The sequence below is a fragment of the Protomyctophum parallelum genome, assembly GCF_964188405.1.
Source record: "Protomyctophum parallelum genome assembly, chromosome: 16".
NCBI classification, from domain to species: Eukaryota; Metazoa; Chordata; class Actinopteri; order Myctophiformes; family Myctophidae; genus Protomyctophum; species Protomyctophum parallelum.
Window position 1 is genome coordinate 9,394,622 of NC_139711.1, and position 61,793 is coordinate 9,456,414.

At 41.1% G+C, this 61,793-nt stretch overlaps 3 protein-coding genes across 9 annotated transcripts; all 3 read right to left on the reverse strand.

Moving 5' to 3' along the window:
* Positions 1-21,717: 21,717 nt before the first annotated feature.
* On the reverse strand, positions 21,718-47,244 carry LOC310873058 (kelch-like protein 3). Of its 4 annotated transcripts, XM_083785336.1 has the most exons (16): positions 47,164-47,201; positions 46,343-46,461; positions 43,365-43,526; positions 42,070-42,176; positions 39,559-39,680; positions 32,363-32,525; positions 32,136-32,245; positions 31,241-31,357; positions 30,326-30,475; positions 29,597-29,714; positions 27,958-28,155; positions 25,680-25,781; positions 25,017-25,145; positions 23,797-23,937; positions 22,614-22,757; positions 21,718-21,950 (listed from the first exon to the last, which is right to left on the reverse strand). In XM_083785336.1, exons 2-16 carry the CDS (start codon positions 46,360-46,362, stop codon positions 21,922-21,924), a joined length of 1,812 nt encoding a protein of 603 aa, XP_083641462.1. In that variant the 5' UTR covers positions 46,363-46,461; positions 47,164-47,201; the 3' UTR covers positions 21,718-21,921. The 4 variants fall into 4 exon arrangements, with proteins under 4 accessions (XP_083641462.1, XP_083641463.1, XP_083641465.1 ...); XM_083785337.1 differs by lacking the exons at positions 46,343-46,461; positions 47,164-47,201 and adding an exon at positions 45,571-46,155; XM_083785338.1 differs by lacking the exon at positions 21,718-21,950 and having other exon boundaries at positions 22,695-22,834; positions 47,164-47,244.
* A 485-nt stretch (positions 47,245-47,729) lies between these two features.
* Positions 47,730-49,329, reverse strand: LOC310873524 (heterogeneous nuclear ribonucleoprotein A0-like). The gene has a single exon (XM_083785959.1). The coding sequence runs from the start codon at positions 49,252-49,254 to the stop codon at positions 48,331-48,333; it is 924 nt and encodes a 307-aa protein (XP_083642085.1). The 5' UTR covers positions 49,255-49,329; the 3' UTR covers positions 47,730-48,330.
* Positions 49,330-50,325: 996 nt separating this feature from the next.
* LOC310873498 (heterogeneous nuclear ribonucleoprotein A0-like) lies at positions 50,326-55,241 on the reverse strand. Of its 4 annotated transcripts, XM_083785914.1 has the most exons (4): positions 54,001-55,241; positions 52,859-53,003; positions 52,447-52,551; positions 50,326-50,449 (listed from the first exon to the last, which is right to left on the reverse strand). In XM_083785914.1, the coding sequence occupies exon 1, from the start codon at positions 55,183-55,185 to the stop codon at positions 54,205-54,207; it is 981 nt and encodes a 326-aa protein (XP_083642040.1). In that variant the 5' UTR covers positions 55,186-55,241; the 3' UTR covers positions 50,326-50,449; positions 52,447-52,551; positions 52,859-53,003; positions 54,001-54,204. The 4 variants fall into 4 exon arrangements, with proteins under 4 accessions (XP_083642040.1, XP_083642039.1, XP_083642038.1 ...); XM_083785913.1 differs by lacking the exon at positions 52,859-53,003; XM_083785912.1 differs by having other exon boundaries at positions 50,326-52,551.
* Positions 55,242-61,793: the final 6,552 nt, after the last annotated feature.

Here is a 61,793-nt window from a genome sequence, read left to right on the forward strand (position 1 = left end):
TAAAAAAAATGATGGACTATAACCCATGTTTTTTTTTTTCTTTCATTTTTTTCAAATCCTCAAAAATGATGAAAAACGGCGTGCTATAGTATGCCGTACGGTAGGGGTTATAGCCCATTGTCGAAAATGATGAAAAACGAGGTTAACATTTTTTTTCAAAATTTCAAAAAACGATGGACTATAACCCATGTTTTTTTTTTTTTCATTTTTTTCAAATCCTCAAAAATGATGAAAAACGGCGTGCTATAGTATGCCGTACGGTAGGGGTTATAGCCCATTGTCGAAAATGATGAAAAACGAGGTTAACATTTTTTTTCAAAATTTCAAAAAACGATGGACTATAACCCATGTTTTTTTTTTTTCCATTTTTTTCAAATCCTCAAAAATGATGAAAAACGGCGTGCTATAGTATGCCGTACGGTAGGGGCTAGAGCCCATGGTCGAAAATGATGAAAAACGAGGTTAACATTTTTTTTCAATTTTTCAAAAAACGATGGACTATAACCCATGTTTTTTTTTTTTTTCATTTTTTTCAAATCCTCAAAAATGATGAAAAACAGCGTGCTATAGTATGCCGTACGGTAGGGGCTATAGCCCATGGTCGAAAATGATGAAAAACGAGGTTAACATTTTTTTTCAAAATTTCAAAAAACGATGGACTATAACCCATGTTTTTTTTTTTTCCATTTTTTTCAAATCCTCAAAAATGATGAAAAACGGCGTGCTATAGTATGCCGTACGGTAGGGGCTAGAGCCCATGGTCGAAAATGATGAAAAACGAGGTTAACATTTTTTTCAATTTTTCAAAAAACGATGGACTATAACCCATGTTTTTTTTTTTTTTCATTTTTTTCAAATCCTCAAAAATGATGAAAAACAGCGTGCTATAGTATGCCGTACGGTAGGGGCTATAGCCCATGGTCGAAAATGATGAAAAACGAGGTTAACATTTTTTTTCAATTTTTCAAAAAATGATGGACTATAACTCATGTTTTTTTTCTTTTTTCATTTTTTTCAAATCCTCAAAAATGATGAAAAACGGCGTGCTATAGTATGCCGTACGGTAGGGGTTATAGCCCATTGTCGAAAATGATGAAAAACGAGGTTAACATTTTTTTTCAAAATTTCAAAAAACGATGGACTATAACCCATGTTTTTTTTTTTTTTCATTTTTTTCAAATCCTCAAAAATGATGAAAAACGGCGTGCTATAGTATGCCGTACGGTAGGGGCTATAGCCCATGGTCGAAAATGATGAAAAACGAGGTTAACATTTTTTTTCAATTTTTCAAAAAACGATGGACTATAACCCATGTTTTTTTTTTTTTTCATTTTTTTAAAATCCTCAAAAATGATGAAAAACGGCGTGCTATAGTATGCCGTACGGTAGGGCTATAGCCCATGGTCGAAAATGATGAAAATCAAGGTTAACATTTTTTTTCAAATTTTCAAAAAACGATGGACTATAACACATGTTTTTTCTTTTTTTTCTTTTTTTTCAAATCATCAAAAATGATGAAAAACGGCGTGCTATAGTATGCCGTACGGTAGGGGCTATAGCCCATGGTCGAAAATGATGAAAATCGAAGTTAACATTTTTTTTCAAAATTTAAAAAAACGATGGACTATAACCCATGTTTTTTTTTTTTTTTCTTTTTTTTCAAATCCTCAAAAATGATGAAAAACGGCGTGCTATAGTATGCCGTACGGTATGGGCTATAGCCCATGTTCAAAAATGATGAAAAACGAGTTTTTTTTTTTTTTTTTTAAATTTCAAAAAACGATGGGCTATAACCCATGTTTTTTAGTTTTTTTTTCATTTTTTTCAAATCCTCAAAAATGATGAAAAACGGCATGCTATAGTTTGCCGTACGGTAGGGGCTATAGCCCATGGTCGAAAATGATGAAAAACGAGGTTAACATTTTTTTTCAAAATTTCAAAAAACGATGGACTATAACCCATGTTTTTTTTTTTTCATTTTTTTCAAATCCTCAAAAATGATGAAAAACGGCGTGCTATAGTATGCCGTACGGTAGGGGCTATAGCCCATGGTCGAAAATGATGAAAAACGAGGTTAACATTTTTTTTCAATTTTTCAAAAAACGATGGACTATAACCCATGTTTTTTTTTTTTTTCATTTTTTTAAAATCCTCAAAAATGATGAAAAACGGCGTGCTATAGTATGCCGTACGGTAGGGCTATAGCCCATGGTCGAAAATGATGAAAATCAAGGTTAACATTCTTTTTCAAAATTTCAAAAAACGATGGACTATAACACATGTTTTTTATTTTTTTTATTTTTTTTCAAATCCTCAAAAATGATGAAAAACGGCGTGCTATAGTATGCCGTACGGTAGGGGCTATAGCCCATGGTCGAAAATGATGAAAATCGAAGTTAACATTTTTTTTCAAAATTTAAAAAAACGATGGACTATAACCCATGTTTTTTTTTTTTTTTCTTTTTTTTCAAATCCTCAAAAATGATGAAAAACGGCGTGCTATAGTATGCCGTACGGTATGGGCTATAGCCCATGTTCAAAAATGATGAAAAACGAGTTTTTTTTTTTTTTTTTTTAATTTCAAAAAACGATGGGCTATAACCCATGTTTTTTTGTTTTTTTTTCATTTTTTTCAAATCCTCAAAAATGATGAAAAACGGCGTGCTATAGTATGCCGTACGGTATGGGCTATAGCCCATGTTCAAAAATGATGATTTTTCAAAGTTTCAAAAAACGATGGGCTATAACCCATGTTTTTTGTTTTTTTCGTCTATTTTTAGACTTGTTTTAGACGTTTATAAACAGAACTGTCCATCTAAATTCTAAACGGATGGTTAAATATAAGTTCCCGATTGTACCTCACATGCCAGTGTGGCACTGTAGATAAACCTGGGGTTTATAAGCAGAACATTCCGGGTTCAATTCTCCTGAAGAACATTTTCACTGTCCATCTAAATTCTAAACGGATGGTTAAATATAAGTTCCCGATTGTACCTTACATGCCGATGTGGCTCAAAAGATAAATCTGAGGTTCATAATCCAAAGGTTACTGGTTCAAAACTAATACTCAACCAATGCTGCAGTAATTTGAACTTTTCAAGGCTAGAATAAAAAATAAAAACTCATAAGCACCAGGAGACATCTGCTGATTGCCCCAAGGTGCCTTAGCTCAATGGTGTGGTGTGCTTGATCGGTAGCCTCTGCTACCACCTGCCTGCAGGTTCAAGTCCCATGCAAGGTACTAGTGAGGACCATCGGGAGACGGTGCTCTCTCCCCCTGTTTCCTGAAAAGTAGCAGTTGGGGGTTATGTTTGAAAGAACCCTGTCCACCTAAAATTTTACAGATAAGAATTAGGTCAAACGTTTAAAAATAAAATAGCAATTTGGACAGAAAGAATAGTCTGTCTATTTGCATACTGGGCCAAAACTTGGTTGGAAAGTCCCTCTTTTATGTCTGGCTTCCAGGCCAGTTGGAAAAGGGCAAACTGAGAGGTGGTAAGAGTATGTTAAATTGGACATTTTCATGGTAAAAGGTTAGCTGGACAGGGTTCTTTCAGACATAAGCCCCAACCGTTACATCTCAGGAAACAGGGGGAGAGAGCACCCTCTCCCGATGGTCCTCCAGCACCTTGATGTCATGACATGGGACTTGAACCTGCCAACTGCCTGTAGCAGAGGCAACGGGTCAAGCGCTCCACACCATTACGCCAAGGCACCTTTGGGCATTCAGCAGATGTCTCCTGGTGCTTTTGAGTTTTTATTTTTCATTCAAGCCTTGAAAAGTTCAAATTACTGCAGCATTGAGCTGTAGGAGGAACAGGACTTGAACATGGAATGTCTGTACTGAAAGCCTGATGATTAGACCATTGCACCATCAGTCAGACACTCTCAGGCAAAGTCTCCTGGTCATTTTGAAGTGATCTTTTGTTCGTTATACCTTCAGTTAGTGAAGTTTAAATAACACAGAATCATATTAATCAGATGTTTCTTAGCGCTGTTGAGGTCTTCTTTTATATGATAGTGTAACAGCAGGGAATCGAACCCTGGTCTCCCACGTGGAAAGCCAACATCTTAACCACTACGACAATTAGAGTTTTGAGGTAATCAGGCTGAGGCTGTGAGCCACTGCTAGAATAGCAGTAAATGAAGCTCAATAACTAGCATTAAACTTTAGGAAGAGTGGGATTTGAAAATGAACTCTCTGTGTGGAATAACCCCTACTACACCATCACTCAGTAACATCTGCCTCTTTGTACTGTTGAAGCGATCTTTTGTATGTTAGCCTTCAGATAGTAAAGTTGAAAGAATCAAGAGTTGAACATAGAATCACGTTCATCAGAGTGTAACACCCAGGAATCGAACACAGGTCACCTGCACTGAAGGACAACATCTTAACCACTAAGCCAAAGCAACTGCCTATGGCTCAGGGGAGATATGAGACTTTTGAGGTCATCAGGCTGAGGCTGTGAGCCACTGCTATACAATAAAAAAAATAAAAAAACGATGGGCTATAACCCATGTTTTGTTTTTTTTTCTTCATTTTTTTCAAATCCTCAAAAAGGATGAAAAACGGCGTGCTATAGTATGCCATACGGTATGGGCTATATAGCCCATGTTCAAAAATGATGAAAAACGAGGTTAATTGCAATTCCTCCGCAACACTCCGCAATTTGCTAACGGCCGGTAGTCACAGAATACAAAACTCTGATGCTGGCATTCAAAGCAGTGTTGCGGAGGAATTGCGGAGTGTTGCGGAGGATGCGGAGGAATTGCGGAGTGTTGCGGAGGATTTTTTTTTTTTCAAAAATTCAAAAAACGATGGGCTATAACCCATGTTTTTTTTTTTTTTTTTTTTTTTAAATCCTCAAAAACGATGAAAAACGGCGTGCTATAGTATGCCGTATGGTATGGGCTATAGCCCATGTTCAAAAATGATGAAAAACGAGGTTCATCTTTTTTTTTCAAAAATTCAAAAAACGATGGGCTATAACCCATGTTTCTTGAATTTTTTTCTATAGTATGCCGTACAATATACTCAAAAATGATGAAAAACGAGGATTCTTTTTTCAAAAATTCAAAAAACGATGGGCAAATGACCTTGCCCAGTATAAATGACCTTGACCAGTATGTGGTCCTTGACCATGGACTATAGCCTCTCTTTTACGCGATGTTCACCTTTTTTTTCAAATCCTCCGAAATCGTAAAAAACGACATACTATTGTATGCCCTCCGAGACCATAATGACCTTGACAAGTATAAATGACCTTCACCAGTATAAATGACCTTCACCAGTATAAATGACCTTGACCAGTATAAATTACCTTGACCAGTATGCAGTCCGACACCATGGACTATAGCCCTTCGCTTTTCACCTTTTTTTTAATTCTCAACAATGATCAAGAATCGCGCACTATAGCGTGCCGCTCAATGACCTCTGAGACCATGGACCAATGAACCATGTAAATACAACACATTGAGCAGGGCACTGCAGGGAGTTGAACCCCGTTCCGGTAAACCAGAAGTACGACACCTGTGCCTTCGTTTTTTTGTTGTCCTTTACAGGTCCTTTCAGGTCCTTACAGTAAAGTAATATATAAAGAAGAGAAACACAAAAGCACAAAAATAACATTTTCGAATTACCTTTGCTTTGATTTTTTAAACTTTCTCTTGCCGAATTTTTGAATTTTTTTCAAATCCTCAAAAATGATGAAAAATGGCGTGCTATAGTATGCCGTACGGTAGGGGCTATAGCCCATGTTCAAAAATGATGAAAAACGAGGTTAATTTTTTTTTTCAAAAATTCAAAAAACAATGGGCTATAACCCATGTTTTTTTGAAATTTTAATTTTTTTTCAAATCCTCAAAAATGATGAAAAACGGCGTGCTATAGTATGCCGTGCGGTAGGGGCTATAGCCCATGTTCAAAAATGATAAAAAACGAGGTTAAAAAATAAATTCAAAAATTCAAAAAACGATGGGCTATAACCCATGTTTTTTGAAATTTTGAAATATTTTCAATTCCTCAAAAATGTTGAAAAACGGCGTGCTATAGTATGCCGTACAGTAGGGGCTATAGCCCATGTTCAAAAATGATGAAAAACGAGGTTAATTTTTTTTTTTTTTTTTTCAAAAAACGATGGGCTATAACCCATGTTTTTTTGAAATTTTAATTTTTTTTCAAATCCTCAAAAATGATGAAAAACGGCGTGCTATAGTATGCCGTAAGGTAGGGGCTATAGCCCATGTTCAAAAATGATGAAAAACGAGGTTAATGTTCTTTTTCAAAAATTCAAAAAACGATGGGCTACCCATGTTTTTTTTTTATTTTGAATATTTTTCAAATCCTCAAAAATGATGAAAAACGGCGTGCTATAGTATGCCGTACGGTAGGGGCTATAGCCCATGTTCAAAAATGATGAAAAACGAGGTTAATTTTTTTTTCAAAAATTCAAAAAACGATGGGCTATAACCCATGTTTCTTGAATTTTTTTCTATAGTATGCCGTACGATATACTCAAAAATGATGAAAAACGAGGATTCTTTTTTCAAAAATTCAAAAAACGATGGGCAAATGACCTTGCCCAGTATAAATGACCTTGACCAGTATGTGGTCCTTGACCATGGACTATAGCCTCTCTTTTACGCGATGTTCACCTTTTTTTTCAAATCCTCCGAAATCGTAAAAAACTACATACTATTGTATGCCCTCCGAGACCATAATGACCTTGACAAGTATAAATGACCTTCACCAGTATAAATGACCTTGACCAGTATAAATTACCTTGACCAGTATGCAGTCCGACACCATGGATTATAGCCCTTCGCTTTTCACCTTTTTTTTAATTCTCAACAATGATGAAGAATCGCGCACTATAGCGTGCCGCTCAATGACCTCTGAGACCATGGACCAATGAACCATGTAAATACAACACATTGAGCAGGGCACTGCAGGGAGTTGAACCCTGTTTCGGTAAACCAGAAGTACGACACCAGTGCCTTCGTTTTTTTGTTGTCCTTTACAGGTCCTTTCAGGTCCTTACAGTAAAGTAATATATAAAGAAGAGAAACACAAAAGCACAAAAATAACATTTTCAAATTACCTTTGCTTTGATTTTTTAAACTTTCTCTTGCCGACCTCCAACATTTCATTCGATGATTAAATGTCTCAAATTTGAAAGCACTATATTTCTAAAACTATGAAACATTTCAAAGATTCCTTTTCAGGCAAACATGTCCACCGTAAGATGAACCTAAGTAGGCTAGAATGGGGTTGCTAGGTGTAAGTATGTAGGAGTGTGCCAAAGTTTGTGCTATTGCCATAGAGAATGCATTGGGGATGGGTGTATGAGAATGGGTGTTGCGGAGGATGAGAGGAATGCCTCTCATCCTCCGCAACACCCATTCTCATACACCGCTATACACCGCGAGGATATGGGCTATAGCCCATATCGTACGGCATACTATAGCATGGCGTTTTTCATCATTTTTGAGGATTTGAAAAAAAGAATATATATATATATATATAGCCCATAGTTATAGCCCATAGTTTTTTTAATTTTAGGTTTTTTTAACCTCGTTTTTCATCATTTTTGAACATGGGCATAGCCCCTACCGTACGGCATACTATAGCACGCCGTTTTTCATCATTTTTGAGGATTTGAAAAAAATTCAAAATTTCAAAAACATGGGTTATAGCCCATCGTTTTTTGAATTTTTGAAAAAAGAATTATCCTCGTTTTTCATCATTTTTGACCATGGGCTGTAGCCCATACTGTACGGCATACTATAGCACGCCGTTTTTCATCATTTTTGAGGATTTGAAAAAAAAATCAAAAATTAAAAAACATGGGTTATAGCTAGGGATGGGTATCGTTAGGATTTTTTCGAGTCCGGTACCGATTCCGGTTCTGCTTATCGATTCCGGTTCTTAACGGTTCCCTATTTCGGTTCCAAAATGGTATAAAATAACTTAAATAAGAGGTCAAATGTTTATTTAACAAAAAAGCTCAATGTCAATTTGAGTATATATATAATGTACAATGAATAGTGTAACATCCTCTCCTTTATTGAGCCATTTGTGGATAATATAGTGATTGTTTTAAATATAATATATCTATTCTGTATTTACCCAGGGCAATAGTGTTGTAGGCTACTTCTCTTACTACTAACTACTGACAATGACAAATAAAAGCATGTCTGAGATCTGAGAGCAACACACACACACACACACACACACACACACACACACACACACACACAAATTAGCATCGCTAATGGGGGGGGGGGCATCTCCAGCCGATAGGTGAGAACGGTTTGCCGTCGTGCGAATGGGAACGATCCTAGCTTTGCGTTCTCTAGAACTAGTCACCATAGCCCTGCAAAAACAGACAAGCTAGGTATAAGTAATGTATCTGTTAAAAGGACTGAAGTGTCAGCTACAACAGCAGACTCTCAGGAACATTCAGTGTCCAATCCACAACAAGCCACATCCACTGTCCAAGTGCCGGGAGTTCAGAAATAGGCACATAGATGAGCTTATCTGAAAGAAAAGTGGATTTGCTTTAAATGTTGTGCATCCACTAAGCACATTGCAAGAAACTGTGATGTCAATGTCAAATGCAAAGAATGCAACAGTGATAGGCACACCTCAGCTCTGCATCCTGGTCCAGCTCCCTGGATGGAAGAGGCACCTACAACTGTGAGGGAGCAAGGCGGGGAGTCAGAGGAGACTGCCTCATCTGCTTCAGTCACATCGATGTGCACAGAGATATGTGGAATAGCATCAAAACCCAGATCATGCTCCAAAATCAGTTTAGTGTCTGTTTTTCCCTCTGGCTGTCCTGACAAAGCAAAGAAAATGTATGCAGTGTTGGATGACCAAAGTAATCGGTGTACTGCCCCCACTGAGGTGTTGTAACGACAATTAGGCAGCCAGCCAAACTACATTAAAAAAAGAGACAGGAGTCAGGAATGAGGCATCTTGCTCCCTTTTTACTGATCTTTGTCAGGAGTGAAACTGTAACACAGTAAAATGTACAAATACAATTGACTGTTAAGAATCACATGAAATAATACAGACCTGTGCAAATAGTCTATCAAACTGCTACAAAACTCTACAGCATGTAAGTCATCAAAAAGCAGTTAAACAATTGGCATTTAAATAATCAAACCAAAATCATAACAATCCTGTCTAAATCCAAATACGTGTTACATTCCTTGCATTAAATGGAAATAAACATTAAACTTACAAACAATGCTCTTTCTGTAGTCTCAGACAGCACAGCTAACCTCTCTCTTCACAGCAAACATTGTTCTGCCTGCTCTCCCTCACTCACATGGAGTCTCATTGTACTGATTACCCCTCAATGCAGCACAAGTGACAATCAATCAGGTACAATCAAGCAGGCTTGGGTCACTTTAACCTAGGGTTGCTTAATAGGCACACATTAATACTACAGAAAATAAAGCCTGCACCAACACTAGCCTGGAAGGCAACACAATCGGTCATTAGTGAAATCTGAATTCTTTGATCTTTTTGGCATTAGCGGTGACTCAACCCCTTACACTCTGAGAACATGCTCAGGCATTATGGAGACAACAGGGAGGAGAGTATCCAATTTCACTGTCCAGTCCATTGATGGGAAAATGCAGGTAAAACTTCCCACTCTAATTGAATGCGACATGATGCCGGATGACAAATCAGAAATTCCTACACCTGACATTGCCCAATATTTCCCCCACCTGAAACAAGCAGCAAACCAGATCCCAGCACTAGACCCTAGCGCTCAAATCATCCTTCTCTTAGGCAGATATATTTTAAGTGTACACAAGGTACGTGACCAGTTGAATGGGCCTCACAACACACCTTATGCACAACGGCTAGATTTGGGTTGGGTTATAGTAGGAGAAGTATGCTTGGGTGGAGCTCACACACCAGCAGATGTAAGTATCTTCAAAACAAATGTGCTACTTGACAGACGCACATCTTTGCTCAGTCCTTGCAAGAACAGAATTCAAGTAAATGAGAGATTCAGTCCCGACGCACCACAGCCACACAAAACGTCCCAGTGCTGTCTAGAGACTGTCACCCCTAACACAGACAGCTTGGGAGATGGTTTGTTTGTTAGGACTCCAGATGAAGAGGAACCCGCTCTGTCCATGGAGGATAGCATGTTCCTGGATATGGACAGAGAAGTGTACATGGATGATGGACATGCCTCTGTATCTATGGAAGCTGAAGCAGTCAGCCTGTTGCAGAGAACCGAACAGATGTTATCAGCCAGCAATCTCAAGCTACACAAGTTTGCATCCAACAGTAGCTCAGTCATGGAAGCTCATCTACAGCAGACTAACTGGTTCTCAGGCCCAACATGTCTGCACCTGGAGGATATAGGGGAAAATATAGAGACAAAATCCTTCGACCCTGGTCCAGACTGATGGCAAACCCAACATTCAGGAGGTTGTCCTTCTGAAAGACTGTCAGGTATAGCAAAATGAGTGGCCAGTAGAGGGCTCATTAGGCCAGTAATGTCAAGAGTGTTTACATGGTTCATGTTAAAATAGTTAAACAAGCGAAGTGTACCTTCAACCTGTGTCCGAAATGATTGTTCTGTTGTCAGGTGAAAAGTAATGTTACTTACTCTGTTTAGTCTGTTAAAGTAATAGTGGTATACAAATTATTATACCAGGCGGGGAGTGTTCTGGAACCTGACCTCTTTAGTTTGGACTCTATGCACCACCTTGTGGTTGGTTTGTGTTATTTCTTTCTCTTTTTTGAATGGTATATTCCAGGTGATGGTATGGTCCAGTTTAGGTTTGTTAGGGGTAATTGAAAGCAATTTAGTTAATTCCCTCATGGCATATGAGAAGCAAGCATGCAGCAGTGTTCTCCACAGCTCTCCAACATTATGTGTTTTGGTGTAGATATGTCTGTAAGTAAACTCAAATGTGATAATGCAAAACTGTCAAAGAAAATGTGTGAGTTGAGTAATGTGAACTAGTCAATTTAGTTGTCTACATGTTGGTCTACAGATTATCATGTACCATGTTAGCTACAGGAGTGTGATTGCATCAGCTATGTGTAATGTTTTCATGTTTTCTTTTGAGTGTTTTTCTAAAACCCATGTCTTTGTTTGTTTATGTTCTACAGTCTTACAAATATCCAAAAATCTACAGTAAAGATTACTCTTCCCAAGAAATGTCTTTATTATTGGAGTTGTACGCCATCTGTCTAGCCCTGCACAGACACAAGTGCGAGGACAGAATAAACATTAATAAACGTGGGGGTCCGCGGATCGCCGGGTCCAACGGGGCCCCCGCGGAGGTCGGCACGGGGGTCCGAATGCGCTACTGTTAAATCAGCGGGTGTGCTTTGGTGTGCTCTGCTTTGCTGTGCTGAGGCATCGACGTTGCGCAACCGTTTTGACTATAGCATTAAACGTGTCTGGTTGCGTCCCCCCCTCTATGGCAGCCAATCAGAACTACGCGTCAGTATATACTATATGTCGAAGTTCATTCATAGACCAGTGCTTTTCAAGCCACTGGTAAAAATCTAGTGTTGCAAATTGTGGCTACCGAGCTATTGCGGCTATTACACGCACCTCGACAGTGGCTGCAGGGCCAACAAGGCAATCATGGTATGGTGTGCGGGCCCTATAGAGCATCGCAGTCCCGCCCCCTACCAGGGCCCAGGAAATGATTCGTCCGTTAATTTTCCTCAGACATTTCAAAAAGTATTTATTTAAAGAGCTTTTAAGCCTTGTACAAAGCACATAAAACAATAATAATAATAAGAAGAAAATGGCTGGTTACAACACATTTGTTGATTTTCTTCTTTGTAATTATTCGTTTGGTCCAAAATATTGTGTTTGTTGTCATGATTTGTCACAACTCGAGTTGGGTTTGTCTTTAAATAAACACGTTTTGAAATGTCTATGGGAAAAAAGCATTGGGAATTATTTCCTGGGCCTGGCGTTGTGAAAGGGGACTGCGACGCTCTACAGGACATAGATATATATAGGCTACGTCCTATGAGTACAGGGCCGGCTCTAGGGGCAGGCGGAACAGTTCCCCACCTAGGGCGCCAGGTCGCTATAGGGGCGCTATGTAGCCCTCAAAATAATAATAATAATAAAAATAAAAATAAAATGTGCATGTGCGGGGGCGACCTCTACTAATCTGGCATTGGGCTGGCCCTGAGTACAGGGCTACATGTAATGCACACACACACACACACACAACAAATTGATCTGTTTATTTCAGTGGGTGTGGCAGTAAGACAACTGCTTAATTAACATTAACCAGAAACTTTGATAATACATTGCAATTCATTTCTTTTACTGCAATGTATTCCTTCATCTCCTTCCGCCAAAAATAGCCAGCTATTCGTCCGTTATCACTGTATTAAATATACAAAATCAACCGTTATCAGGACTTTGGAATATGGCTAATATGGCCATACTGGCATACTAGACATTGTGGTGTTTGGCTGTATTCCCCCGGACTGCACGCATGCAGGGTGGTGCAGACATAGCCTGGTTGTAAGGGTTGAAAGGACACCCCCTGCTGAACGTGTCATTTCCAACTCTATTGTCGGGGCATGGAAACTAGGGGCTACTAATATTTACTATTCTCTGCCTATATCGGGACGTAACTTGGACGGCGCCGAGTCGGGTCTGGTGGCCGTCGCAACGCTCGGCAGTGCCTCACATGGCTCAAGGCCACCAGACACGGCACGCCTCCTTTCCACCAGTTGGTTCCCAATGGGAACGGGTTCAGTTCTTTTTGGTTCTTAGTCCATGAGCTAGAGCTCCAAAATTGGAACGTTAATTATGAATTGAGTGTGCAAAACCATACCTATATTATTTAGATTGTTATCACCATGACACTTCCCCAATTGATTACTTACACGAAGACAATGATATATTGTATTACAAAATTTACATTTTTAAATATGTAAATGAGGCATTATGTAGGAAAATATGCAAAATAATAGAAAATATGAAAAAGCTACTACTGTGGAAGGGTTATCATGTCTTAATTTACTTGTATTGATCCTATAAACAATTTAATATAGGTCTAGTTTTTCCCACCAACTTTGGAGCTCTGGCTCATGGACTAAGAATCAAAAAGAACTGAACCGGTTCCCATTGGGAACCAACCGGTGGTAATTTCAGTTCCGGATTTCCCAGTATGTTGATTATCACATACTGGGGGTATTTCTAAGGTGCTGATCACGAACATTCTCTTGATTATCGGGTGATAACATCCGAAGCGGGTGCAGCAGCAGTTTTGGCTGAACCGTGCAGTCGGTTTTCGCGAAACTTGTCAACATGGTAGAGGACCATGCCAAGACTATGCGAAGCCCATGACCATTGGCCAAAGGGTGGCTGGCGCTATAGCACACAATTGGAAATGCAAACTTTGAACACGCATAGCTCATCAACCGTTTGACCGTTGGCAATGAAACGTTGATACACATGTGTACAATTTAAACTGACCACGTCACAATTAGTCTTCTTTTTATCAAGTTCAGACAGTCTTCCATTTCTATATGGCAGGGGTCCTCAACTAGAAATGATGAAGGTCCACAAATATTTTTTTGAATAAGACCGAGGTCCGGTCCCATGCGCGGCATCCATCGGAGAGCGGGGCTCTATGCCCGTTTAGTATGGTCAAGCCAAGCTTATACAAATCAGATCGCCTTCCACCCAACCAATAATGGGGTGCAGAGTGCAGGCCCGGAGTGGAACTCCAAATCAGGCCGGGAGTTATACGCCCTGGCAGGCCGCATAGCGCGCGCCAGAATCTTGGGGGCCCTTGGGGGACATTTCGGGGGCCTTTGCAGCAATTTCACATGAGAAATGTACCATCTGATGTTATTTATATTATTAACTAAAAATAAATAAAAAAATAAAAAAAGGTCCGCAAAGAGGTGGTCCACGGTCCGCTAGTTGAGTACCCCTGCTATATGGCTTATTGTGCGTATTGTTCTTATTGCCTTTTTTCTTGGTCCTGCCTTATCGCTGCTTGCAGCTATATTTTGTATTTCAAATGCTTTTTATGATGCGTTTTTTTTTCACTTGTTAATACCTTTGTTGTATGTAGCTACTTTGAATTGCCCCGTTGAAATGTGCTATACAAATAGTTGACTTGCCTCGACTCCACAAGCCTTGAGCCAAAGACACCAGATAAAAATGCAATTTTATTCAATAAAACTATCAAGAGATTCCAGTCCTCAGAAACTAGTATAAGTGAAGAAATTATTTTTGGCAATACTAAGTCCTTGTTCAGCAATGATGAAAAAACTGCTACTTTCCACACAGAACAGATTGTGCAGTACACAGGATTGTTGAAAAAGGTTATCATTTCCTGAACATCATATATTACTTATTAGGCATATTGTCTCTGTCGGGTAGAAAGCTATTAATGTTCAAAACTGATCCAACAGATCTCAAGCTCAAAACGTGGCGCTTTGTGCCACGTTTCGAGCTTCCAGATGAGCTACTTTTTATACCTTTGTGTGACGCTGTAGTATAATCAAGTAGGGAAAAAAACAAGTTAAAATATGGAGATAAGAGGTTTCCGGCCGACAGCAACGATATAAAAGGGTGAACTCCGGTTCTATGACCCATTGTGCCCCCTCACCAGTTGAACAAATACCCAACAGTACTGTACATGTTTAGTTCACATCACATCCATTAAACTAGGTTGAGATATGTGGTTCACAACCCGCTCAGAGTAAAAGATCAAGCTGCGTTCTATACATTAGATCATTCTATCACTTTAAGTAGTCTTTCGGCCAGGAGACAAGAAGCCATTTTCATAAGGTAAAATTCCCAAAGTGCTAAATGCATAAGTTGAGACTTTGAGGCTACGAAACTGCACATTCCACACAAATCAATTCAAACACTAATGTTAATACATTGAACCTTCAACTATGACGTTGACGACAGTGACCTCTACATGCGAAGTCATCCATTCATGAACCAGGTTCATTGGTTTACAAGGCCCAAATCCAAATGTTCAGGTTAATAGCCTTGAAATAGAATTCCCCAAATCACTAAGTACTGTAATTTCCAGAAGGGGCATATTTTTTGTTTCCTTCCTTTTTGAGGGAAATGTGTTCAAGACAATGCGGTGAACAATGTACTGTGGAGCTGTGCAGAAGTAGCTCAAAAACCTCCAATATACATGACAAGAGTTGTGATGTCTAAATATTTTCCTTCATACGTTTTGGAGTATACATTTTGCAGTAGTTTCTACAGTATATCTGCCACAATTCTAAGATTAGAAATAGTATCACATTCTAGATAATTAGCCTGTCGCTAACTCCCACCCAAGCCCGTTCTTGGCCAATACCACGTTAGCAACGGTTACTAGGTTAGGATCCTGGTCAAGCTTTCAATGCTGGTCAAAATGGTTTTGCAGTGTCAATAAATATATTTGATGTACAGCATGTGTGGACCTCAGAAAGTTTGTTTTCTTACCTTGTTATGAGCAAACTAGTCCATTCCATTAATTATTTCGCTCCGTTGTGCAGTTTAGTAGTATTAGAAATAAAAAATAGGCTCTCATTGACTTCCATTGTAACGGGGAAACAACTCTCTTTTAGAACACTAAGCTGATTCTGACCCTTTATGAGTGACATCAGGAAAGCTCATGCGGTTTTATTTTTAATAAAACATTTCAACGTTGTCTTGTTTTTGTTTTGACTACGGTGTTGCCACATTGTGTGAGCGATAGGCTATAAGCCAATAACCCACCTCCAAAAACAAGCAAACTCTTAAAGCCAAATCAAGAAAAACAAGCCAAAACAAACACAACTAGAACTGCACTCTGTCGAGTGCATACTTACTTGTTGCACACTAGTAGGCCATAAATGGCCAACTAGTGCGCAAGCAGAGCGCGCAAGTACTTTCGACCGCTGTAAACTGTCAAATCTCAGTATCTCTGTGAAGGAACGTTTGAAATGTCTAATTATTAGGTGTAACTATTTGCTACCTACCTACTTTATGCATATAAACACCTAGTATTATTAAGTATGGTTCAAGTTTCTATCTATATAAGAAATACAGTTTTATCGATGTAGATATATTCTGGATCCCTTTTTAGTTTTTTAAAGAAAAATAAATCATTGATATGTGATGAAAAAAAAAGTATATAAACTGAATTAAAATATGTTATACAGTATAATTATTCTATTATTTATTCTAAATTGTCAATTGTTTTAAATGTATTTCATCTTGGAATATAGTGATATTAATACTAAATCATGATCAGAGTAATAGGTGTCTCTAACTTCAATTTCTGTAATAATACTTTCACATTTGTTAAAATATACATGATCTAAAATACTTCCGTAATCTGTAGTTGGATTTGTATTTAATTGTTTAAAGCCTAATCTTGACATGAAGGTGACGTAAGACATACGTATACATATACATATACTATATAGAGTATGTAGTTGTAAGTTGATTAGCGGTATACTGTGGTTACTTTGCGCCAAAAACTGCCAGCCAACCCGCCACTTGATGTGTATGCAAATAAAACAGCAGATTTGTGCCTGGTTTGCTGGGACCAGATTACACAAATGACCATATTTCTTACGTCATTATTGAGAGCTAGTCATACATATACACACCATGTACTCTGGTCCCAGCAAATCAGGCACAATTTGCTATTTTATTTGACTGATTATGTATATAGTATACGTATGACTAGCTCTAAATTATGACGCAAGACATACGTATACACATATACATATACTATATAGAGTATGTAGTTGTAAGTTGATTAGCGGTATACTGTGGTTACTTTGCGCCAAAAACCGTGCCAGCCAACCAGTCACTTGATGCGTATGCAAATAAAACAGAAGATTTGTGCCTGGTTTGCTGGGACCAGATTACATAAATGACCATATTTCTTACGTCATCATTGAGAGCTAGTCAAACATATACACACCATGTACTCTGGTCCCAGCAAATCAGGCACAATTTGCTATTTTATTTTACTGATTATGTATATAGTATACGTATGACTAGCTCTAAATGATGACGTAAGACATACGTATACATACACATATACTATATAGAGTATGTAGTTGTAAGTTGATTAGCGGTATACTGTGGTTACTTGGCGCCAAAAACCGTGCCAGCCAATCCGCCACTTGATGCGTATGCAAATAAAACAGCAGATTTGTGCCTGCTTTGCTGGGACCAGATTACACAAATGACCATATTTCTTACGTCATCATTGAGAGCTAGTCATACATATACACACCATGTACTCTGGTCCCAGCAAATCAGGCACAATTTGCTATTTTAATTTACTGATTATGTATATAGTATACGTATGACTAGCTCTAAATGATGACGTAAGACATATGGTCATTTATGTAATCTGGTCCCAGCAAACCAGGCACAAATTTGCTGTTTTATTTGCATACGCATCAAGTGGCGGGTTGGCTGGCACGGTGCACACAGACCGGGCGAAATTATTACTTGCTCGCTCTGCTTGCGCAAGTAATAATATGACCATATATAATCCTAATAAAATCATAAATACTATGTAGGCCTATGTCTATGATAATTAATGTTTTGGTATTGTATTACAGTACTAATAATTAGCCTTAAGCCAAAAATAGCGGGAAATAAGCAGACTTGGCAACCCTGACAAGTTTGTGTGGAAAGAAGTTCCGGTTTGCCTACAAAACGATCGGATTGGTCCAAATCTGTATACACACTCCTGAAGTAGCCTCGGCCCCAGATTACCATCCAGATTCCAGACCATTGGATGTAAACAAATGTATTTGATCCCGTCCACTTGTCGCAAACACCATACACAATTTTGGACGTGTTTGAGGGAGATGCTTTAGGAGAAATGTCTGGGAGTCGGGACTGCAGCTGGGTGCATCTCAAACAGCATGGCGACTTGTTTACAAACGAGGAACACCAGAACCGCTGTATATCTCCAACCAATATAGTTATTTTATAAATTATCAAAAGACGAAAAATAAAACGGCATGAGTTTTCCTCCATAAACTGTCAGAATAATCAGCTTTTGTTGTGTTCACTTATGTGCTAACTGACTTTTGAGATTTTGAGAGCTGTTTCCCCGTTACAATGGAAGTCAATGAGAGCCTATTTTTATATATACTATTAAACTGCACAACGGAGCGAAATAATTCATGGAATGGACTAGTTTGCTCATAACAGGTAAGAAAACAAACCCTCTTTCTGAGGTCCACACATGCTGTACAGCAAATATATGTATTGACACTGCTTAACCATTTTGACCAGCATTGCAAGCTTGACCAGGATCCTAACCTAGTAACCGTTGCTAACGTGGTATTGGCCAACAACGGGCTTGGGTGGGACTTAGCGACAGGCTAATTGCAGAGATAATAAAATCAGTACTGCCTCACTAAAAGTTAGCATCATGAGCATAGTCTTGCATGGTCCTATTTTTTTTATCTCACCTGCTTATTGGTCCATTATATGGCTAATGACTTTACTGGACAATTTCAAGATGCTAACAAGTCTGTTGGTGTGTTGAATTATATAGTCCTATACATTCAGTCCATTCTATTACAGATGAGGATTGGAAGGCAATAGGTCAGTAGTGCCATCCAACAGACAGACAATCAGGAAGTCAGTCATGTTGACAGACTGACAGATGTCAAGCCATCAGATGGAGATGGGTACACATTCTAGGCAATTAACCGGAAATATATTGAAACCAACATTTAGAACCAATAACCCACAAAATCTGGCTCATGTAGGTTAACAGATAACCTACAGAGCAGACACAAACAAAGTTTGAATATTTATCGACTAAATCAATTAGTCTGATTTACCACTTAGCCCTGTATTATACTTTCTTGTCTGGGGGGCCACTCATTAAATATAAATGAATCCACAAAACTAGTGTAATTTGCATTGTTGACCCATTTCTACCATATAGCGCAACTTTCGTTCAACTTTGACCCCTCGGTCACATGGAACAATTGTTTTTGTGTCCAGTATCACTACGACAGCAGCAGCACAAACACATGGCTTTGAAGTCACGTAGCCCTAACGTCCATCCCATCAACCAGTCTACTGCCAGTGTGAATAGCCCTAACGTCCATCCCATCAACCAGTCTACTGCCAGTGTGAATAGCCCTAACGTCCATCCCATCAACCAGTCTACTGCCAGTGTGAATAGCCCTAACGTCCATCCCATCAACCAGTCTACTGCCAGTGTGAAAAAGGGGATGCGGCATGTTGTGGGCTTCAGGGCTTGTAGATTTGCCATTTTGGATGCATGGCAGATGGTGGCACCCGTGTGCAACCAAGCATAACATAAAGGCTGAACAGTGGGCGTATGTCTCCAGTGCATTAGAAGGGACCATACCAAACTCAGTGAGCCCACTTCATCACCCTTGCCTGGACCACTGGTTTTCAACCAGTGGTCCAGGGACCACCGGTCCCTGAGGGAGGTTCAAGGTGGTCCGGGGACCGTGGCTCAGATGCTGGAAAAAGAATGGGCCTCGATATGAAAAAGGTTGAAAACCTCTGCTCTACATCACTGGTTCATGGTCTGTACCTCTGAGAGTGAACAGAGGGTTACGTTTGGGAAGCCCCACTACACTGTAAAATCATATTTGTGTTTATTTTACATAGTGTGTACAAATGGAACCAAATGCACTCTCATGAGTTACAGACCTGTAAGGGTCCAATTTGGACCCCTGGTGGTCCCCGTAGCCGGACATAATGAATACACCCAGCACACCCATGATGTGGGCAGATTGCAGAATGCTGTAGTCCATCTCTAGCAGATTATTTAGAAATTCCCTTTTCAGAACTTTTACAGTTTTTTGTGTTTGTTGAGTTTTTTTTCCCCTAGAGGAAGTTGATGCAAATAATCATTTCACAAGACAAAAGAAAAGTAGCACAAAAGAATATTAAATATGACACTAGATTTGCATATCAGAGTTTCTCTACATTCTTTAAATATAATTAATAACCCCTAGCATTATATCAGAAAACTCTAGAAAGTTCAAGTCGCCAAAGTTAAGAACAGTGTTCTACAATAATGTTAGGCCGCAACTCAGTCAGGAATTCCAATTCAATCAGAAAACAATTTGGTCCAACGTTTGGCAACGCCCACCGATGCCACAGCAAGTAGTCGGTTAGCCTGAAAGAGCTCTGTGCTTTTTGGGGCATAGAGGGGCGGAACAAATTAGCGCTGGAAATGGACGCGGGCTCCCTATTGGGTCACCAATCTATGTGCCCGCCTCCCCTCCCCTATAGTACACAGCGGAGAACACTGACTTCACAAAATGTGGAGCTATGCCCCTCTGCACTTAATGGTTAACACTGCTATGCCACTTTTCCTGGGGCGTTCGCCAAGGCTTTTATTTATTTTTATTTTTTAACAAAACGCCTGCCGTCTCCGAGGCTAGCAGTGGAATAGTTCAGACTGTCCCACAGAATGTCCGTAAAGGAGAAAAGCCGGAAGCTGTGCACGAATACAGAATTATGTTTTAACCCATTAAAACCGAGAAAGCATCTGTGGCATTTTAGATTGTAGCTAAAAAAGAAAGTATTATTTTATACTTTGGCTATTCAAAAACAGCACATATACAAGCTCAGTTCGAGCCGCACTACAAGCAAATATTTGTGCAAATCTTTGAATATATATATATTTTTAACTTATTCTTTTAACTCAAATCTTTACTTCTGGAAGTCCTGGAACAAAATATTTTGAAATGGGGGGGGGGGGGGGGGTCGGCGGGCAAATATAATTTCAGGTGTCCTCGACATGAAAATGTTTGAGTACCACTGATATAGAACACATTTGTATAATTGGCCTCAGGTCTTAAAGGGACACTTCACCCTTTTTGCAAAAAAATATATGTTAATGACGTTTAGAAGCTTTAGATCACTTTCCTGTGGGTATTTATGTGTGTAATATGTGGTTTTAGTTATTTTAGATTGTAGCAGTGAGCCTGTTGTCTCTGATGTCATGGACACTGGTCTCACTACCTTCCTACAAGGTAGGACTACAATTCCCATAATTCTTTGGTGCACTGCTCCTCCTTGTGGATAGGGGGAGAGCTGTCTTACTGAGACAACATGTAGTCCAGGAAGGAAGTGAGCCCAGTGTCCATGACATCAGAGACAACAGGCTCACTGCTATAATCTAAAATATCTAAAACCACATATTACACACAAAGATCTCCAGGAAAGTGTTCTAAAGCTTCTATACGTCATTAACATATATTTTTTTGCAAAAAAGGTGAAGTGTCCCTTTAATGGATTAAAATAGCTGGCAATTTTGTCGGTTGCCATTTGTTTCCGTTAACAAAGAGTGTTGTCAGTGTGTGTGTGTGTGTGTGTGAGCACCGGAGAGAACAGGTCCATCAGTTGACAGAGTCGGTCACTTTGATCACTCTGCGTTATGGAAACGTTCTGTGCCGTTTGGCTTAAGTAAGTCATTTCCCTCCTGAAAATATAAATCTTTGCAACAGCAGTTCAAAATGAGGGTTCAGCGTCTCAAACTAAACCTGTAACCTGTCGGGGTCAGGTAAGAGACTAAGCACAATGGGAACCTTTTTGGCATTTGAAGAGGATGAAGATTTTCACAGAGCTGCTATCGTGTTAGCAAGTACTTCAAAATTCTGAATCGGAGCAAAAAAAACGTCCTCTCCTGCCAGAATGTCTGGGGAAAGCAGCAAAATTATCACGCGGGGCAGTACCCAACCTCAAGGGCAGTACCCCATCCTCAAGTCCTGTTGGCGTTCTCCATTTGGCCCAGTGTGCATCTCTGACTGTCCATTTGGCAGTTTGTGCCTCAAACCTCAGAGAATCTCAGTTCTGTTGCCATAGTGTTGGTGTTCTGGGGGGGCCGTCCGTCAGTGGCCCAGGGGTCCCTTAGTCATAATGGCTTGTCAATCACTGCCACTCCTGTAGGAGAGAGTGAGGCAGACACAAAGAAAGGACTTGCGATAAGATATTGCGATGTTATTGTCACTGCATGGAAAATACACAAAAACATATGTTTTTGTGCAACCACTTAAAATCATTAAGCAGCATCAACAAAGAAATATAGATACAGGATCATTGTGCAATAAACTGTCAGGTAAGTTGTAGTCAACACGGTCATCATAGTCTGTTGTGTATAATAATGCTTTTTGTATTTTAGGGCACTGAAACATATTTGCACAGGGGCCTATCACCATGATGTTACGCTACTGGTCAGTAGGATACAACAGTCACTCATATAAATGTGTGTGGGGAGAAACTGTCATTACGACAACATTGGGGAGAAAAGGGGGGTAAACATAATTGGCTACACTAAATTAAAAGAATAATAACACGTCAGTGTTTTTTAACCATTGCTTTTTATGGAATAATACATAATAATAAAGGATTTTCTTGAACTAAACATAGTTGCCTTGGACCTTCAAGTTCACCACCTTCATTTTCTTCCACTGTGATTTTTTACAAAGGAATTAAAAATAACTCTTTCTATATTTAAAGGACCCACAAAGCGAATCTGAAAAATAAAAAATAAACACTTTGTGCATTTTAGAAACCTCAGTGCGGCTCTGTGTCTGTTGGGTTCACCTGCATAGCTGCGTCCGTTGCTCATGTTGGTGGGGACCAGGCTCCACTTGTCCGTGGCCGGGTTGTAGTACTCTACCGAGGACAGGTTACACGACCCGTCGTCTCCTCCAATCACGTACAGCAGGCCGTTGATGGCACACACGCCTGCACACAGTCAGCGGTGGACTTAAGTCAAACTATCAATACTGCCATGCAGAAATACTCGGTTACAAGTAAAAGCCCTGTAATCAAAAAAGTACAAAAGTATTGGCATCAAAATATACATAAAAGCACCAACAGTAAAAGTATGTGTTATACAAAATGTCCCACTTCAGGTTTTCAAACGCATAAAAAGCGTTTGAAAATAGCAGATCTGCAAGCTTGTTTGCTTGTAGATTTCAAATGGCCGAAATATATACATATATATATATATATATATATATATAGTGCTTACTTTTTCTAATAATAAAAATCTACAAATAACTAAAGTTTTCAAATAAATGTAGTGGAGCAAAAGTACAATATTTGGATTCAAGATGTAGTGGAGTAGAAGTAAAATTATTGGAAATTGGAAATACTCAAGTAAAGTACAACTATTTCAACATTGCACTAAGTACAGTACTTGAGTAAATGTACTTAGTTACCATGTGATCGCTCCTGTCATGGAACGTTTGCCAGGTTTAACACGTTTGGACACGGACGTTATGTAATGTCTACACGATTGTTAGTCACATATTTAGGCCGGTCACCAATTTCACGGTAACACTGCCATGCTGGAGGACAGATGATGGAGGGAGTGAGGAGGCAGAAATTTGAGTATTGGAATGGCAATGGTATGCACACACACCATTTTGGAAAGAACCTTCCTTACTTCCTTCACAGGTGCTACTGATGATACTAATGAAGACTCTGTTCCATTCTGGTCAAACAGTCAGGGTGCTGCTATTTTGCATGTTGGCTCACTCTGCTACACCAGTGGGTTATCACGCGAGTGGGTTCCAAAAGGCATTATGGGGGTCCTTGAAATAAAAAAAAGTTTGAGAACCACTGCACACTGCAGCCTTAATTAGTATCATCAGAAATAACCGTGAAAGAAGTAGTGAAGGGGCCAGGAAGTAGGAAGAGTTATTCTGTGTGCAAATAGCCTATTGGGCTCATGGGATTCAGCTCCAGTCTGCCTGTACGTTGTTGCGTGAGCGCTGACCTGCGTTGCGGCGACACATGTTCATGTCACACACCAGCCTCCAGGTGTTGGACTGGGGGTCGTACACCTCCACACTCTTCCTGACCAGTGGTCCGTCGTGACCCCCCGCTGCATAGAGCTGACCGCCCAGTACACCCACACCTATATGCACACACACACACACACACACATACACACACACTTTAGTAATCTGAAAAGTTTTAGTCAACTAAATCTACAGTTGATTTTGTCGACAAAAATGTATTTTGGAGGGCCTTGATGGCGTCGTAATGGCAGATTTTACACTTGGTTGCATGCTGACAATAGCCGATCTACACTTGAGCGCAGCCAAACACAATTGTTTTGTTTTACTGGATCTCTTCTCCACTAGACCCTCCCTAACATTTTAGTCTAGTTTTTATTTGTTGAAGAACTGAGTTTTAAATAATCATGGCTTAGTATTTATTTAGTAGTTTTTCATTAGTAAAAACTAAGGGGTCAATTGGCAGTAGTCGAAGAAAATGACACGTGTGCACAAGTGAGTAAAGACATAAAAATCCTTGTAATATCTGTACATGTCATTTTCTTATCCTACGCACAAGGATAAAACAAAAGATACACACACACACGAAAGATGAGAAGGTAAGTATGGATAACTGAATTATGTTCTAGCACACCTTTTGCCAAACAGTGGGTCAGAACCAAAGAAAAAGAAAATCACGGTACATCTTTAAGTATTTTTCCCCTTTATCTACACCCAGATAAAACAAAAACATACTGACTTGATATAGTACAGAATCCATGTTATATGTCCACACACCACAAGATGGTGCTGGTGCTGCATAGCAAATTTTCAACATTACATTATATTTAATCATATTAATGTACTTTTTTTTGTTTTAATATTTGGCAGCTTAGGAGGACATACCCAAGGCTGGTTGTTACTGGGTTTCAACAACTTGGGATGCCCAAATGGAGGCAAAAAGCTGGCAAAGTATTGTGCCGTCTCTGTTATAATTGGCAGCCACTAATTATCTGCCTGGCGGAGAAGCTGTTACTTATACCCATAGAGCAGTTTCCAACCTTTTTCATATCAAGGTCCATTATTCCAATTGACACTGCTTATTGACATGTGCCATGATTTGGCGAATGTAACCTCACTGCACCTACTGGTATAATTATGTGTGTCCTTGGATGCTCTCCTTTGTGTGGACATAAATAAATGGTTAAAGTGTGTCTACCTGCGCCACTGCGTCGTGTTCCCATGTCGGCCACGTAGCACCATTGGTCCGTAACGGGGTCGTACTCCTCCACTGTGCTCAGGCACTGACGGGAGGCCCCATCATATCCTCCTACTGCATACAGCTTCCCTGCGAGAGAGAGAGAGAGAGAGAGAGAGAGAGAGAGAGAGAGACACACACACACGCAGACGAGGTATTTCACAGTATGAAAGATTGGTAAAATTATCCTAATCCAACAGCAAAGTAATTCAAAGTCATTTTAGATGGAAAAACTAACAGCTGGCATGGAATACCAAACACCTCGCCCCTTTACCAACTCGCCCCGGGCGTACAGCCCGTAACCTAAGTAAATTCTGCTTAAACGGTTAAACCTAACCTTATTCCTAACCTTAACCTCAGTAAAACTATGCCTAAACCTAACCCTATTCCTAAACTTAAACCCAGTAAAACTACATCTAACCCTACACATATTTCTAACCTTATTCTCAGTAAAACAAAATCAAGAATACAAGAACCGCCGCACCGAGCGGTTGGCATGAGGTCGGCGGAAAAAAGCAGGGGCGAGATGGAATTGGGGCGACCGTACCCGTTACCCTGGCATGTTCCATAATCTGGTATTCCAGATAAAAACAAATACATATACGTTTTTGGTGTGTGTCTTACCGTCGACCACCCCCACCCCAACACTGCTGCGCCGCGTGTTCATGGGGGCGACATACGTCCACTCATTGGTCTTAGAACTGTAGGACTCCACTGTAGACAGGCCTAAGAGAGAGCGGGAGAGAGACACAGGTGAAAAGAGAGAAAGACTGGAATACAAATGACATAATATTGTGACAGGCCTATCTGTAGTTTCAGGTTTAAATCATAATTGTGACAGTCCCAGGTTTCCAGAAGGTGGCATACCCGTTTCCTATTCCCGTTTCCCACCGCTTCGTTTGAAAAGCTCAGCAGCAGATTGGACCGTAAACAAAACGTGAAGGCGTCATATGTGTGTCTGGGTTCAAATCTGTTGCCGAGCCAATTCAAATAAGTTATGGAAACATGAGCTAGAACAGGATATGCCACCCAGCCATGACTATAGCTATGCAGAAGAGAGGCTGACAGAGGAGGGAGAGAGAAAGGGAGAGTGTGAGAAACAGAAACACCAAGATAACAATACAGGCAAAGAAAAAGTGTACGAGCGATCCACCCACCTGCTGTATTCAGCGTAAAACTGCACTGTGCTCTAGTTTCAAACTGTTTGAACTCAGGGAACCCATGTAAATAACTTTTTTCGTCCACGGAAACCTGCACCTTAGAGGTTATGTCACATTACCAACCGTAGTACATAAACATGTACATCTTTCCCCCTAAGATACAGTATGCTTGATATTTAACCACTTGGACCCCAACACCTCTATTCTGGGGGTGACCAAAAATAGCCGTTCTTCAAGCTCATATCACAACGCGAGGCATTGTGAGCTTGTAGATCTGCAATTTATATCAAGGAGATTTTGCGTAGATCGAAAAAGAAGGCATCAAGTAATTCCAGTGCAACCCAGGTCCTAGTATAGGGTGGCCGTGAAACTGAAGTGATAGATGAATTCCAAATATGATCAAAGTATTCTGAGGCATCCCTGGACTTGCGTCAAGGCACCCTCGGGTGCCACGGTATCTCACTTCGAGAAACCCTGCTCTAGTGGCAATGAGAGAACAAGGAGTCAAACCCTGTAGTACAATGAACCTGCTGTTACCACACACACACACACACACACACACACACACACACACACACACACACACACACACTATAAGGTTAGACTCCACCGCAGTGGTGTCCGATTAGAACTCAATGAGTGTAACGCCAGGTATCAATATCTGGGTTGTAAGGCCAAATATTCCGTCTCATGTTGAAGGTCTGTTGTGACAACAGTAGGGGTTGCTGATAGCTACCAACTAATCCTTCTTTTATACGGTTTGCTGGATGGTTTTTGTCTTTCCAAAAGATATAAGATACATTTGTACTCAAATATATCACACATCTGGTAGATATGACAACAGTGTGTGCAGGCATGTGCGTATGCATGTTGAGTTGAGACAGATTGTAAGCTGTCCTGAGTCTTCACTCCCACTCATGCCATCAGATTTCCTGACACTGGCAAGAAGCTCATTCAAAGCAGTGACACATCTTGTTCACTGTTCACTGGTCAACAGGAAGATAGTGATTGAGGGGAGCAGCTGTGTGACATCCTACTGGTCACTGCATACTATAGCAACATCTGTCAAGGTGGCGGCAGGCTCAAGCCTCAGACACACACACAGTCACACACACACACACACACACACACACACACACACACACACACACACACACACAGAGGAACCGCACTACACTTGTGATCCTAGTTAAATTACAGAGGCACTGTCGTGTCGTGTGTGTAATTTAACTAGGATCACAAGTACAACACAAACCTACAAAGAAATGATAAACTATAGGATACCAGGTAAACAATTAACCTAGTATTTAACCCATTCATATTGAGAAAGCATCAATGATATTTTAGAGTTTTGCGTTGGCTATTCAAAAATTGCAGCTGGTCACTTCGTGACGCCCTTTTTGAACATTTTTGAACAGTCTTGAAAGTGTGAGAACTTCTGATTTAGAAGGCATTTGTAGAATCGGCCTCAGGTAACAAAAACATGCGAACAAATAAATGACACACAAAGGCCACTTTTCCACTAGGTTTGAACCGGTTAATTTCTTTTTTCCCCCGCCTAATTATTGAACAAGTTCAGAGTGTTTCCACTGATAATGTTCAGAACCCTAAAAGTTGGGCTGGAACTGGAACCAAAAGATGGCTGCCGGTTCCGTGAAAGAACCAGGGTTCCAAGAATGTAGAACGGAACCAGTTCTGGAAGCAACGTTCTTTTGGTGGAAAAAGGGTCCACGGTACACTACCTATGCTTCCATTGAAGCCGCCCACAGCGTAGAGCAGCTCCCCCAGCACGGCGGCTCCCAGCGTGCTGCGTCTCTCCTGCATGCTGGCCGCTGCACTCCACTGGTCCTTGACCCCGTCGTACGCGTCCACCGTGCGCTCCCGCAGCGAGCTGTTGAAGCCCCCGACGGCGTACACCCGGCCCCCCACGGTCACCACACCTGCAAGGAGGACGGTGGCGAGACACAGAGGGAGAGCATGTTCACATCATTCTTATTTTTCCCAGCTTTGTTCGTTTGTGTGAATCTTAGCGATGGTTTGATTGGCTGAGCACCCCACAGTGATGATTTGATTGGCTGAGCAAAGTACATATTGAGGATAAAAAGTGAGGGCAGAAAAGTGAAGAAGCCATTTGCGATTGGTCGGAATGTGATGATATATGATGACAAGAGTGCCCCTCACTTCACACGGGTTTGATATTTAAACATGTTTTGGGCTTTATTTATTTTTTACAAAGTAACGTCAAAGGTGTTTGATTTAGAAAGGTAAGACCATCCCAATAGAGCGTCGCAGTCCCGCCACCTACCAGGGCCCATGAAATTATTCTCCCTTCATTTTCCTCATAGACATAAAAAGTATTTATTTTAAGACCTTTTAAGCCTCTTGTTGTGACAAATCAACAACAAACACTATTTTTCGGGCCGAAGAAATAATTAGAAAGAAGAAGAAAATGGCAGGTTAACACTTTTTTTGTTTTTTTTCTTCTTTGTAATTAATTGTTTGGTCCAAAATATTGACTCGAGTTGGCTTATAAGGTCTTTAAATAAAGACGTTTTGAAATGTCTATGGGAAAAATGCATTGGGAATTATTTCCTGGGCCTTGCATCACCATGAAAGGGGGCGGGACTGCGACGCTCTATTGGAGCCACTAGAGGCAAAAGGGTACACAAATCCTACAAATGGTCTCCACCGTACAGATCTTGCAGAAGAATAAACAAAAGGTTATCAACTATTTGATTAATCATTAAGACAATAATGGATAGTTCTGGATCCTTTAGGATTTTAACGTTAGTGGTCCGATTCCCTGGTTCCCTGTAACGGTTCCTATAGGGGGTTCCAAATGAAACCGTACAGGACTGTAACTCAGAGTACAGGTGGAACTAGAGATGCTCTGATAATTGGCCACCGATCGGTGATCGGCCGCATCGGCCGATATTCACTCCGATCTGTGATCGTCAAGTTACCCTATCTGGAGAAACTGATCTTTTACACCATTTAAGTGGTATAAATGTCAATCAGATATATAGTATAATATCATATTTCATCTTTGTGACAGGGTGAAACATTATCCCCTTCCTCCCAAAACAGTTTTGACAGTTACCAATTTTAGAAATATTCAAAATTTCACATTATGCACAAGATCGGTATCAGCCGATCATGAGAAAAACAAATCGGTGACAGGGATCGGTCCCAAAGAAAACCTGATCGGAGCATCCCTAAGTGGAACCAAATGGACCCGTGTACACTCTCAGGTTTATGGTGGTCCTTGAAATTAAAAAGTTGGAGAAACACCGGTTCCAAATGTAAATGGAACCGATTCCGGTTACTCAAAGTTCCGGATCCCAAGCCCACTTTCCAATCCATCCTTGTGAGGACACTGACCTGCACGGCAGCGTCTGGACGGCAGGTCTGCTACCTGGTACCAGCGGTCTTCTTGGAAGTCATAACACTCCACACTGCGGATGGCCTTAGGAGCCTGGCCCCCCACCACAATCATCACCTACACGCATGCACAACAAACACATTATTTATGATCAAAGTTGGACTGTTGGTGTAGCGCTGTGGTTTCCAAACTGGGGGTCGGGACCCCCAGGAGGTTCCCAAATAATGTTGGGGGTCCCCCCAGATGATTGGCTTAATGTGCAACATTGTTTTCTCACTCATCAGTAAACAAACCAACATACAGTGGTATACAGGGTATCTGGACATTTCTAAAGTGACAATTTGAGCACTTTTAAGACCTTTTTAATAACAAATTAGCCTCGTTCCTATTACATAAGAAATAGGCAAACATTGCAAAAAAAAATGCTCACAACGTCTCGCAGTGCGAGACACCCCGTCTCTACAGCTCTTTAATAAACAGAAAATACATTTTCAGGGTTCTTTGCGACGCCACTTCACTCGTTTAATCTGTATCCTGAGTCTCTAATCCTGATTGGATAAAATTGGTATCCTGATTCCTGACCTGAAAGTTCTGTTTAATAAAGAGCTGGAGAGACATGGAGACTCCCGTTACTGAACGAACACTCTATGAGAATATAGAGCCAACGTGTGTGTGTGTGTGTGTGTGTGTGTGTGTGTGTGTGTGTGTGTGTGTGTGTGTGTGTGTACCTTTGGTATGCTGATGGGTGTGCGTGGCCGTGTCCTGTCGGTCTTGATAAGGTGCCTCTGATCTGCTGGTAGTAGGTGGTATTTCATGGCCTCGATGAGGAAATCCTTGCAGGTGTTGTTGTTCTTGATAAGAGCTTCCTCCTCCACGATCTGACACCCCAAAAAGCACATTTACAAATGACTTGGTATGATGATGGTGGTAGAATGTTGGTGGTAGAACTTAATCTTAAACTTAAAGCTCATGTAGGTTAATCGGATAATCAAAAGAACATGTTTGTGCTTATACATCAACACATTTTTATTTAATTGTTTAATCCACGTTTTTAATACGTCTCAAGTAATACGGGGTTTCCATCGGACAGAGTGGGATAGGTGACGCCATCGCAAAAAACATCCGTCGCACCGGCATGCAAAGGGTTCTGGGAAATTGAGGCCCAATGGATTACAATTTACAATGGTGGCGGTGCCGCACAGCGCGCACGTTTTTTCTCTTGGAATACGATTGTTTAACCCACTCTGACCTGAGATCAGATTCATACGAGGTTTCCACTGGGACACACACTGGTCTGATTAACCCATTCTGACCTGAGATCAGATTCTAAAAATGTCAGTCGTTCTTCGATTTTTCAAAAATAGCAGACCTACAAGCTCGTATCGCGCCACTCGGTGGCGCGATATGAGCTTGTAGATCTGCTATTTTTCAATAGCTAAAGCATAACATGATGCCAACACCAAAATGGGTGCCCGGTCAGAATGGGTTAATCACGGCATTAAAACGGTTAATGAACAATTAGTTCTATACAGTATATTTACTATACAAGTTCCTATTCATTTGTATTGGGGGCCCACTTTCCACAATTGCCTCCCGGTTTGAGAATCAGCTAGACTTCGAGGAGAAGATCCCATAGTGTTTACCTGTACCAGGTAGTCCCTGGACAGCAGAGGCAGTCGGACATGCTCCATCAGTTTGGGCATGTGCTCCAGGCGAGACTCTTTGTCATTTTTTATCCACGCTATCATGGCCTCAAACACCTGAGAGACGGAAACAACGTTATAGACAGAAGGAAATACAGAAAGATGGAAACAATGAAATGGAGAGGAATGGACAAAAGAGAGGATATGGTGGTGTTAAAACAAATTCAGACCCTTGCCAAAATTGTACGCTTTAACGGAATTTGGATAAAAGTGATTAGACCAATCCCATCATCTAGACTCCAGACAGTTGCGCCGTGACTGACAAGTTGATCATCAAATCCAGGCTCTGACCAAAAGGTTCAGCTCCATTTGTACAACTCTGAAAGTCATGGCTGTCTTTGAAATTCAAACGTTTGAGAACCACTGTCCCATTTCATTCAGACACACCGTCCATCCATCGATCTGCCTACGCCCGTTTTATACTTCAGTGAGAATAGCTGAGGCTTGAGCCTGCCATCACCGCCACCTTGACAGATGTTGCTACAGTGACTTCATGTTGACCAGTGAAGGCAGCAGTCACTGGCACTGCTTGGAATGAGCTTCTTGCCAGTGTCAGGAAATCTGACGGCATGAGTGGGGGTGAAGACTCAAAACTCATGACAGCTTACAATCTGTCTCAACTCAACATGCATAGCCACCCACCCACACACACACCCAATGTACTGTATCTCATATCTTTTGGAAAGGCAAAAACCTTTTTGTTTGAAAAAAAGGTAAATCAATTTGACTTAAATCAGGCTAGTGACCAGGGCACCAGCCAGCTTCTATACTAGGTATGTGCGCGCTCATGTGTATGTGTGTGTGTGTGTGTGCGCGTGCGCGCATTTATACCTACCTTCTCCTCAGTGGAGACTGTCAGTTTGTCACTGGAGATGAGGCTGCAGACATGCAGAAGAGACAGACCAAGAAACTCCTCTCCCTGTACAACCTCCACAAAATGCTGTTCTGTAGACACGCACACAAACAATTAACATACACAAATTGAAATACATGCATGATAATAAGGGCTACTTCGACATTTTCCACACACACACACACACACGCACACACAAAGTCACTGACCAGCATATGAATGAGCCTGGTTGAGAAGCTGTGTACAGGCGTGCAAGTCGGCGAAGTCCCTGATGCCGAGACAGTTCGTGGGGTGGAGCTGAGACTGGAGGAACTCGCAGCACACCTGACGGACATCCATCAGCTGGAGAAGGCTGGCTGCTGGCAGCAGGACCTAGCAAACATTTCAGTCCAAAGTAAGCATGACTTTATTATAATATGATGTTAATCAATTTGGCCAAGCACCAGGCAAAGCCATGAACTCATCTGACCTGACCAATACTTTATCTATTAATCCAGTATCCTGGTCACTGATCTACTACCAGCAGGTTGGCCAGCCAGGGAGTCAATCAGAAGCTTGCACAGCTTGTAGATCTAATATTTTTTGTGCTCGACACTGGCGCAGGCATAACCCTGCCAATGCCGCTGCCAGCGGCTATTTCAGTCTAGACTGAGTTTACCACAAACTAGTCAGCCATTCAATCATCAGTCCATCAATAGTCAGACAGTCAATATTACGGTAGTCAACCAGTCAGTGTACTACTGTTGATGGTGCAGTGCTGCCATTTGATACAGGCTACTTAACTAGGTCAGTGAGAGACAGAAGAAGCTCTGCTGTGAAAAGCCCTGTATTCTCTCATATGCAGAGCTCGTTCTCTCACACAGTCTTACCTTGTGTTTTTCCTTCTCTCATACACTGAGCCCCTCTCTTCTTTAACTAACACACAGCTTTATCGCTTTCACTCACTCCATGTTACAGTAAGTGTGAGAGTGAGTGTGTGTCTGACATTTTCTGTGCACAACTGCCCTGGGGCCTTTTTTCCTAACAGAGCATGAACATGTCTGGGACTCTGCTCTCAGCAGCTGTGACATGCGTACACACTTGGTTTTTCCCCCCCCCTTCAAAATAGCAGCTCTACAAGCTCACGATGCATTATGATCGGCTATTTTCCTCCATCCATCTTCTACCACTTATCTGGAGTCAGGTCGCAGGGGTAACAACAACTGGGACTCTGCTTTCAGCACACACACACACACACACACAAACACACACACACACACACACAGTACACACTTGAATTATTTTATTTGGATCTGCACAAGAGGCGCAATACAATAGACCCAAACACTGATCAGAATTAGGTTACATTATATATATGGTCCAACCAGATATAACTGCTGCACATGCACAGAGAAAAAAAAAGAAAAACAAAGATAGCACATTGATGACACACTATTACTTCATCCTGTCTATTACTACTACTAGACAGGATGTTTGTTTTGGTTTTTTTAAGCCACCTAGGGATAAATGAAACAACGCCTTCTCCAGATAGACCGCCCGGTGCCCACACAGGCACACACACACGCACGCACACACACGCTCGCGATGGCTGATTCTTCGCTTGCGAAGATCATAGGAGGAGTTTAGAGTTAGGAGTCCTTTAGCTTTGCTTTGCAGCAGGCACGTTCATGTTGGTATAATCCGATCCTTGATTCGCAGATTCTGGTGCACTTGAACCCCTGTCCTGATGCGGCTGCGGTAGAGGTCTGGGTGGGTTGTTCACCCTTTCGGCGAGCACGTTTGTGCATTGCAGCCGTCTGCCTGATGTTGCCGAGCTTCACAGCAGCTACATTTACAGCAGAGCGCCAAGAGTTTTTGTCAGCTGCAGTGGACTCCCACGTTTTCGCTTGTTAGCTTGTAGGTCTGCTATTTTTGAAAAATCGAAGAACGACTGACATAGAAACATAGCTTTTTCAGAAAACTGTCATTTTCAAACAGACATTTTTAGAATCTGATCTCAGGTCAGAATGGGTTAATGCGGTCCTGCCATCTGATGTTTAGGATAGAACGCAGGCAACGTTGATGGAAGCACTCAAGCAGCCTCGGCTGCTTCCTGTAGAGGACCCATGATTCTGAGCCATACAGTAGCGTACTGAGTACAACGGCCCTGTAAACATGATTCTGAGCCATACAGTAGCGTACTGAGTACAACGGCCCTGTAAACATGATTCTGAGCCATACAGTAGCGTACCGAGTACAACGGCCCTGGTCAGACGCAGTGAGTGGTTGTCCCACACCCGTTTGCAGAGCCTACGCAAATGCACAGTTTGCTTTGGAGAGTCTATTGTCAATGTCTTTTGTGATTGAAGCATCGTTTGAAATGACACTGCCCACACAGTAATTTAACTGGGATCACAATTCCAAACAAACAATTCCTGGCAAGAAATTCCTTGCAGGTGATTTTTGTTGGAGTTTGGAAGCACTCGTTTTCAGTAAAGCAAACTCCTGCTGCCTCCTGCATTATGTGCAAATTCAAAACAGGTGGTTCGCAGGGCCATTGAATGATATCTAACGACCACTTCCAAACTTGATATAACATATCAACGGTGAATTTTCATGAAACAACCACTTTGCAGATAGAAAGAGGATAATTCAAGCTTTTCGTACAGCTGCAATGAGTGAGTTAAAGTTTCATGTTGTTTAAATACGACATTTCTGTTTGGATGTATGGGCTGCCAATGGCAAATTGCATCCAATTACCACCTTGCTGGCAAGACGGCTGCGGTCTGCATATGGTCAATAGAACAGCTCTAGGATAAGCCCTGTGCCCTGATGGTATCAATGTGATTGAAGAACGATAACAAAAACATATAAGAGTTATAGGATCACCTCCAATGGTATCTCTGCAATACGAATACAATACACAAGATTGAAGAACGATCACAAGACAATAGAAATGTACTGTACTGGTGCTACCACTGTGATTGAAGAATGATCAACACAGAGAAGTGTTGTGGCTGTGGGCTCCACAGCAGCCACCAGGCGTCCGTCAGTGTCGCGTCAACACAGGGAATGTTCCCTTCTTAATCAATGCCGACGGTTGCGTTTGGACGGCGTCACCCATTCGCCCCAGTAAAAATGTTGACGCCGTCCAAACGTAAAGTGATGCAACGCACTCAGTGGAGCCCAGGACTTAAGCTTCGTTCACATTGGCAGAAGCTAAAATAATAAGCAAAGCAGAAATCATTTCGACGCAGCTTTTTTTTAAGAAAGTGGGCGAGTACATGGTACCTGTCAGTCAAGCTGCCTGGACTGGCTGACGAGAAAGAAAACAGGCAGTTTGAGCAGATGCGCATTTGAAAGTCTAAAATGTAAAATAGCGACTGTAGAGGAGAAATAATTATATATTTAGTTACATCATAACCCATTTATGGATGAATAAATAATATAATCTTGGTAAACTTGTTTGTAAATAACCGAACGAGACTACGGACCGGATCTCAATCCTCCCTCTTTTACCCCGTCTTCAGTGCTCATCTCCCCCCCACTCCGCTCTCCTCTCCCCCAGGCCACGAGCGAAACCCTCCGGGCATTTTTTTAAATAGCGGCTCTGTATGTAATGTTAATGTTGATTTAGCAAGAGCATACCGTAGAAATACAATTGTATATATCCAGCACGTCGTAAAAGCAATTAAAACAGCTTATGTTTACGTGTGGTTTCCGGACATTCAGTCCCAAGTCTCCCGGGGAAGGGAGACCCTATCGCGGCGCTGTCTGTCTGTCACTGACCCTCCTCGGCTGGCTATATGTGGCAGTATGAGACCGCTCCTCCACCACAGCATCAGCACATTTAAAGTTTGCTTTTAATTAGCAGATGATGTGAAACATTGTGCCAACTAGTAGGCTAGGCATACTTTAATTAATTAATAAATAATCAATATCACCGGAACGGAGTCCAGTGCAACAGGCGTGTGTGTGTGTGTGGGGGGGGGGGGGGGGGGGGGTGTGCATGAGTGAGAGAGATATCGTTTACTTAACATTAACAATAATAGTTAATAGGGCCAGTATATACGGTATATGGCATATATATATACGGGCCATTATATCTCTCTCCCTCTCACACACACACACACTCTCTCTCACTCTCACTCTCTCACACACTCACACACTCACACACACACACACACACACACACACACACACACACACACACACACACACACACACACACACACACACACACACACACACACACACACACACACACACACACACACACACAGGGATTGTGGTCTATCTATCTATAAATATAGGCTATCTACTGTCTTTCAACTTTTGCTATGAGGTTCATCGATAGGCCTACATGAACGCAATAAACCAATTGAAATGATTCCCTCAAATAAATCTTATCTATATGCGATTGGTTCATCAATACATGAATGCGATAAACAAATACAAATGATTCCCTCAAAAAAATATTTTCTATGCGATTGGTTTATCGATTCAGAACGCAGCAAACCAATCACAAAACACGGGCAACATATTGCATTAATAGAGGGGGTACATACAACTGATATAAAGGCTATTAATAATAATAATAATACATTTTATTTATAAGGCGCCTTTCAGGGCACTCAAGGTCGCCGTACAGATTAAAAGCAATACAAGAACACAGTTAAAAGCAGAAAATAATAATAATAATAATTAAACTAGGGCACAGCTTGCAGCAGAAAGTCACACAGTCATAGGCCTGCCTAAACAGGTGGGTTTTGAGGTGAGTTTGAAATATGGTGATAGAGTCCATGTTTCTGATGTCAGGGGGGAGGGAGTTCCAGAGGTGAGGGGCAGAGCGGCTGAAGGCTCTATTAATTATGTTTTAAAGGTATGATTGACGGTGCCCAAGTTTCAACATGTATGCAGCCACACACACACACACACACACACACACAGAGCGGGCTGCTCCTCCCCTCTTCTTGGGGAAAGTTTGGGGGAAAACAGCGGGTCCGACACGAAAAAACAACCGGTTTGAACTATATTGTTTAGTTGTTTGTCTATCTATCTATATCTGCTAATTTATCAACCGTGTGTGTGTGTGTTTAGTCCACAATCAGCGTCAGCGACGGATAGCGTTCTGGACTGGTCAGTAGTCCATAGCTTCGGCGGTGAGAACCGGGGGGGTGAATGCAGGAGCACTTCTCCCCAACCACCGTGCCAATCCACTGGGATAGGACTGGCTCGCGACGGAACACGGAACACAACCTGTTTTCACCGCTTCGACAACTTGTTTCTCATATAAACTTTCATTTCTTTCCATAAATATGCTATGGTCTTGCCAAATATCCATTCATATACAGCCCTTATTTAAAAAGTATTTTTTTTTTATGCAGAGAATCGGGCCGGACAGCTCTCGCAGAGGCTTTTGGTTTTGTCAAATGAGCTCAACTCCGCCTCCTCAAACCACGCTGTGCTCTGATTGGCTAGACGCAGCTTCTAGAAGCTTCAGCTTTTAAAAGCTGCTTTAACGTTAAGTTTTGAGAAAAAAAAAAAAAAAGCTGTTCATTCCAAGCTTCAAAACGCAAAAGCTGCTCTGCATAGAGATAACATGGGACCACGAAGCTAAAGCAGAAGCTAGCTTCTTTGGTGTGAATGAAGCTTAAACAACTGGAGTCAAAACAAATTGTGTAGCGCTGCGTTAGAATTGGTTTCAACATGGTTTGCATTTGCAAACATGCAAGCACATACACAAGCAGTCAAGACGTGATTGAAAGAAATATAGCTAACTAACCAATCCACCCCCTCACACACACACACACACACACACACACACACACACACACACACACACAAATCAAGCAAGCCCACTGTTAGCAGTGAGAGGATTTCCTGTTTCTCTCCATGCACACTTCCTGCACTAATAATGACAGGAAGTATCCTGCCTGCTGCCCTGGACACTGGCTAGAGCCATTTGTCCACAAATAGTTTCATGCCACCCAAATCCATAACAACCTGACCCTGTGCATTCACTATGGGCTACAGCTCCCCGAGGCAGTGTTCTTGTGTCCCTCACGGGCACGTTTGGTGCATTATCCCATTTTGACCTGAGATTCTAAAAATGTCTTCTACATCCTGACAGTTAAAGCTATGTTTCTATGTCAGTCATTCTTCGATTTTTCTAAAATAGCAGACCTACAAGCTTGTAGCACGCCACTCGGTGGTGCGCTATGAGCTTGTAGATCCGCTATTTTTCAATAGCAAAAGGGGTTCCCGCCCAAAATGGGTTATAGCCAATGCTAGGCGCTACCAAAATAAATTAAGCTTTGCCAGCTGAAAAAGATCAGGATAACACATTCAATAAGGCTGTGGCAGTGGGTGGTCTAGTGTAGTGGTTTAGAACAGTGGTTCTCTGCATTTTCTGGATCAGGGCCCACTTGAGAATCTTGAAAGTTTTCACAGCCCACGTGCTGTGTTAAGGGGTCAGATGGGTGGGCCACGTGCATGTTTATTTTAATGATCAATCAAGCGATTGTATTCTGGTTTAGATCATGGAACTAATTAAAATAGTATGTTAAGTTCCCATTTATCTGTATCAGAATGAAAACTCATTATTTTCAAGACTTTAAGAAAATAATCACCATGATTATTTTTACATAACGTTCTCGTTTAAAATTTTACATTAACATTAAAATTATAAATGTCAAGTGTTTTGCACAGGTTAGAACATGGATGTTCTATAGCCATGACACTATCATAGTGAGCTAACATTTTTATCCTGAGATCAACCAGTCTGGTCTACAGACAAAAAAGGCCATAGAAACGTGTGACCAGTCAATGCAGTCATATTCTGTAATGTTAGAGATCGAATATTATAAGATTAACAGGAAAAGATCATTTGTTTTTATACATTATATTGGCAGAACTCTCTTTGCATGTATATGTGCTAAAAGAGTTGATTTAGACCAGTTTATTTCTTCAGTGAGTGTAAATGGAGAGAGACATATTTATTTCTAGTTCCCACTCACAAGAGTGATAGATAAAGATGCAAGACAATATTTAGTTATATCACGGCCAAGTAGCTACACAACCCAATTTGATATCCAATAGCAGTTCAACACCACTAAAAGAAAGTGCAACTTATAGTGCATAGTACAGAACTTGCTCCAAGTCAGTCTGCACTGTACATTCTACTGAAATTCCCTTTCAGGTTGAGAGAGGAGAGGACAGGAAGCGCTTCAGAAAGAGAAAGTCCACAACCACAGTAGGATATGGGAACTTAAGAAAGCCCTGCTGGAGGGTAAGAAAATTTGCAGCTGTAAATACATAACAGTAAACATTAAAAGTACTATTCAAAGCTGTGCTGATAAGTGTTTCGGAAGCCATGAATCAACAAGAATTGTCCCGTCTCCACTCTCCCGACACTTGAACTGACCTGTACGTTGTGTTCCGTGACCTCTATCTCAGCTGTGTAGATGTAGTCCACCAGTGTCCTCAGCATCCCACCGTCCACCTCTCGGATCTCCACTTGTTGGGCTTTACTTTCACTCATATCACCTATGGAACGTAGTGCATGCACGCACAACACACACACAAAGTCGTGCGCACATCAGAACACTGACATCTCTGTTTACTACAGTAGATTATCAAAAAATGAATTTATCTAATCGTGCACATTCTGCACAACGCACAGTACATATATACTGTGTACTTTTATCACATCAATGACAAATTAAAAGACACAACATAAGAACACACGACAGATCTTGAAAACACAACACACACACACACACGTGTACACACACACAGACCAGATGTTTAAAGAAAACGATAAACCACTGTGTAACAACTACAAATGTTACATATCAATTTCATGCCAGACCGTGTCCATCTTTGAAAGCCTGATTTATGTATGCACTTATTTATTTACTTAGTTAGTGGCATGCCAACGATAGCAGGTATGCAAGCTCACAACGCACGATTCTCAGCACACAACCATGACATCCCGTCACGGATCATGTCAGATGATTCATCCGACACTATTCCCCTTGAAGAGACATCCTGTATTACAATTTACAATTTAGGCATTTAGCAGACGCTCTTAATCCAGAGCGACTTACATTACGCAAGAACAAAAGCATGGGAATACATCACATAAATGCAATGTTCCCGCGCGCGCACATGGCCGCCCCGAGTATCATCTACATTACAGTAATAATACCTATCCCGAGTCGACATTTGCCAACACTTTATTTCTATTTACTTCAGTTTATTTAGATTACACACAGGCGAGGCGACAGACAGGTCTCCTCCCCTCCTTTTTTGACTCTTTGCTCTCCTCTCCTCTTGTGTATACTGCGCCGTCTGCGCGGCGAGTGAGGACCTTATAGGTGGAGACGTAAGGAGCAGGCAGCACTGCAGTGCAGTCAGTGTGTGAAACCCCAAGAACCAGATAAGATCGCGTTGCGCCTTGGACCCGTGCGTTGATGGGACATTTAATTTAAAAGGTGAACGGATGGAAGTGCGGCTGTGCGCAACAAGGAGAGGGGGAATAACGTTAGCTTCGCATTAGCTGGTTAGCTAACGTTGTTGTTATCACTACAGCACAACAAGCCTCCGCAGTCCAGTGTACTTGTGAATGAAACAACATGTGGAAGTTAACATTAATCTCTAGCGGTCTAGTCCCATATGGAACCTCTCTCTGTAATTATCCAATCTGTTAATACAGCTTTCTTCAATCAATCCCTCTGCTATGTAGAGCTACATATAATAATAGCTCATATCTGGCGTAGTAGGGGCTGCTGACGTTCGACAATCTGAGAAACTATAGGAGTTGACACACCAACAAACTCGGTCTTAGTGTGTGTGTGTGTGTGTGTGTCCCAATAAAGTTTTTACGGTTTCTCATGCCCCCCATGTAATGCACAATTGAGTAGGCTATTCATATACCAGTCGTTCTCAACCTGTGGGACCCCAGATGACAGTGAAGTGACAATTTAAGGACTTTTAAGACTTTTATAATGCCTCAAAGGCTCTAAAAGAAAAAATACTGCATCAAAAGTAATCAGCAAACCAAGCTATAAAAACTGGTCAAACTGGTGAAAATAGCCGATCTACAAGTTCACAATGAGCTTGTAGGCTATTGGCTATTTTCACAATATTTATCTGTGGAACCATTCTGTTGCTTGTCTGGGTGGGGGATCCCCAGTTCAAATATGATTACTTTGGGGGGTCACAGCCTGAAAAGGTTGAGAACCACTGATAACTGAATATTTCTAAAATTGCTAGCCTACCACCTTGATATAAAATAAAAATGTTGTAACTTGCGTAACCTTATGTAACTATTCATTGATTCACTTCACACCTGTGTGAAGTGAGGGGCGCTCACTTCGCATTATCTAACGTTTGGATAGTTGGTGTCAAGGTGACGTATGTTTGCTCAGTAGTTGCTGATGTCTGCTCAGGAGGTTTGAGTGTTTGCTCAGACCGAAAAAAATTTAGAGGGAACATTGCCTGTATGTGATGTGATGTGATGTGATGTGATGTGATGTGTAGTAGGGCTGCACAATATATCGTTATCATATCGGTATCGAGGTATGAACATGCACAATATCAGTATCGCAAAAAGGCAACGGTATCGCGATATAGATATATCGTCGACATATATTGTCCCTCTGTCCTGTTGTAGCCTGGCTCCAGCCCTGAATCGCTAGCCACGCCCATTAAGAAAATATGTTGCTGCACGATATATCGTATCATATCGATATCGAGATATCTGCCCTATATATCGTGATATATATTATATCGTATCGTATCGATATCGAGATATCTGCCATATATATCGTGATATGAATTTTTGTCCATATCGTGCAGCCCTAATGTGTAGTGTAGTGTAGTGTAGTGTAGTGTAGTGTAGTGTAGTGGCCTGCCGGCAAAGTAACTGTACCTGTAAACATGGCACAGAAGTAGGGACTACAGGAGGCTAGGACCACCCGGTGAGCTGGCACCTCCACACTGCCTGCTACCAACTGGACATCACATAAAAGGTTTTTACTGCAAGGAGAAAGGGAGAGAGAGAGAGAGAGAGGGGGGGAAGGGAGGAGGAAAGAACAAAAAACAGTAACAGTGAGAACAATGGAGAAGAGAAGGAATCAAAATGGATATAGGAGAGCTGGAATAGAAAAAAAGGAGAAGAAAAATGGATGGAGAAAGAATGAATGAGACAGTATAAAGGCCCCATTAAACACTGCAGTCAAATCCAGCCAAATCCGTTGTTTTTTTGGGTGTGGCTCAAGTCGCATTCGTAAAAAATCGGATTCCATGTGACTTGTTTGGGTTTAGACTTAGTTTAAACAAATCAGATTCCAATCTGGATGGGGCACAGATGTGATTCAAGCTGGATTTAGCTGCCAGTGTATAAGTCTTATTTATATTCAGTCAATCAAAATAAACAGGATGACAAAAAAAACACACATAACCAACCATGCTTGTATAACTATACAATACTGTGTGTGGGCATCAACATTTCAGGCAACTATGTAAATGCCATTTTTACCATGTTTAATCCTAATGCTGTTATACTCAATATACTGTACTACTGTAGTGTAGTAGATCTAGATCTGAATATTTTCACATTTCATATTTATTGTCTCCACCAGCAGAAGGCATGGGGAGAGTATGTTTTGCACTCTGTCCGTCTTTCCGTGATATTATTCCTTCAGATTCTGTCCAAACATCCCGCAAATCGTTACACAGTATCTCTATAGTCATGTGCTCAAGATCTGTCCGATATTTCAGATTCCATCCTAAGTGGCTAACATTGGCTTTCAAAGTTTGCAGGATTGGCCCGTTTTGAACAAAGAGCCTCAAATCATGAACGCAGAATGCAATTTAAGTGAAATCTTTCACACACTTTCCTATTAGGCTGAGGAATACATTCCACCCTTTTCACAGTTATATCCAGCAGGTGGATTTTTGCAAAACACATTTTCGGGAAAAAATGACTCAAATCATGCAATTGCCGTGGCGTAAGAAGAAATGCCACCCTTTTCACATTGGCCTATTATAGCGCCACCAGGAGGCCACAACCTCACCTGGCCTGATTGATAAATGCCAAAAGTTTACTTTGAGATGAACATGGTAAAGGTTGAGAAATGAGGGACAATATATTTCTCAAATTCTATAATTGTAGGGACCATTGCCCCTCACTAGTACAAACGCATGCATGCACAACACACCCACCTCCTCAGGTCATTCATGAGCTGGAATGCCTTTCTGGTGTGTGTCTGGTTGAAAGTGTACATCCCTCCTTCCACAGCATCCTCCTCTGAATCCCCAGTAGTGGAGTTTGGCCGCGGTGACCCTGCAGTGGCCATGCGGCTGGTCAGACAGGACAGGCAGTGTCTAGATCATTGGGGGAAAGAATGAGCTTAGAATTTTAATAGCATACAAAGCATTGCTACCCTTGCACTAATTAAAATAAAGCAACATTTTGTCTGAAAGATGTTCCAATCCATACAATCTCGTTTGCAGCGGAACAAAACTAAAATATTGTGAAAATAAATTATTGATTATTCTACAAAGACATTCTAAAATAACTTGGACAAAAAATTATTGGTACCTTTTAGAAATTGTAAGAAATAATTGTAATCCATTTTGTGCCATTGGGGGTAGCACATTGCAGAGAGTGTTGGCAATTAGAAATAGGTAATATTAGCCAAGCAAACACAAACAGCTCAGGGGCCTTGTGGTTAGTGTCCATCATGAGAATGGAGGTGTGCACCTCCATTCTGAGCTGGTTTGTGTTTGCTTCTCCCGTCCGTCCGTCCGTCCGTCCGTCCGTCCGTCCGTCCGTTCGTATTAGTTAGTTTGTCAGTGTGCTATATCCTAACGGTTAGGATATAGCACACTGACAAACTAACTAATACGCGAGTGCGCTCCTGGTGCGCAAGTGGAAAATTGGCCCAGAAATCTTCAAGCTCAAGATACAACATTTTCTAAATGCACTATCTGCTGTCTAACACAAAAAACTGGATTGAAAAGCAACATTCCTTCTGGGAGAATGTTCTTTGAACGAATAGAGGATAGGTGAGCACTAAGGTCATCTGGGCACCTCAATATAAAATGATTTTGTCTAACATGTTTAGCAACGACTGTTTAGAAGCGCGAGGTCCGCCTGGGTGACAGCAGACTGCTAGGCGAGTGCTGGCGCTTTGGCATGGGGGGGTCAGGTCAACATATGTAATGAATTCTGTACTGGCCATTATGGAGCGTGTCTTGAGGGTTTGATGAGGTCAGATCAACATATGGAATGTCAGAACAGGAAGGACGGGTGAGGAAGGATCAACATATGGAATGTCAGAACAGGTCAGCTCCATATATGGAGATCTTCCCCACCCGTCCTCAAACCTGACCTCAGAACCTCAAACCCTTAGATTCTATGGGTTTGAGGTCAGATGTACAGTTGCTGGCCGGGTCCGTATATAGAGATATGGAGATCTAACGGTCTCCATGATGTCACGACTCATATATGGAGGCGTGATTTCACGAGGCGTGACCATATATATGGAGACTTGATGTCACGAGGCGTGACCATACATGGAGACGTGGGTGACTAACTAACGGAGGGATGGACGGACGGACGGACGGACGGGAGATGCAGGTTTTCATAGTAAATGCGACCAATGGATGCAATATTATTGTTTATGTGCCCAAATTACTGGATATAAATTATTTAAAAAAATAGCGATTGTAGAAATATTAGAACTTACTGTAATTGTGTAATTGTTTAGGAATGTTCTAATCATGTATACTTTACTGACATTTTTTAAATTTTTTAACACTGAGGTAATGATTTTAAAACTAGCTAAATTCATGTAGAAAACAGAAGAAGAAATGATTATTATAACTAAAGCTAGCAAAATAAACTAGAATAAAAAACAATACAGTAGTACAGTACTGCATCCTGTGGATGCAGAGGTCGTTGTTTTATTGCGTCCCTTAACTATAAACTGTGTTTTGGGATGCAAAATGCACCCTATTTTAATCTCTGCATAGTCAGACATTAAGGCAAAAAGGATAATACAACAAAGTCTTGGGGACTAGAGGTCTTGGGTTAACGTAATATTTATTGTCATAATCATAAATGGCCATTCGAGGAATTTTAAGCATGCTGATGTAAATTGAAATAGGCTAAAGAGTAATAATTTCCACGACAACTGAGATGTAGGCTACAACAATCTGAGAGTAATACAGGGGAAGCATGGGAGACTGGCTGGCTAGATTAATGATAAACAATTTGATTGAAAAATAACAAGCAATGGTTAAAATGTATTCATGTCCCTGTGCCTGAAGAGTTTTAGTCTAAGTGGCTGCAAAATACATAATCCAGATCAGAACGTTATGAGTGGGTGTAAGTAACTTTGATAAGTCAAATTACATGACAAACCTTGCCTTGGGAGCCTGGACATGTCAACTTCGTCAGGATTTTAAATTTGTGAACTCAGAGAAAACGTCGCAGTTCTCAGAAAAATATGCCTCTAGACTAATAACTCTCCTTCTCATAGTATATGTGCATATGCTTCAGCTTCATGAGTACAACGCCTCTCTCCTCACTCTTCGGGGTGGGAAGGATGCTGTCACCACCGGTCATCGACAGCCACCTGCCATCAGTCATAAATCCTGATCTGATTCTGATCTGATTGTCGAACATAACTCTCCTGTGTGAGACACTATTGGTTGGTAATAGTGGTTGTTCAGTTTCATTTTATATCCGTCTTGGGATTTGTTGTAACGAGCTGCTCAGCTGGCTAACGTTTGCCCCTTAACGTCGCTAACAGGCTAACTTTACTGTTAACATTCAAGAACACAACTCGTTATCATCACAAAACACTGATCAGATTATAAAGTAGTCTGCCCTGACAATGAACCAAACACGTTTCGAGAGTCTGAGAGCTCTATCTCTCACGCAAGATACGTGTATGATTAGCTCGCCTAGTTTTAGCAACTTACAGTTAGCCAATAGCCAACAATGCTAACGTTAGGCTAGTGGTAGTGGGCTCCATCGGTGGGCTCCAGTTTTAGCTGATTGCTTGGTCCAACAGTAAAGTCATGATCCGACCGCTGTAGTAGCAGCATGAATCACACATGGACGTGGAATCACAGGCTGTAGTAATCTAGTAGTGTAACGTAATCCCTGCCGCTGCTTATCAAGAACTCACCCCAACGATACACTCTCCATGTCCACACACAGAATGGTGGTGATGCATCCAGCCTGGTCTGTTTCTGCTGGTGTTGTCTAACTACCTTCTATTCTACTACACGGATCTCTTGTGCGCTACTGCCCTCCACAGAAAGAAAAAAAAGAAAAAAGTTACAAATCGTCTTGGATACATTGACATCGAGGAGTTTGTCTATTTTGACCCACATTCTTCACAAAGTAGAATCATAATTAAGAGTAATTACTATTTGCTGCAATGCAGTTTATTTTGCTATATCTTCAGATAAAAATAAATACCGGGTTTTGAGTGAAACCCGGTAATGTAACACGGTAATTCTGGGGATCGAGACATTAACGTAACGTTAATTTAACGTTAGATGACCAGTATGCCAGAGTCGTATAGTAATTCAGTGTCCTATATATTTTGAAGAAAACCTTAGTTGAGACGTGACATTCAGTAAATGACGCGGACAATTAAGACCAACGGCGTACGGACATGTTGATGACCCCTGATCACCCAATCATTATATCTATCTGGTCCAGGACTAGCTCTGGTACATAGCCTTCAGAAGAGCTAGTCCAGGACCATAGCTGAGCTTTAATGACTTTATTAGAGCTATGGACCAGAGCTAAGCCAACACTATAAAGAATGTATTAACCCGGTGAGTTATTTGATCACAGCGCCGAGGTATGAGGAGATAAAGGTTAAAACTGCATACAATAGTGAATAGTCTGGCACCCGACCGGTGAGTTGTAGGCAGACACCCACGATATAACCCGAAATCCTGCGGTTGATCTTAAGGACTTCACTTTTCAACCTACCATTATACAATTGGTCCTTAATGTTCATGATAAAAAATGCCAATTCCCCCTCTGTCGGCAGTTCAGGGACATCTATGGAGAAATCGAAGCTAATAGAAACTGCATGATTTATATATTCCTGAAAAAGTTGCAATTAGATGGAACGCATAGTTCTAATAAAAATCTAAATATATATATAAATCTGCCTAAATAATGGGGGTGCTGGTAACACTTTTGTAATTGATGTTCAGTCCCGGGCAAAAATGTCAAAATTGTGGTTGAGTAAGTAAAATGGCCGATGAATGGGGATCAACTGTTGAATACTCCCACCTTGTGGTTAACTGTGATCTTTAATAGTAAGCTACATCTTGATAAGTAAAATCAGGTCATGATTATTGCAACACAGGGCTAAGCCAGAGATCCACACCTTCAGGCTACCTTAAGAGTCCCTTTACCTTTCAACCACCGCCATTATAACTTTTGCATATAGGCTACCACAAAACCCGCCAAAAAGAGAACTCGTTTAGCATGCTAAACACAGACGCAGTATCACTGGAAATCTGGAATTAAAGTACAAGTAGAGTTCATGGGCTTTAAAAAACATTAAAAATTTTAATGAAAGCAAGAACAGTAAAACATAGGGGTAAAACTGAACACATGATTTTCAAACATTCTCCAAAATGCAACATAAGAAAATAAACAAAGGGGCATCATCCATCATGTCAATTTACAGAACAAAAACGGCATGAAAAAGTGACTTCAAGACTCAAGCTACACTGCCACACTGATACCCTGAGTTCAGGATGCCAAAAAAATAAACGTATCTGGCTGGTTTGTAAGACAAACAGCTTCCATTCTAAGGTTTTTTAAGCAGTGACAAGATTTACACATCCCTCAAAACAGAAAGCAATTTCCCCAGTGGAATAAATTACATCTCAACACTTAACAAAAAAAATTTTAGTTCTTGGTAGTTAAAGTCCACAATGTCTGTTGCTGTTCTCTGCAGAATGGTGGCAGATGGGGTCCAGGGGGGAGGGGCAGTTCTTATATCATTCGGTGTGGGTGATGGGCACTGCTCCCTCATTGAGAGACACAAAGAAAACGGGTGCCTCTCGACCCGCGCGTGGGTTGTGTGGAAATTCGGTTCGTTTCAGATTTTCCCTATGAACATTGCAATACTAAGACATTTTAATAGCCGCCATATCCACCATACCCACCCCGACCCCCTCCACTTCCGCCCCTTGGGGCGTAAGGAGCAGCGCCGGCGCTCCTGTTTGAATAGCTACCCTGCTTCATGGCACCATAACCGGAGGACTGCTGTCCATACTCGCCACCAAAGTCACTGTAACCATTCCCGTATCCACCCCCCATCTGCTGGCCGTAGCCTCCCCCGTAACCTCCCTGGCCGTATCCCCCTCCGTTACCATAACCGCCGCCACCACCATAGCCTCCTTCTTGGCCATAGCCTCCACCGCCATAGCCTCCGTAGCCGCCGCCTCTTCCGCCGCCATAGCCGTTGTACGCCATCCCTCTTCCTCCACCTCGCCCTCCTCTTCCTCTGCCGCCGCCGGACGCTTGCATCTCCTGCTTGGACAGGGCTTTCTTCACCTCCACCTTGTGTTCGTTGATGTTGTGGAACTTCATCACCACGGCCTTGTCGGCGGAGTCGGTGTCTTCGAAGTAGACAAAGCCGAAGCCTCGCTTCCTACCGGTCTCTTTGTCGGAGATCACTTCGACCTTCTCGATCATGCCGTACTGCGCGAAGTAATCTTGGAGGTGTTCCTCGCATATATCGTCTTTTAACCCGCCGATGAAAATCTTCTTCACTTTGGCGAGCGCTTCTGGTTTGTTGGCGTCTTCTCGAGATACGGCCCTCTTCACCTCCACGGTGTTGCCATCTACGACATGTGGCCTAGCGGCCATTGCTGCGTCGGCCTCGTCGGTGCTGGAGTAGGTTACGAAGCCGAAACAGCGGGACCGCTGAAGCTGCTGGTTAAGCACCACCACGCAGTCGGTTAGCTGACCAAACTGCTCGAAATGCTTTCGGAGGCCATCGTCCGTCGTCTCTATGTTCAATCCACCGACAAAAAGCTTGCAAAGTTGATTCGTCATGATTGCGTCTGAATTGAAAGTGGGATCTGAAAACTCAAATCGTCTCCTTCTTCAATGGAACGACGTAGGGCGGAGCGTCCTTAGCCGCGCCGTGCGTTGTGCTACGTACTTGACGCCGATTGGTGGACTCGAGTGTCTCCGCCCACCCACACTGACGTCAACCACCTTAGGAGAAAGCCGATTTACAAGCTCAGAATGCGTCGCGGATGCAAAGCGTCGGGCTTGTAGATCTGCAATTTTCGGCGGTTTGTTTTAATTTAAGCAGCTCAAATAAAATGATACTTTGAGTCCCATGGTTGCATGACACAGCTCTGCAAAACCAAAACTACTAAACCATGCATCTTACTTTTTTAACTGTTATTTCTTTATTCTAGGTAGACCACTGTTCATTAAAATAAAAAGTTCATAAACTATACTCAAGTGCAGATATTACTTTTTTCATTGCATCTTCAAGAATCTGCAGCCAGCTACGGTTTTTGATATATTTTAACTGCCTCATCTTGATTTTCTTTTTCTTTCCCACTTTTCAAATAATATAAAGTGGGAAAGAAAAAGAAAATTAGTTTTATATTATCAAATTAATGGTGCTCATACGGTATGACCAAAACAATCACCCATTTTCCTTACACTAAACCTGTGATATTGTAGGCTCAGGGATTGTTCATGTCCTATTCTGAAGCCGGTCACAAAACTGACTACAATATTATGACGAATGCAACTTTGTTGATCCAAGCAGACTCCATAAGCTTAAAACATTTAATGTGTTTGTCCAACCCAAGTGGCTCTATACTTTAAATATTGTGGGCACAAAAATATAACTTCCCTCTATTGGAAGATGAAATAATGTTCTACTGTTCAAAGAGTGCATAAAACATCACAACCAAACGGGTCCTTTAAACATAGCAATCTACTTTACACTGTTAAAAAGTATTCTGACCATATAAATCATACTCAACATGACTAAGAACATAATGTAGGCCATTCACCTACTACACTGTACAATTGGAAACCAAGATAAATACACATTGGCATGCTTTTAGAGGGACCTAAATACAGAAATACATCAGAACAATTGTTTAAATATATTTATTTTAGATTCAAATAAAAAAATAAGTTATTTTGTACAAGTTGTACATTTGACAAGGCTCCTTTCTCCATATTATGGGATGGTCAGAAACAGTCAAGCACTTCTATCCTACAAAAGAGGTAAAGAGAACAGTACAATTCATTTCGCTGCCATGTATATAACCTGCAATGTAAACATCTCTCATGAACCAGGTAATTATTTGTATTACAAATTGAGTGTGGCCCAGTGTGTTGATCCAACATACGATAGATCTTAAATTTGTCCACAGCTTTTAGTTCCAGTCCAAATTCACACCAAATTGTGAGCAATAATTGCCATCATCTTGATTTCATGAGACATTTTCTTAAAGGCCCTGAACACAGTTAGTAGATATGCGGTTTTCAACTGATTTTGATCCAGGAGGCAGGAACCACCATTCTGACTAAGAGCAACCTGGGGACCACCACTATTTTGTTGGGTGGGTCTGACCACCCGTTCCGGGACAGTCCCGAAATAGCACTACAGTCCCGCAAATCAAAGATATGGAAAATGTATTGAGCATGTGATACCACAATCACAATAATCTTTAATCATATTCAAGGGCTTTTGGAGAAAGGACTCTCAGAGGGCATGTGTGTGAGTGTGTGTCTGTATTCAGCTGTGATGCTCGTTATGCATCAAGCAATTATGTTTCTGCAGTGCACTGTCAAATAGGCCTACATCTGGCTTTTGTTCAAGCTGTTAATAACTAGGCTACATTTCGTTGGTTGTATGAACCACTTTGATACATAAAGCACTTTTAAACTGAAGATGATGGCAGAGGTTGATAATTGAAAACCATTTGAAAACCCATGGATTAGTCAGTGAGTGGTTTTCAGGTCAAGGACACCTTAGCTGAGAGGCAAGGCAAAGCAGGGACACCCCCAAAGCCTTGCACTTGAAATTAGCTTTAAAGGATGGGGGCGTGCATCTTTGATGGGTTCATAGATTTACTGCACCATCATTATTTATTAAATCTACAATAGAGTATATCATAATTTGAATATGCATTAGAAACCGATTAAAGTTCCTGGATACTTGATTCATATTGATTTTTTAGAAATTTGACAGGCTACCTGTAGTTACAGAGGACTCCTTTAGAGGACCCATACCACATGAATAACTTTTGTTACTAGCCGAGTAGGTAATTGCAACTTAAACAATGTGAGGGAGTTGTCAAACCCCAGCCATATTAAACTACCGGTAATAAGACATGCATTTAGTGTCCAGGACATTCAATCGGTTTCTAATGCATATTCAAATTATGATATACTCCATTGTAGATTTAATGAATTTCAACACTGAAAGTACCCTTTTACCAAAAATAGCCAATCTAAAAGGCAAGCTCAGAACACATTGAATTGTGATGCCGTCTTTAATCTTAACAGAGTCATGATAGGAACCCCATGGTGTTCTAAGGATTACGTTATACTTTAGCTATTGAAAAATAGCACCTCTACAAGCTTGGTACAGAGTGCCGTGCTACGAGCTTGTAGATCATGTTTGAAAAAACGTGAAAATGTGGCCCAAATCTTTGAATATTTAAAATCTTCTCTTTTGGGGGGTCCCTGGAACAACATAATTTCAGATGGGGGGGGGCTGTCAGCAGCCAATTGCATCTTTTTGGGGTCCTTGACATAAAATAGTCTGAGAACCACTGACATAGAAACATAGGTTTTTCAGAAAACTGTCATGATTTAGACATTTGGTCAGGTCAAATACATATATTATGTCAAGATTTGTTACATCTTTGCTTTCATACCAGTAACTTTTGGAGTACCATTGGAACTACAAAATTATACATATTTATTGAATCCAGAAGGCTCATTTGGCACTACTCATACAGGTACAAATTGATACTCCTACAGGTAAAAACATCAGTGAATAAAGCAATATGCTTAAAACAGCAATTGTCAGGGATTCTGATTTGAACTTTTTCCAATTTGCATACAAATTGAAATATGACACAATTTAATTTTAATAAAGGATAAAAAAAAAGCATAAAAGATTTCATCAACTGAATTGATGACTGAGCTTGCATTGGAACGACACTCAGTGTAAATGGACCAAATCCTTTCTGGGATCACCTGTAGGAAAAAGGAACAGCCACCTCTCTGGTCCCTGGTTGGCATGGAGACACACCCAATTCCATTATTGGGGTGATGCCCTGGAACCCAGGTTACCATAGCAACCTGGAGAGACAAAAGAGGTAAAATGAGAACCAAGACATGGGACGATTTCCTCAGGAGACACCAATATCGTTCCATTACTTAAATGAGGAACAAAACTTGGGTCCCCTTCCACCCATTTAATCTGGATATAGGACCGAATTGAGCAGACCCCGCCCGTTCCATTAAATAATCAATAAGACGCATAATTAAGTAAAAAACTATGAGTAAAAGTTATATTAAGAAAATGGTGCATTTGCACACCATCTCAAAAAGGCAAATTCCATACATGGTTGACCAACACATAGTGAAGACAGGTTGATTTACATACCTAGGTTGCTGGATGAAGATATCCTAAAGAGATATTTCAGAGTCCTATCACAATCGACCCCAGGTAATCAACAGGGTCCTGATGTAGCCTATAAAAAACTGCTACGGCTATTTTTGCTGGGATAGTGGGATACGAGTAAGAACACCTAAATATAGGAATAAAGATGAACATCAACGCCCCCATGTCCACAATATATTAAATTCAGTGATATTCAAAAGTCAAGGGTTAGATGAAATAACCAGAAATAACCTTTTTTATATAAATGTATACAAGGCAAACCCTACAAAGCCTACATGCATTGGCTGTGGGTAGACTACAACCATTTCACCAACCTGGGAGTACGCTTAAACAGAGGGACAGATGCCATGTAACTAATGTGCAACGAGATGGAAGTCATAATCACTTCTATAACCTGTGGAGTGGAACTTAAGGCAACCTGGTTAAATGAGTAATAATAACTAAGCTAAGTTTGTTTAACTTTTTATTTAAAATGAACATACATTAATAATATGCATACCAAAATTCAACCAAAATACAATATACATGAGATATTGCTGCAAGTGAATGGAAAAGGAACAATATTTAGGAAGGATGGTGATAAACTGGGACACTATGTGTATGTGCGATGGGAAATTACTGACGTTGACTTTTATACACAACATGGTTGGATAATAACAGGGACGCTGCCTGGATACTGCAGCACCATTTTCCCGCCGTTACTAAATGAGCTAAGAGCTACAAAGCACTAAGCAGTAGTTACACAAATGTGTTACCAAATACATAACTAAAAAAAAAAAAGGAAAAAAAAGCAAACCATATCACATGCGCCCTCACCCCCATACATTGGAAACACACTAAATTTTAGAATGAAAATAAACGAATAAACCATTTGCTTAAAATGAAATGAATCATATATAGAATATTTTCAACAAAACAGTCCTACATTGACTAAAGGTTCCAAAAAATGTACGCAAAAAGCAGATACCAAATGTATAAACGACAGCTACAGGCCCGACAGCTATACATGGGAACATAAAGGAATACTCTGAGTCTGAAATTCGTAATAATCGAATCAATGTGTCCTAGGAGTACGGCAACAGCTGCTCGTGCAAATCAGGTTTTCTGGGAAGGGATCTTCCTACCTGTTTGGGGGTTTTGAGGTCTTCCGTTTTGATTAGGGAGGGGGTCACAGTGTCCGATAGTTCTGCCGTGGTTGGACATTACGGCAGACGCCCCATCATTTAATTATTTTTTTTACTTTCGTCCAAATCTGGAGGTATGGCGGAGGAGTTTGTGGAGGTTTTCTTCGCGAACAGTCTGTCGTTGCGGAGGGCGAAGGAGGTGGTCTAGTAGCCGCCACTATAGCCTCTCTGCTGGTAGCCGCCGCCACCGCCGCCTCCTCGGGTGTATGGGGCCGCGCTGCGCTGAGCGCCGTAGCCACTGGGAGCAGCGCTCTTCATGGGGCCGTAGCCTGAGGGCTGCTGGCCATAGCCGCCACCAAAGTCATTGTAGCCGTTTCCGCCGCCATAGCCGCCCATCTGGTCTCCATAACCACCTGCATAGCCTCCGCCATAGCCGCCCCCATAGCCACCAGCGCTGGCTCCATATCCGCCGCCGCCTCCGCCGCCGCCATATCCACCTCCGTAGCCTCCGCCATAGCCGCCATCACCACCCCCGTAGCTGTTGTAGCCTCCTCTGCTACCGCCGAAGCCATTTTGATTTCCTCTCATGCCTCTCATCCCCCCTCCTCTTCCTCCCCTCATCATCCCACCGCGGCCGCCTTGCGAAGCCTGCATCTCTTGCCGGGTGAGGGCTTTCTTCACCTCGACCTTGTGTCCATTGACGTTGTGGAACTTCATGACGACCGCCTTGTCCGCTGAGTCGTTATCCGTGAAATAGACAAAGCCGAAGCCCCTCTTCCTGTTGGTCTCCTTCTCTGAGATCACCTCGGCCTTCTCGATTTCGCCAAACTGACCAAAATATTCGATTAGGTGGTCTTCCTCGATGTCGTCTTTAAGCCCCCCGACGAATATTTTCTTAACTTTGGCGATGGCCTCGGGCTTGTTGGCCTCTTCCCTCGCCACGGCTCTCTTCAGCTCGACCGTGGTGCCGTCGACGACATGTGGCCTAGCCGCCATTGCGGCGTCGGCCTCCTCGGCCGTCGAGTAGGTTACAAAGCCGAAACAACGAGACCGCTGCAGCTGCTTGTTCACCACGACGACGCAGTCAACGAGTGTGCCGAACTGCTCGAAATGCTTTCGGAGGCCATCGTCGTCGGTATCAACGTTAAGTCCACCGACAAAAAGTTTACAAAGTTGGTCAGCCATTTTCGGTTTTAGCTAAAGACTTGTTGACCGCAGAACAACCGTAAGCAAGAGTGTGCTAAGCTTGAAGGTGGTGGGGGAGGAGAGCGGCCTTTATTTATACAAACGCTGTCTTGTGACGTCAGAATAGATTAAAAACGTCACCGCCTCTTCCTTTTGCGCAGAACAGAGCCACATGGCGCAGAATAAAGGCCTGGTTGATATGCTTCGTCATATGACGGTACCGCACGGCGAAAATGCCAGATCACCATACATTATGGATAACGATCAGTGATTTTGGAAAACATTCCAAAAACATTCCAAAAAACATCAAGCATTCTCCAACACTCTGATTTTCACCACACTGATTTTATTTAATTCCATTCAAAATGGAATGGAATTGTTTTGGTTTTAGTTTTCAACATTTTTGACAACAAAAATAAAGAAAAATATAAATATAAATAGCCAATACATTTAAAGGTGGGCACTAGTCTAGGGACATGCGCCTCAATGTAAAATTGGTTATTTTGTACAAAATGTAAAACTAATAATAATAATAATAATAAATGTAATAATAATAATAATGATGCTTTTTCAATTACCGGTATTTAATAATTAAAAAAGCAGGCCTAATGTATATGATGTGAAATTAATTCTATCCTTCAACTTCTTGTTTATGCCCCAAAATGACTGGATAGGAATGTTCTAATCATGTATAGGCCTACTTTACTTTACACATGTGCCATAAATTTGTGATTGTTTGTCAGAGCGACTATGTGTGTGCAACTTCCACTGACTAGTAATGCCCAAGGTCGCCTCCTATGGGCACAACAACAAAGACAGCAACAACATTGGACTGTCTCTCACTCTGTGTTAAAAAAATTGCCATTGATGAGTGCATTGTTGTTTTTACTTTGAAAGCGAGATTACAGGTTCTACCTTCTAAACTTAATCTCTCCATCTGGTTTCCAGGCAATCATGCTCCTCACTGTATCCATCATGGTCACGAACAAATAGCTGAAACCATGTCCCACATCTTAAATGGTTGCCATGTTTACAGGGGCCTTTACATAAGTAGGCATGACAGAATAGTGGATTTGATATCGAAAGACATCTCTTCCATTTTCAGGTCCTCCATCATGCTTTATAAGCATTCTACTGTGAAACCGAGGATGTTTAACCTGTGTAATGATGATTCTGTGTTCTCTAACATTTCAGCTAATGGTTATGATTTGTGAATGAAAACCATAGAGAGGTGAACACCTCTCTATGGTTTTCATTTACAAACCATAACCATTAGCTGAAATTCTCGAGGTCGGCTGTACCTTTGACTATAGCCTGGAAGAAGCCTTTCTAACCAAAGTGCTGAAGTATCAGCAGCTAGTGCAGACCATCTCACAGCTAGGCTACAGATGTAAACTTTTTATTTATTTAATTTTCGGCAGCCTAGGGCATGTGCATAAGTTGGTTGTGAGGGGCTTACAAATGGCCGGCCTTTCCAAAAGGAGAGCCAAAAAGTTAGCGAGGTACTGCACAGTTTCAGCCATTATAGGAAGCCGCTCAATTTGGAGGAGGCGTTCTTTACTTTATCCATGATTTATGTCTGCTGCCCTGTGTCCGACATGTCAGCTTTGCCGTCCATGCACGTTGTAACTGGCTGCTCTCCCACTGTCAAACTGCACTGGCAGTGTTTATGTCCTTTGTACAAGGTATTCCTGTACTTCTTATTATGTGGACATAAATAAACATTGCAAATGTGTGTGTGTGTGTGTGTGCACTACAGTTATATTGTTTTATCTTTTGTTCTATTTTCCTGACACTAAAGTTTTGATTTAGTTAAAGCTGCACTAGCCGCCTATATGTAACTTCCCTCTTCTATGCCGGATTTGAACCCGGTTTCCTATGCAAGTGCTGAGTCTGCTGACATTTTTACCATTGAGAGCCTGTCTGCTTGAGTCTTGTCTTTACCATCAGGTCAAAATTCCTGTCAGATCCTGTGTCTAGGTGAGCCATGACCTTTGACATGATCTACTAAATGTCTCTATAGCAGGGAGACAACATACAACCACCCCAATTTTCATTGAATGATTGATTTATTAACAGTTTGCAGAATTACAGTACATTTCAAGTACACCTCAATACAAAAACTGTTAACAGTGAGTGGACGACACCATAAAGCATTACACGTGTTTACAATAGGGCCCACCATTTTCAATTAATCAAAACATTTAGAGACGTACAAATATACACAACTATACAATATATACTATCACATATAAAGTGAGGGGAAACAGGGGTGGGTGGGGGATTCTGATTTTACGGGTGCCAGTTTCTAATTGCAGACATCCGTCCGAGTCAAGGGATTTGCATGTCTTAATGACTGTTGGTAGGGCGTTCCACATTTTGGTGGCATACGAGTGAAATGAATTTAATCTCATCTTTGTGCTGAATCTGGGTTGCACATGATTTGTTGAACTCCCTCTGGTGTTGTGGGTGTGGACTTCGTTGACATTAAGGAAGTATTTAGACAGGTACATCATCATGGGTATCTTGGTGGTGTAGCGAATCTTATGGACCAGACCCATTGCAAGGTGCTGTACTCTGTCGTCAACCCTAAGCCATTTCAGCCTGTCAAAGTGGGCAGGGGTGAGGTGGGTTTGGGGAGTGAGGCCAAGTAGTAGCCTGACCAGTTTGTTTTGGGAAGTCTGGAGCCTTGTTTTAAGGGCCTTAGAGGTGCTGTGGTACATAAGATAAGTTAAAATTTTAATAAGGTTACATAGTGCTGCTTTAATACATTTGTGAGGAAAATAGGATTTAATAAATATATTCTGTAGTGAAAAGTAGAATTTCAATAAAGAATATAAGACTAAGGGTATCTTGTGTGGTACTTTATCCCTTATGCCCAAACTTCTTCTTTTTTTTCAAATAGTGAAAATAGTAATAATTGTTCACTCCATGGGTATATCATCTTCTTTGAAATGAAAACGTTTATTCCTAATGTAAAAATCATACAGGGTGCTTCAGTTGAACCTTTGAGACAGATCAGTTCAGTGCTCTGAAAATGTTGGGAACCCCATGCATTTACATGAAAGGTTCTGTCCTAAGTCGAGACTGGCCTACTTTTGTCGGGGGTTGTTGTGGTGGTTGGGGGGGTCTGAAACTGTGGCAGTATAGCTTACACATCAGAACCTGCGAGACACCATCTGGCCCATGGGACAATGGTTGTACCAACTCCTACTGTGCTGGCTAATTTGTATATGAATGGTACTGTCATGCAAGGTCCTCACCTGGGACAGATGTGTTTTAGCATTTGATATGTAGAATTGTGTGCCTGGAAGAGGGCATTGGTATCAAGGCAATTGACAAAGGGTAACCTTCATCTTTCTTCATCATCACCACTCCTTTATGCAACTGAAATAACCCACAGATTGGGTGAAAGTATGAAGTAGTGGGCAGTGGTTACAAAAATATTTGTTGGAACTTTATTTCATGACATACTAGGCCTATTTGTGACTTAAAAAATCAATAAAGTGTGCTTATCAAAAATATATTTGTCAATGTCTGTGATGTGATGTGGAGGGATTTTAAGAAGGTAACATAAGATAAGAGCATAAAATGTCTCCAATCTAAAGTGCTACAGTGGGTATGGTTTTGCACACCCAGGTTAAGTTTATGAAGCGGGACACATTTTCCCCACAATAAATACTGCAGCCAAACATCACCCACTAACAGTCTAGAGTCGACATGAGGCCATATTGTTTGTTTATCATAGGATTCGTTAAACGTGAAGCCTATATGACACACAGAAAACTGTACTTTTTAAATTGACATTTGTCTATAACACTGTGGGCCGGGACCCATTTGTGGGACACAGACCAATTTGTATGAGTCACAATTAGAGTAAAAATCCCATTTACTTTTCCTACATTTAAAAATATAAAGTATTTTTTTTCAAAATGTTTTTTTTCTTCATAAAATAAATACATTATTGTATACATTTTAAAACAAACGAAAAAGTAGGGTTAGGTGAAAATAGCCGACAATAGATGACATAGGTATCGGCATACGCTCTACCAAGGACTATTTGCTGTAGGGTAGTTTTTCCAATAGAGATTAGCATCCTTTCAAAGGACTTGAGTTTGTTGATTAATTTTCACACTTCATATTTGCATGTGATACCTGTAACAAAGAAGAACAGTGGTTTCTGGTGACACTTGTAAACATTTCCATGGCAAATAAACGGGATCGCACCCCCTGGAACACATGACAATGTTGACTGATTAAATAACTACAGAACAGTGGCAGTAAGGTGTGTAAGAATTGGAACCATGGGGGAAATGAATAGCAGCCAATGTGCTTGCTGACTGCAGTCTGCAGGTTTCTAACTCGCATAATGACTGAACCCTGCAGGGGACGTCCAGTGACAAGGTTGCCATTGCCATGTTCATTGTTAGAAAAAAAAATTGGACTGACTTCAACCAGTCGGACTGTATTGTTAAACTGAATAAATATCAATAGTTCACTAAATTAACCCAGTTTTACTCACACACAACAAAGGCAGTCCACAATGACTTGTTCTTAAAAAATCTTATATCAAGTGCACCATCTCAGGAACCACATGGGAATGGCATGGATCCTATGTATGTGGCCAGCCTTTGACATCAGTCCTCTACATGTCAGTTGTCTGACTTTATATGTATCTATGACACATACCCCAAATTTGGGCAATGTTTCAGCCTGATTAGAGCCCCATTGACTTAGATTATCTATTATTCCTTTTTCAGTTAAATATCTGGAAATGGTATAAAACTATTTTTGAAAAAAGATTATTGTATGTACTTCTGTGGTAGTGTGCTCAAGACATGTGGCACTGATCATTACAGCATCACCACAGACAGACAGACAGACTCCTGCAGAGCCACACAATAGAAAACAAAATCATCAGAGATGGTAATCTATTGCATTGTTCAGCCATAACAATTTCCCCTGAGAAGTCCACTGAATACTCTGTTAACTTCAGCATATTTTAAGCTGGGTCATAGGTCATAAAATATCAACAGGCCTACCAACAGTCAATATTATTATCTATCAATCAAAAACGGTCGGGAACTAACTTATTTTCTAGAATTTTGCCTACATTAAAAGTGGAGTATTCAGCACTCTTCACCATGAGTCCCTCCCTGTTTACAGTCAGGTGCAATTCCTCATATCCCACCCACCCCCCAAAATGACACATAAGATGGCCACACAACAAAAAGATGTCAACAGGGTGCATAAATGATAAAATGTCACCATTTAGCATTGTGTATTTTTTATTAAATACTTTATTACCCTTTTAAATCTTTTGAAAAAAAGGGGAAATATTGCTCGTGACCCATAGAAAATAGTGCTCTGGTCTAGACTATTGGTTAAAACCAACTTAGTTACAAATATACATATGTTTCCAAATTAAGTGAGCTGGCATTCTCATTCTCCTGACATTAAATGTAGTTAATGCTATGTCAGTTTGACATTTAAGACAAGTTTCAATGCATAACTGAAGGGGGTGGTGGGTCTGAAACTGTGTAATTGTTAAACTAGCTATCAACATGAGTCAGTGTGACTGTGACTACATGATCTGGCCCACCAACCTCTACTGTGCTGATTGGTTTGTATACAAATGATATGCAAGGTCTTCACTTGGGTGTGTTAGAATTATAGCTTTGTGTCTACTGTCTACTGAAAAAGGGTAACCTAACCTTCATCTTTTGTATCACTCACAGGTAGATGCAAGTCACATACTTTGCATCTGGTTATGAAGTCTAAGAAAATTATTTATATTTGTGAATTCATTCACTCCAGTGACTAACTTTTTTAATATATGTTAAGTGATGAGCCGGGAAGCGAAGAAATGCAGGGACTTAAATGTCTATCTCTACAATAAGATAAGATAAACCATAGCAGAGCTGGGGTACCTTCTTCAGCCTCAAGGAGAAGTTGAACAGGTGCAGAAACTATGCACAAAGTTGTTGTTCTGTATTTTTTAACTGAAATAAAAGCTGAGAATTTAACATTTTTACAAAAAGGCAAAAGGCTAGACACTGATGATTTGTTACTATTTCACTCATTCTTGGGCTTTTCACTTCCAGTGAAGTCCATGCAGGGTCACAATGGAAATAAGCCTTAGGGCGTTACTGTGTTTTAATCATCGGTGTCTGTCTGCTGTATGTATTGAAGTGCTCTTTCCTGTTATCACCAAATAAATTCAATCATTCACTCATTTTTGTTGTTGCATTGCAGTACTTTCAAAAGAAAGTGAATTTGAATTACAATCACTTCATATTTGCATGCGATACCTGTTCAAAATGTGCTACCATTTCACAAAGAGGAGCAGTGGTTTCTGGTGAAAAGCATACATTTCCATGTCAACTAAAAACAGGCCAGGCCCCTGTGATCACACCCTTGGAGCATGTGTAAATGTCGACTGATTAAGTACCGGTATTCACAGCCCAAAGTGCCAGCCCAGTGGCTAGACAAAGAATCACTGAGATCACATTTCAACGCATATTTCCGATTAAAAGCGAAACCCCATTATATGAACAGAAACACAGTTGGTGTTCCAAAAACACATAATACTGATAAAGAATGGATGA

What these genes read in the sequence shown, in the direction of transcription:
- LOC310873524 (XM_083785959.1), bottom strand. Translation starts at nt 49,254, where the DNA reads ATGACGAATCAACTTTGCAAGCTTTTTGTCGGTGGATTGAACATAGAG.
- LOC310873498 (XM_083785913.1), bottom strand. Translation starts at nt 55,185, where the DNA reads ATGGCTGACCAACTTTGTAAACTTTTTGTCGGTGGACTTAACGTTGAT.
- LOC310873058 (XM_083785336.1), bottom strand. Translation starts at nt 46,362, where the DNA reads ATGGAGAGTGTATCGTTGGG. An exon ending in ATGGAGAGTGTATCGTTGGG is followed by an intron (nt 43,527 to 46,342) that starts GTGAGTTCTTGA and finishes CCAATGATCTAG; the next exon opens with ACACTGCCTGTCCTGTCTGA. An exon ending in CGGCTTCAATGGAAGCATAG is followed by an intron (nt 25,782 to 27,957) that starts GTAGTGTACCGT and finishes GCTCTCTCTTAG; the next exon opens with GCCTGTCTACAGTGGAGTCC.